Genomic DNA, 54,392 nt, shown 5'->3' with positions numbered 1-54,392 from the left:
TTTAACCCTCTAGGTTTTAATAATCGCCTGGAATTTTGCCAAAAAATTATTGAAATTAGCGAAGAAGACAAGAACTTGATGAATTGCCTGTTTATGTCAGAATTTGACTGCATTGACATATGCGTAGAGGTCGTTTGCGGTCACTTTGTCAACCAGTTTGTTTACAGCAGGTGCTTAATTCGGTACATCTCAGTAGTGCGTTGTGATTTTTACAATGGATAAAAATATCGAACAAAGAATTTGTCTCAAATTTTATATTCTAACTGAATTTCGTGTGCGAAATGATTGTGAATATTGGAAAAGACTTAGGGTGATTCAATTTTATCAAAAACAGAAGCCTTCAAAGACTGTCGAGAAATCGTTTAAGACATTCCTTGTTCTAGACGACCTTCGACCTCTTCAACTGATGAAAATCGTCAGGCAAGTATTTGAGAGATGGTCAGGGAGCTCGACATCTCTCACAAGTCCTTTCAAATTATTTTGATGGAAATTTTGGGTATGAGACACGTTCTTTCTCGATTCGTCCCCATAAAACTGACATTTCTTCAAAAAAACTACCGTAAAAAGGTCTTTTTGGACTTGATTGATTCCACATTCATGGAGAGCATTATAACTGCCGTGAAACACGGGTTTATGAGTTTGACGTGCAAACAAGTTAACAATCATCGGAATGGAGGGAAAAAAAGCCGAAACCGAAAAAATCACGCCAAAGCCGCTCGAAAATCAAGGTGATGCTCTTTGTCTTTTTCGATATTCGTGGTTTGGTGCATCATGAATTTGTTCTAGAAGAACAGACGATCAATAAGGAGCTCTATTTGATTGGATTGAGGTGTTTGGGTGAAACATACATATGTATGTACGCAGAAAACGGCCACGATTTTACACAACGATAATGCACCATCGCATCGAGCAACGATTGTGACTGCATTTAAATCGATCAACCATCGTATTCACCAGATTTGGCTACGTGTGATTTTTTCTTGTTCCCCAAATTGAAATGTCGCTCCGTGGAACGCGTTTGCATTTGATCGAACAGATAAAACAAAATTCGCTGAAGGAGCTGAGGGCCATCCCAAAAACTGTTTACAAAAGGTATTTCGAGGACTGGAAAAGTCTTTATCATAAGTGTACAATCATCTGAGGAGGATTAGTTTGAAAGCTGCAAAACAAATATTGATGAATAATTAAATATTTTACGTTTTATTTACAATTTGGGGCTTGTCCCAATGTAGACAAAAAGCGTTAAACTACTCTTGAGTGTGAATTAATATTTTCGAAGACAAAGTTTACAAGCTCGGTGCAATTTGTCATTATCGAACGAGTTCTTACTTGTTTTCAATTTAAATATACTTAAATTAATGCATCACGCACGAAGCCTAACTAAAAATACTACTCGCATGTGCCACAACAAAAGCTCAATGAATGAGTGTGACATAAACAAATGTTTTCTATATTATATAATAATTTATTCATTTTTTCATTACAGCTATTATTTTGTACATTTTTACATTTATGTGTCGGTATATATTTATATGTATGTTTGTATGTCTATATGAATATACAGATTTAATAAAAAAAAACAATTCGCACACAGCATTTCTTATCAGAGATTGTAATTAATGTCATTTCAAGTAATTGTAGATATTTGAGCAAAGCGTAAACAAATAGTTAACAGGATCAATGATGGTGCCACGCACGGTTGCATTCATATTTACAGTTATTTACAGTTATTTGCGAAATAACATTCGTTTTTTCATTGTTTGTTTGTGACTATAAATAGAAAACAAATACAATATAGCGTATATTGAAGTCTATTTGGAAGAATACCATAAAAATTAATAATTACTTTGTACTTTAACCAATTCTTTGTTTTGTGCAACGATCAATTACATTTATCACTTTTGTCTGAATTCGTTTTGTCTTTGGACTTACACTAATTTCTAAATATTACCTCTCTACATACTTATGTATATATATACATATATATTTGAATATACTTTCTTTATACTAAATTAATGACTGGTTGTATTTAATTGTTACATTTTGCATTGTAATCATTTAAAAACTGAAGCATATATAGATTATTATTAATTAATAACAAGTACTTAGTTGCAATGTGGTAAGTCTGTTGAGAATAATTTGTACATATTGCAACGTTGTTGTAACGTACAGCGCACAAATCTTTTGTCAATGTAAGGTTGCCAAGTTACATAAGCCTCTAGGTCGCAGTTCCCGAAAAATCGGGTTTTTTTGTTTACACCATTCATTCGTCGTCCAAACGTATGGCCAGATTTACATGTCCCTCCGGCTTCTCGACGGCTGTAGGCTCCGACTTGGCGATCACTTTGATCTCGGTGCTGAATTGTGGTGGGGTCTCTGGTTTGCTACAAACGTGCTCCTCGCGCGTAGAGCTTATCTTCAACACATTATGCCGTTGCACTGCGGCAACAATAAGCGAGATGAGCAAACCCAGAAATATTGTGAGCAAAGTGCCTATCATCGAGTACCACATGTAGCTGAGCTTAAAGATAGGCCAGGAGCTAAAGGTTTCGAAAAAAATATTACATAAAAAGCAAATAATCTCATTGAATTACAAAATTAATTACCTAAATCCGGTTAGTGGCACCGCCTCCACAGTTGTCGGCAAAAGCACAGACGTGGCATTCACTTGGCAGTCGCAATGCGCGACCGACAAGGGTAGTTCAACCGGATCCACGTTGACAATTTGCGCCATCACACCGATGAAAATGACGATGGCCAACGAGAGCAAGCCACCATAGAAAGCACCCCTTGTATTGGCGCGTTTAAAAGCAATGCCGAGCACGAAGAGGCCCAAAGTGACGCCACCGATGAGGCCGTTCAACGTTAGCGTCGCCTGCAGCACACCACCCAACTTCTCAACGATGAAAACCAAACCGAAGGATAATATGCCATAACCCAAGGACATCCATTTGGCGTAGAGTGCACCCTTGTCTGGTGTGATTTTAATATTCATGCCATTCACGAGCAGATCTTCACAGGTCACTGCAGATAGCGAATTCAAGGCGGACGCCACAGTGCCCAAGCTGGCCGCAAAGATGCCCGCAACAAAAATACCAGCTATCGTGTAGATATGTTCGTAGGTGCTAATTATATAGTAGGGCAATAATTGATCGGACGCGGTGATACGGCCAGCGTTTAGTGGATCACAGTCAGCGTAATGGTTAAAGATCATCAGACCGGTGTAGAAGTTCATGAGGAAAACAATAACGAGTCCAAGTATAGCAAAACCCAAGGCCACTTTTGCCAACTTTAGCGATTTCAACGACATACACTTCTGCACCGATGCCTGATTGGTACAGAATAAGGAGGTCCAATAGAAGAAACCACCGATAACCACGGACCAAACTGTATGACGCGTCGTCGGATCGAAATCAAAGCTGTAAGAATGTAATAAAACAGTTAACTTTTATACTTGTAATTGATTGATCGCGTGCCGCTTACTTGAAAAACTCCAGACGATGACGATCGGCTGCCGTGTTGAATATCTCAATAGCATTACCGCTATAATAACTACCCAAAGCAATGACTAGCACCAAGGAAACGGCCAAAACAACAGCCTACAATTTGATTCATAAAATATTTATATTTAATATCAATAAAATAATAGAACATGTGCTGAGCTCATACCTGAAAAGTATCGGCAATTACCACCGCCTTCATGCCGCCCTGAGAGGAGTAGAACACACAGACTAAGTAAATAAGAATCACAGCAACTTTTGTATTTAAGCCGGTGGCTTTAGAGAGTGCGATTGCTGGTGCCAGCACTGCTACGGCGGTATAAAAACACATCTGTGGAGGAAGCAAAGAAATTTTAAATGAATACGACATCAAACGTGCTTGTTTTGATAATATCAGGAGCAAAATTTAGGGCAAAACTGAAAACCATTACTAAAGATACGAAACTATGAAATTTCTTTCGGTTTCGAAACCAAAATCAATATTCCAGTGACGTTACTAAGTTCATAAGGTTAAGCAGAGGCCTTTTGGATCAGTAAAAGTTAACTGTTATAAGAGCAAAAGAAAAATGAAACAAATTCTCTTATAGATTATTCTAAAAATCTTTGGATAAGACACCGTCCTCTACCATACCTAAAGATCATACAAAGATCCCTGTTACCACTCCCTCGGTTCTTGATAAAAATGTTAACTCTATAATCTTAAATTGGCTCCAGATAAAATTACATGGTTTAGAATATACCTGTACTATACCGACAATAGTAACTTAAGAACTAAACCGTTTTGAGGTTACTACTAAGTCCAATATCCATTGTTTTAAGTTTGTGTTCTTTTTTGGTCTCCATATACTATGAAACATGAGATCTAATGAAATCAACCAAAAAACTTTGACCCTTACCTGTATGACATACAAAACGGCTCCCAAAATTCGTATCTCCTTTCCAAAACGTATACCCAGATATTCATAGCAGCTCGTCAGTTCCATTTTGAAATATATCGGATAGAATATCTTAACAGCAACCGGTATGACCATAATCATTGGAATAACTAAGGGTAAGAGTAAACAAAATTTTACAGTTACTTTTAGTGCCTTGAGATAGTCTTCAACAGCACTCACCAATCAACACAAATTGCGTGCCCTGTAGGTACATCTCCGATGGATTGCCCAACAATTCGATGGCCGTGATAAAACTTGTAGTTAAACTTAGGGTAACCGGAAAGATAGACATACCGGAGCCGAGTAAAAAATCCTCCGATGAGCTTCCCGACTTGTGGAAGAAGCCATAAAAAACGCCAATACCCAGCGATATAATCAACATAGAGAGCAGTATTGTATAATCGTAACCGGAGAAAGCTGCTTTATGTGAGGGATCATTGCATTGCTCCATTCCCTCAACGCTCTCGGTCCCGCTTATTTGCTCGTTGTACATTGCCAATAATATTTGCGCGGCCGCATCGAAGTTGTGCCTTTCTGCCGAGTCAGTTGTATCCAAAGCGGAGTGCGCGTCATCTGACGGCGCAAATGTGGAATCGCCACGCACGAGTAAATATGGTGGAGATGGTTTCACTACTTTCTCAGCGACGGTGGAACTGATCGTCGGAGGTTGTTGATACCTTTGAGCATTATTATCGGGCACTGCCAACGAGTTGCTGCTATGCGCTAAGGCGCAAAGGAACAAGAGTTTCAGCAAAGTGGCCATTACTGGAGACATTTTGAATTTTTTTTTGAAATTTTTATGTTTTTTTTTGATATCAGGAACTTGTTCGTGCGTATTCTGAATATAGTTTTATAATACTCGTGGTATATGTGTGTTCGTATGTTAGAGTGAACTTCGCTTTTTTTCTGGAAACTGTTCGCTTTCAATTAATTTCTTTTATTGGCGGGGGCGAGTTATTTACATCTCCGTTGCAAATTTATGATGAGTTTACAATTAGTTAACAATCTGCAATTAAAAAATTTTGTATAAAATCAATAAAATATCATTGGATTGCTGGAAGTGTGGGTCTTCGTAAATAAGTAATAATTTATTTATGACACAATTGTGTAGTAATGTTGACACTATGCCATTTATGTATTTATTAAGACGCACAAGTATGTGGCATGACGGAAACTTACGCTTAGAAACTACGCTTTGTCATTACTTAATTAAGAGCTGTTTGTATTTGGCTCTGAAAGAGTCAAGATCAATAGGAAAATTGCCATTGACAATGAAGAAAGTGTAAATGTTCTAAGTGTAATTCATACGATTTCGTATTACATTACAAGTTTCGGGATTTCGGGACTCGTGAAATTTTTTTTCGGTATTTTTTAAATTTTTTTAAATTATATTAATATAAGTATTTTCAAATTGATATGTGTTTAAAGAAGCTTTTGTGAAAATTGATAATATGCGAAAAATAATTTATTCGATTTCGTTTTATATTACGAATTTCATTTCGGGATTCACGAAATATATTTTCAATATCCCGAAAACTTTCGGTATTTATTAAACATTCATATATAATAATGTTATACTGTTTGGAAAATTGGTCAATTGCGTAAAGTAATTAATTAAATTTCGGGATTTGTAAAATTACAAAATTCCTAAAATTTTTGGCATTTATAAAATTTTTTAAATAAAAATGATATGGGAGATTTTAGCTTTTAGGTGTTTCGAAGCTTCTGCGAAAATTTCTGTTAAGTAAGTTTACTAACCAAAGGCGTATTGGACTCAAAACGAAGAATTCTGCCGAATGCATATAAACCAATCATGAATATCGAAAATATTTAAAATTTAATTATTGCTTGATATACTTCAGAAATATTTCACAAAAGGCTTGAGCTTCAATTTCGGGAAAATTTCTGGATTTCTCTAAATTGTATGACTAAGATTCTCCTGAAATTTCTAATATTTCACAAAAAACTTAAACTTCAATTTCGAGAAAATTTCGGGATCCCGATATTTTTCGTTATTTGCGAAGATTCTCTAAATTGTATGACTAAGCTTCTCCTGAAATTACTGATAGACACCATACAAATAGTTGACAAATCAAAGGTATTTCTGACTCACGCCGATAGGATTTGCCCTTCAGGAATTCGTGTTATAGACTGAGAACCAATTGGTTCAATCAACCAAACCATGAAGTTTATAAACATTTAAAGAGATATTATTTAGTACTATATAAATTTCGGCCAAACACTAGAGCAACAACTTTGAAAAAAATTTCGGTATCCCGAAAAATCTGGTAACCATATCGAGAAAATACGATCATTAATATGCTTTCTACTGATTTAAAATCTTTTTATAGAGTAATGAAGTAAATAGAATCCAAAGAATTTTTTAGAAAAATACGTCTTCGAGTGTAATGCAGATGACAACTCACCGGCCTATCCCAAACACAATCGTAAACACAATTTAACCCGAAATTATTAATATTTTTCGTGTGGCTTGGAAACATCTAACTTAAGTAACATATTGTCAGAAGAGAACATAAAGAAAGTACAAGAAAAACTTCCCAAAATATTAAAATAGTATCGGTTTTAGTAAAATGTAACTTCACATTGCACATAGCCGAACTATTTTCGGCTCCAAAATGCATTTAGTTTAGTTTGCCTAAGTCTCCTTAGTAAGTCGGCCAAAAAAACTTTGCTATTACCATAAATTCATCTCTTCCAAAGCAATCAGAGGCTATACACTCTCTCATAGCTTCAAAATAATACACCTATGAGTGTTAATCCTCAATCAAGCTCTGTTCAATTGTGAACTCATTCATTGATTTATAGTATGTAGCTTCTGTTCACGAAAATTCAGTAAAAATCTCTACAGTATCTAGAAGAGCGCGTGCTCTCAAAAGCGGATCTAAATACTATCCAAAAGGCAGTAAGATTTAACCCTAATTAGATAGATATGAACGACTTCTTAACCTCTCTGTAGTTTGAAAATCGTTCAGTCCTAATGTCATAATTTGCAGTAGACTGAAGTTACATAGTACATTACATTGTTATGACATCGAAGTTGTTTACGAATAGATTTACACTCTTCAAAACATTACTTAATCCTATTAGCATAAATAATAATATTATGACGTTCACCACCCGCTTTATGAGCAATAAATCTAAATGACTGAGCACACATCTTAATAAATTTATCTTACTATTGGCTACAGTTGTAAGCTTGTAATATAACTGTGAAAAGCAAACCCAGCAAGCAGCCCATATCCCAAGTAGTAATTGTAAGTGTTTCAGCTCGTTGAAAGACCGAGACTGGCTTCTGCGCAAAACTAATCAATAACTGCTCATCGAGATTTAAGCAAATTTAACTGGTTAACGTCCGGATGCCGGCGGATCTACCGGCGTGAACCGGTTAAAACAAGAAAGTGTGAAGACAACAACAATTATAAAGAAACACGTGCACGCGTACTCAATGACAATACGCGCCGAAAGCGCCATCATCCTCAAAGCCAACAACAAAATCAATAGCTTCCACAAACGAGTAGCAGGGCCGGCAAAATGTTGTATGTAAATAGACGAAGCGGTTTTGCTCGATCGGACCTCGATTGAATCAATTAAATAAGCAAAGGGCGCTGGGAATGTAATGAGCGGCATGTGAGAGTAAATATGTGTATGGAATTGAGAGCGAATCACTTGTTGAATGAAGATGACAATAAAATTGCAATTTAAACGTTGCTATCATGACAGATGTTGATAAGCGTTTCTCAAGAAACTTTATTTGTGTCACGTTTCAAGGACCAGGTTATGAGTTGCATGTTAATTTTCATTAATTTGCATCTTAAACAATTAATATTTAAAACTTGTAGGCGCAATTAAAATATAGAGCATTAGCTGTTTGATTGGATATATGTCTAATTAGAGGGCTAGAACTGTTTATTCAAGTTAAAAAAGTAAAAAATTAGAATTAATCACGATGCAAATTAAATATGTGGTTCAGTTACCGTTACGAAGTTCTAGAGTAGGACCACATAGAGTACTTCTAATTACCCATTTAGATGACTACTAATAAGATACCCTCAACTAGGTGCTTGGCAATATCATCATAGAGTGTGGTAGAGCGAATAGAGAATGTAACAGAGTGTAATCTGAGTTCCCTTTTTTATATCCTGAACACGATTTCTAAATCGACGATAAAATCTTCAAACAAATTGTTCAGATCGGATAACTATTGCATATATGTATAGTAGCTTCCAAAAAAAAAAAAAAACTCAGCTATCAAAAACAAGTAAAAGATGTATATAAAAGATTATAGAGAGAGAGTGCAAACAGTTATTGATCGTTGATTTTAAGTTCCTCAAGCAAGCACTTTTTATTTTAACAATTTTCTTGGGTCGACATTTTTGATTCAAGTGTCTTTTAAGGGAGTCGGTCTTAAAAGAAGCAGAAAGTAAGAGAAGTTGGCTAAGAAGTAGTTCTCTTCTTCTATCTATTTTCTAATTTTGTAGTAAACAGCCTTGAAATCAACTCGGATTATGCAATGTGGGTAAAGAAAAATAAATAAGATAAATATTAACTGAATATATACGTATCATATACTATAAGTTCTTAATCTCAGTTACCTGTAATAAGTGATCATTCAATAGATTTATGTGACTACAGTTATTATAGGTTGCAATGTAGTATTTTATTCAAGAAATTTGATTAAATATTCCCATTAAAGTTGAATCGTGCATACCAAGAAATGTTCTTGGTTTTAATACCGCGCCAGTCTTTACACCAGGCTTATAGTAGAGTTATGAAAAAAGGTAGGTGAGAGGAGAAGAACAAAAATTATACAAATGTAAAATTTAGATTTTACTGATATACCTGTAATGTATTTTTCAGGAGAAAATAAAATATTTCAACCTAGTTCGAGTCCCAGAATTGCACTAACAAGGGGAATAACGCGTCTCGGCCTGCTGCCAGAGTTAAGTACATAAAACTCATCCTAGAGAAGACACTTTTGTGGAAACACAACATCAAGCAAAAGCGGAAGGCATTGCTTCAGAGGAGCCATTGGAAAAAGCTGGGGTTTTCACCAAAGATAGATCAGAGAATCTGATTAGTTAGATGACAGAGCCTGGTCACTCAAAAATCCTCACATACTTTAATTTTATTCCAAAATACTTGGAAAACCTCTTACCTTCGAGTAAGGCATGGTGGAGGAGAGGGATAGTGAGCTTTTTGAAATATGTATCAAAGCTTGCAGCGATGGTGGGTGGAGGAGTATACTGTCCGAAACTTTCCATCAGCTCTAGTTTTAGGCCTTCTGACCACTGCAGCAGATTCCAAGCGGAGGTTACTGACATAAAGGTAGCAATAGATCTACTTCTCTGGAGCGCAGTCACCTTCAGAGTAGCTTCAGAGTAGTGACTACCCACTTCGATAGTAGGGAGTGAAAAGTTGTCTTTACGCCTTATCTCTAGCATCGGCATTGTACTCAATAACTGGAAAAATACTGTAGTTCAAAACTGAACTGTTAGAACTCAGACCACCTCAGCTAGCGTTAGTCAACGACCAGCAATGTCCTTCTGGCCCAAGGATAGGTTTGGAAGCAAACAAGATAGCACCTTCTCAACTTTCATTATTTGCACGCTAGATCAAGGCAAAACACCTAGGATCTCAAGGCTATTCTTTTATACATCCAAGTGATATAGCAGAAATAGAAATACGCTAAATACACCTAAGCAGATTTGTGATAGGATCCGGACGCTTTTGCCGACAGCTGATATCCAACTACCGTAGTTTTTCGGCTGGCTTCAAAAAGGACTGTAAGCCAATTAACCTAACCTAACCTAACCTTGGTCAAGTTCTTTGACCAATCGACCGACCTGAAACGTGAAATTATCTACTTCATCTCTGAACAAAATTTGGCTCGAAAACGTTGGAACTATTCAAGAGCCCGGAGAGAAGCGATGTCGCTTGGAACAAGTAAGATCTCGACGTAAAATGCGCCAAGTCGTTCCATACGTCAGTCCAAGTTGCTGCGAACGGTGCCGAATCGACGCTCCGCAGTCTTCGTGGACACTCTCAGCTACGTCTGTTACATATACATATTTTCTTCACTGCCTTCTGGACGAATTTTATCCAATAATGAATGCTGGTTCTCAAGATGTGTTATGGTGTTGCGAACAGTACGCTCAGCAGGCCGATTATGTTGGCCATAAGCTGAACGGAACACGCGAAACACATTCTTGACGGAACGTGAATTTTAGTAATAAAGTTTAACGATTCGTAAATGATGTTAAGGCATAAGTCCTTCCATGATGAAATGTCAAACAATACTTGTACTAAACAAACATAACATGATACCTCGATACGACTCACGCGTGATCTGTCAAAAAACGATTGCTGAAAAAAGTACCTCTACTTGGATCACCCGTTATAAGTGTTCTACAACTACAGTCCTTTTTATGAATCGTTCCGGCATTAATTGTTTGGCGCTTATTTTTTATTAACAAATTTTTTTCATCAACATTTATTGCCAAAAACGTGTTAAATTCCCACGCTCGACTTGCTAAATGCTCAACAATTTGCAATACATTCACTGCTAATAAAAAGTGACAAGATGTTAATTGCCTCTTAATTAGAGAGTTTAGCACATCATTTTCGCAAATTTGCAACATTATTAAAATATTAACAATGTTTGCAGTTAGACGAGTGTATAAAAAGTTAATACGATATGGAAAAAAAGCTTAAATTATTAAAGTTATTATTTTCTAAATAAATTGTTAAATATATTTCCACTTATTCTCGATTAGCAAAAAAAAAGTATCTTTGAAGTGTTAACTAAAGCTGAGCACTTAGTGAAAACTTGTTATAACACTAATAGCTCTCAATTAGTTATAGGAAATATATGATAATTAGTGGTTTGGTTGTAAAACCCTTGGAGGTGATTCGCAAAATTTTAATTTATTCCTAGAATTTAAATAATTAATATTTGCATTATGCATACTTAAGTTGTTCACTTGCAACAATGTCATTAAATTTGCGCGCTTAAATGTGTTTTTGATTAAAAGATACAGTTCATTTAAATTTAAAACACATGGCAATTAAACTGTTTTCGATTTGTCCGAGCTAATGTATGGAGTTGGGTCGCGTGTTAAACTTTTAATAAAATCTGTACCTTCCATAAATAAATATTAATAATAAATGTAGAAACGTCTGTTTTCTACAAAACTGAATTGCAAATGCAAAGTTCTGCAATTACGAAAAGCAATTGGAAATTATGTAAGGAGGTGGGCTACATTTTTTCTATTTTTCAGTATACATAAATTTACACTTTGACAGTGATTGAAATAATTATTTTAACTGGTTTAAAATACTTTTAATTTTACGTTTTTAAAGTACCTTAAGCCACCTACCGAAAGCCAATGAAAAGGGCTCAGAGGCTCGCTGCGCTGTGCACCTGGATAGTGTTACCAGAAGCAAGTAACTTCACTTCTACTGGGCCACAAGGCCACAAAGGCATCGGTGTCAATAAAATAGTGGAGATTGCCAAAAATGATGTGCGGCTAACATCCGAAAACGTCATCAACAGTGGGAAACCCATACGTTGTATATAAGGCGATCTCGACAGAAGCTTGATAAAGAAAATCAAAACCTGAAGGAACGAGCTACCTAGGTGCAAAACTGCAAAAATCATGTGCAAAACTGTAGATCGAAAGTACACAAATTGTTATTGGCAATCGATAGAAGTGACTGTAGGAACATGATCGGAATACTAATTGGTCACTGTCTGGTGGCGACACACTCCCGCAGGATGGGGCTGACAGATCGAGAAGACTGCAGAAAATGTCTATAGCTGGGAACCAAAAAAACAATGGAGAATATCTTGTGCACTTGTCCCGCATTGTCAAGACTACACTGTAAGCATCTAGAGCCCCCACGGTATGATATACTGGAGAAGGTATCAATAGTGAGGCCGCAAAGTCGGTTAAAATTCGCGTCAAGCGCAGGTATCCTAAAGGATGACTACTCCACTGAGATCTAGCAACTGAACTCCACACTTGTATCACAAAGGACCTACATATACGTGGCTTATTGGCCTACCAGATTAACCTAACCTAACCAAAATAAATATAACCATTCTTTAAACATTAAAATTTGGATTCTTTTTATGTATAACATGCATATAATATATATATAAAACTCCTACAATAAAAAATAAATAGGCAAAAAATATTTCCCTGTCTTAAAAAAATTTAAGTTCTAAAAAATGTGTTTAAAAAATTCTATTCCAAAAAATTATTTAATATAAATATTTCCTAAATTACTCAAGGTTAATATAGCTAATTTATAAAAAAATAAAATTTTAAAGAAAAAACTGCAAAATATTTTTTTTTTACTATTATTAAAAATTATATAAAATAATAGTAATACATATAACAAAAAGCTATTTTTTTAAATCTATTTGGTCTAAAAAAATAAGAAAATTCGCTTCTTTTTCTAAGAGTATTCAATATTTGTAATTTACTTGTATAGCTATAAACAACTTACAAGAAAAAAATACGGAATATTTATAAAAGCAAAATTTTCAAAAAATATTTAAAACTTAAAAAATTCAACATCAGATAAAAATTCTAAAAAAAAAATATTTTCTTCTTAATTTCGAATTAAAAAAAAAGTATTTCCAGAAATAAAAACAATGTAAGAAATAATGTTAATTGTAAAAAAATTAAACAATTAGACTTCTGGTAAAAATTAAAAAAAAAAGTATTTCTTTTGTAATAATGAATTCAAAAAAATACAAAAATTTACAAATTCAAAACAAAATACAAAAATTAATTATGAAAGTAACAATTCACCTAAAATTAAAAAAAAAAATAGAAAATTATTTTAAATTACAAAAATTAAATTATTTTAAGCATTAGACAAATTTTTCAAAATTACTAGCAGCAATTTTCTTAAACTTTGGAGATTAAAAAGAAAATATGTCAAGGCAAAATGATTGCCAAATTTTGAAAAAATATATGATTTTCTGAATCTGGAAATGAAAGGTTAAATAAGACTCTTACATTAAGAGAGAATCCGTAAGTAAAAGTTATGTTTGTATGTATAAAGAACGGCCAATTCAAAAATTAAAATTTTCATGCAGAAAAATATTGTGAATAAAGATAAAATTAAAAACTTATTAAATAACATAATTAAATAAAAATTTAAAACTAGTAAAATTTTAAAATAATAATCATAAGTTATGTTAAATTATTTTCCTATAAGCTTCTAAGCCAAAAAAAAACTTTAAATTAATTTTAGTATAAAGTCAGTATAAAAATGCTTCGTTTTTCTTAAAAAAAATTAAATTTCTTAAAAATTTATTATAAATAGTATGAAAACTAGAAAAATTAAAATTATAAACTAGACTAGATTGAAAAGTTAAATAAAACATATTTTTATATATTATGTTGTTAAAATTATCTATAAGCATAAATAAAAATTGAGTTAATAAATTTTTGAACTCAAAATTCTGAATAAATAATGTTTAAATATTATAAAAACTCTATATTTTTAGTAAAAATTTCAAGATCAAACTATTTTTCAAAAAACAAGACACATAAACAGCTTAATGAAAAGTATGCATTAAAAAATTAATTTAAAGTTCTTAGACTAGATTTTATTGCTTGAAATTTGTACAAATATTTTATTAAAAGAAAATTTGGATATTGGTTTTTTATTCTAAAATAACTTTGATTTTTAGTTCTTTACACATAAAATTAATTTTTTTCCTCAATTACTTACCTTTAAAAACAATATTTCATACACAAAAATTTGCACTATAATTTCCGTTTGAGAAAAGTTCTAAATTGTAACTGCAGTATTGTGCCGCGATTATTTTTGTATTTCATTAACGTGGGACCTTTGAGCACTTAAAACTATAAAATGTCCTTGCAACTACACCATATAAAGGATGATTCGTAAATTGTTTAAAAGAAATATATTTTTCAACACTTTTCAAACACTTTCATACTTTTCGAATTCGAAATTTTAACGTTCAATAATAGTTTTCGGGCTTAAGTTAAGTTAGCCTCTTAATCCTTTCACAAACTTCACTGCAATATCCTTCTAATTAAGTATCTTTCAATTTGTATCACATTCTCACTATTTGGCACTTTTTGTACGATCGATTGTGTCGATGGACTGTTGAACTACAATTGAACGTTTTCCTGTAAACCCACTAGCTTTTTATTTGCCTCGCGCTGAGAGCACGATATCCACTCATACTGCAACAACAAGCGCCACTTTTTACCATGCTCATTCATATATCGATCAGTTACAACAAGTGTGATCGATATTATCAATTGTTGTTGCTGGCGCAAACAAGCCACGAAGGGCTTAAGTGCCGGCCGCTCAATTTTTTCATGCAAACTAACACAAAGGCAAACAAGCTAGGCGCAATCGTAAGTTTAAACGAGCGCGAAGCTGCAGCCAACGGAGCCGGACTCAACGTGGTAAGTGGTTTTGTTTGTTTGTATTGAAGCGTTTCTTGGGGCTGCTGTGAAGCTTTGTTAGTGTTAGTAAATAGAGAAATAATAAACAATTAGAAATTAAATGTCGTTTATGTTTGTTTTATTTGTTGTTGGTTAGTGTGTAAGATTTCGTAGATTTGTTGCCGTACGAGTACTTCATATAAAACTACGCTAGAACTAGGAAGGGTACTGGAAATAATAAATAGTATAGTATATGCACATATATACGTTCGTGGTCCAATTAACATTTAGCCTAGTAAAGAAAACCCAAAATCTTGGAAAAATTGCGATTTATTTCTCAATTTAGTTTCGCTACATCTCGCTACATTTTAACCAGCGATCCTCCAATGTCTTTAATATGTCTGAAAGCGGTCCGTTGTCAAAGTAGAAGAGCACTTTTGCGATTTTTAAATCGATGTGTTAGGTTAAGGGGTTACACTGGCTGACTGTTAAGCCATCCATACAGGGTTTGACCGAAAAGTGTTAGGACCGATTTTCTTCCGCCGCGACTGTACTTCGAAGCCTGCGCGCATGAACTGGATTCAGTAAAGGGCGTTCCTAGCTAACGAACGAACAGTTACATAACCAAGACCGGCATCCCAACGCTTCCGTAGCCGCCCTACAGCCTAGAACTGGCATCCCGGACTTTTTTGTTTAGTTGCCTGAAAAGGCCGATGAAAGGCAAACATTTTGAGACGACTGAAAAGATCCAAGCAGCATGCACCTCGGCTCTCAAGGCTATTCCGGAGAATGCCTTCCGTTACGTCTTCAATGCTAGGAAATCGCGCTAGCAGCGCTTCATTGACACAGAAGGAGCCTATTTTGATAGCTTTTAAAGAATGGTTCAATAATTTTTTTTTACTTCCCCGATAAACCCTGTAGACCTACTAGTATTGCCAGAATTCGACGTATTAGAGCTCGGAGATCGTTTTATCCTACTCCATGTAGTCAATATATGTACATATATCACACATTGTGAATCTCTGAAAAGGCTTACCAATTCCTATTAGACCGATAGCCCAATCTTCATTTTCTTTAATCAGGTTAGCTACTAAGTTACATTGTTTCGCCTGGTTGGATCTATGTTTTTTCGACGGTCATGAAATCATAAAGAAACATTTTCGAATTCCGCTTAAACAGTGTCACACGCTGTGAAGAGGCCTCAAGCATGCGCTTGTTTTTCGAAGGCACCAGGGAATGACTCATTAAAAGCCGGCATAAAGCGACGTTGAAGCTCGTTAAACAATTTTTGGCGATTCTTGACCGATATATGCTAATCATTTTTGTGTTTTCTAAAATCCGCGGACGCGATATCTTTCATTTAATTTAAATAATTTAAATATTTATTTATAACAATAGCAAATTAGGCATCAGTAACCCTTCCTAAACCATAATACAAAAAATCGTTCTTATAAAAAAGAACATAGAAAACGCGCCGACTGCCTAAGAAGCGGCACCATACGATCTTGCCGTAGTACTTATATTTATAAGTATCATTTAATAAATGAAATAATTAATTTTATGGGCAGTTCGCTGAGCATGAGTATCGCTTGAAAAATAAACAACATGGAATATGCGAAAAGTTTCTCAGCTTTGCCGTTCTGTCAATTGTTGTGCGATCTTGTTTACACGAGCCGAAACGCGCATATGACTTTCGCAGCATAGAATTACGTGTGGACAAACTAATCGGCGTCAGAGAATTCTGCATGGATACAAACAAATAACTTTTTTCACAAGTGTCATAAAGAGCACAATGCTCGTGAACTTGTATATTTGTAAGTCGAATACAAGAATTAACGATCAAGTAATTACAATAAGAGTTTATAAAAGAAAAAAACTTAATATTGTAATTACGAGTACTATTTATTTGGGTATGAAGGAATTTAGATCAGTGTGTACCTCGACATTCCTGACAGGGTGTAGTATCATAATCTCGTTTTGAAATCTAATTTCAAGCTTCTAAGATTAGGTTAAGTTATGAGGTCGATCGTAACAAGGTTCGTTGTGTTACCTAAAAATCTCCTACATATGTATGTACTTACGTAAAAGCACAACTCGATAAGGCGCTATCTATCTATCGTCTATCACAAATTTGTTGAGACGGTCAATGTCAGTTTCTGTCCAGTGTTTTGGTTCGTCGAAGATAAGACTGCCCAGACAGACTCGATCCCATTCCAATGTGAGCAGGGCATGGGTGCCACCTCCGGCTAGGTAATTGGCCTTGTAGTTGCCAGCGATTTCGCTGTGATCAGGCACCCAAGTAAGTCAGACGATGAAGTGCGTTTATGCAATTTCTAGTAAGAACAGACACCCTTTCACTTAAAGCTAATATTTACAGAGAGTCACCCATCATCCCCGTCCTGCTATATGGTACAGAGGCATGGACTATGAAAACCGTGGTAAGTCGGCGTTACGAGTTTTCGAGAGAAAGGTTCTGCGGAAGATCTATGGTCCTTCACGCATTGGCAAATTGATGTATGTATTACAGCGAATTAAGAGACAGCGGCTACGCTGGCTAGGACATGTCGTCTGAGTGGCTGAAGTAAAGAAGAAGAAGAAGATTTTTATCCGACTAAAATTTTCTTTGCTGATTTGGATTGTACTCAAGACGGTTCATCGACATATAAAAAGTCACTGATTTATAAAATTCATTCCTATATACATTTTTATTTATAAATCTAATATAGTTTGACTCATTCTTTACGGAAATTATTTTATTTTTACGTAACGCGTATTTTAAAGAATTTATAGACTTTGTTTGATACACCGTGACACCTTGAAATAAATCTATTAACAACTATTAATAAAACACATTTGCATCTGTTTCGTAAGTATCTTAAAATTTTATTTACATACAACCAAAAAAATTACAAGAAAAGCAGAGTCAAAAAATAAAGAAAATAATAACATAATGCTAAACGTAAAAAATTATGAGATCTTAAAACTAAATGTAAATAGAACTATAGATCCGATGCAAAGTTAAATGGCGCTAAATCAATTAGCACGAGCTTATAAATTCTTGGCGTGTGTACGCACTTACAAGAAAACCCTGAATGGGGCTGTGATAATTAAGAAATAATGAAATTGTTTACAAATGACTTTGTAAATCTTCATACAATCAGGAAAATGATTTTTTTTAGCAAAATTCTAATATATTATTCAATATAATTGCAAACAAATAGATCATATAATATGCCAGATTTCGATAGAAAGTTTATAGTACCACTAGTCTTTTGCTTAAAAACATGACTCAGTCTAGATAATTTTTATGCAACTATTATCTTGAGAATTCAAAACGGGACAAAGCTGTTAAGTGCCAGTGCTTGAGAATATATGCATGGATTATTTTGTATCTATAATCCATCCCAATTCTCGCAATTTTGCATTCATTGATTTTGTTACACGATAAATCAATCTCTCGGAAGCGACTTTGCGCAGGGCTTTAGGGCAGCCAAACTTTTGTGAAGGATATATCCAACACTTTCCTTGATAGCTTTAGATTATTAACTATTTCCACCAACCTCATTCTACGGTCATCCGAACGCATTAAGTTGTTCGAAATTTGTCTAGCCACTAATGGAATGAAAGCCCGGATAAGTTTAACAATATAAGCCCACATTTACTATCGGCAGAATTTCCTCAAAATAATTATATTTCATTAACATCGGAAACTCAGAACGTTTTGACATATGAGCGCTATTTGTGTTGTTTACAATAACATAAAAAAAACATCTCGACCAAAGAAATGGAAATAAATCGCAAATACTTATATTCACATGACTATTTTTTCCCAACTTCGAGGTTAATAAACTCAGCAAAAGGCGATGAAGCTCCATCAAGGATCAGGGTTTATCGATAGTATAGTGAATTCAGTTATGGACGTACTTTACTCCACGACGAATTTCGTGAACGTCGCTCAAAATGAGTTGTTGTTTCGGAAACTATTTATGCCTTGCGCAAATTGATATTGCAAGATCGTCATGTGATTTATCGTGAGATTGAAAAACTATAGGCATTAGTGGAACCAGCATGCATTCAATATTGTACGAACATTTGATTGTAGAAATTTTTTACGTTTCCAAGTTCTAAGTTAAGACTTTAGCTAAAACACATATCTTTTTCACTTTAGATGATCCTGTAAGGAATTATCTAGCCAACGCGGGCGCATATTTTTTTAAATTTTTTTTTCAAAATTTCAGAATTTCATTGTTAATAATATATTTTTGTAACAATAAAAAATTTTAATAAAATAATACATTTTTATATGAGAAAAAATGTTGAAAAAATCTGTTTTTTACACAGGGAAACCCAAGTAACCCATTAATATAATTAAATTGTTAGCTGTTCTACACTGAAGCCACTTCTTTTGAGGATAAAATGATTTAAATTTAATCAATACCAAATGAACCGAATTCAAAGGAATAAAACATAGTAAGATAACTAACGCTCTGTTAGTGCAGTTAAAGAAGTACTAAGAACTAAAGAAGTCATAATGGAATCAAACAACTGGGGAAACCCCAAAGAGAACAAAAACTTTCTATTACACAGCATAATTAAAATATTTTTGGTATACGCACTTTAATTGGTGGAAAATGCATATTTATCACAAATTTACATATATTTTAAAAGCTGAAATTTTTGAAAAGGGGATGCACCACATCACAGCTTCTTTGAGATAGTTTCCATTCAAGGTCGCTAAAGATTTTGAATTTTTAATTAACCAAAGGTAAAGTTACTGGATTATGTGGATATGTAAATTACACTCTGATGTAAACAAACATGCAGTTACATTACATTATAAGCTGGCGTTGTGCTCACTGGTTTCTAACCGCTTCTAAGCGGTTCAAAGCAGTAAGCTGTTACATGGATTTACGAGTACTAGTAAATCTCTCGTATATAAATATTTACTATATATATACATACATACAGACATATGTGTATACTATATGTAAATCACTTTAACTCTAATCAGCGTGACTAGTTTAACGACGTCACTAATCGATTTTGTTTTCATCTGGTCATTCGACTTACATACCTGCTGCCGGCCAATTGTCGCGTTATTGTTCTGAGCTCAGGTGCAGTGACGTTTCAATGAACGCGTTCACGCCGTTTGCTGATCTATTCGCATTTATGTAAATAATCATTTTTACTTTCGATGATGAATAATTAGTGATTTTTTCATTCTTCTTGCCACACCGGTTTCACTATATCACAAATCGAATAGTCATAAGGAGATCACGCACATTTTAGATCTAAAAGAAATGATCGAAAGCGGCGGCGTCTGGTGAGCTGCTGCGACAGCACGTGAAACCTGAATGGGAATGTTTAATGTAATAAATACAATAATTTTTTTTATGTAATACGGGAATTTTGATTTCGGTGCTTTTTGATTGATCGCAGTTACATAGGAAAATATTTTTTGCGCATTTCGGGTATAATTAAGTTTCTACATACTTATAGTATAATGAGATCTTACACGCATAATACACGTGAGCTTCTAATTATTTGAATTATGTATGTATGTAAATTTGTATATACCAGTAAAAGCCCACAATTTTTACCTGCTGTGTCTGAGTTTAAAAAGCGGGAATTTTAGAATTTTTTAGAGAACCGATGTAATGAAGATTAATTAGTATTATAAAAGATCAGGAGTTGTAAAAGAACATACATACATATGTATTTTAATAAAAGAATATATAAAACTGGTATTAGAAGAGGCTTTATTAATGTCTATTAATGTATCAAAAATAGGGAAATTTAAATACAGATATGTATGTACATATGTATACTTACATGAGGTGGTTAATAATAAGAAAATGAGCGAAGGATAAATGCATTCATTTCGAGGTTCCCAACTTTCTTAAAGAAAAAACACAGAAGCTTCGAATTTAATGGGGAATGTTTATTAGCATTCGAAAGAACATTCTTTGGTATTTCTTTTTTGAAGAATATCTCTTTCAAATGTTGGCCGCGGCTACGTCTCCGATGGTCGTACCGTTGAGGCCAATTTTCGACGGCTCGTTCGGGGATTTCGACTGGTAACTGGCGAATGACACGCGTGATGTTTTACTCAAAGGCCTGAATTGAAGCGAAATGCTCCGCATAGACTTTAGAATTTACAAATCTTCACTGGAAAATGTTTAACGGTGTGATATCACCCACCAAGATCGGGTGGGCCAATCGACCGGCCCAAAGTGTGAAGTTATCTGCCCACCGTAGTTGATTGATTCGATGTGTGAGAAATGGCGCCATCTTGTTGAAACCAAATATCGCCAAAATCACGAGCTTCAATTTCAGGCTCACTGACATCAGTTTTGAAGAAATATAAACCGATGATTCCACCGGCCCAGAAACCACAACAAATCATTGTTTTTTCTGAATGAATGACATCTCTTGAATCTCTTCAGGTTGCTCTTCGTACCAAATACGACAATTTTGCTTGTTTACATACCCATTGAACCAAAAATCGACCTCATCGCTGAACAAAATTCGGCTCGAAAACGTAGGATCTTTTTGGAACTTTTCAAGAGGCCATAGAGCAAAGCGAAGTCACTATGAAAGGTCGAGAAGCTTAAGTGCAAGAGCACAAGCTGTATTTTAAATGCTTTAAATTTAAGACTTCGACGTAAATTGCTCCAAGTCGTTCCATACGTTAGACCGAGTTGCTGCCAACGACGCCAAATCGACAACGTCCCTGTCCACCTTTTCACTTTTTCACTCTTCTCCGGAAGCGAAGGCAATATTGGAACCAAATTTAAGGTTAATTCTATAGGACTACGAAAATCCATGTTATTGGGTAGAAATGGGAATTTAACAAGTATATAACATCTGATCAAATTTGACCCAGACTGGTACTTTTCTCGATTTTTCCTACTTTTAAATTTTTCAACCCTAATGTTCGTATGAAGTTTGTTCTCCATATGGACAATCGTTGTGTGTTTGGCAGCGATTTGTTTGCGAAACGAAAAGTTAGTCCGGCGATTTTGACCAGGAAAAAAGGTTGAACAACAGGTTTGCTTAAACTTGTTTTTTACCAATGAAATCACGTTGAAAGTGTTGCAGATGTGTTTTTTGGAATCTACTTTATGAACACATGTTTTCTCGTGGCACAAAGCTTTCAGTAAAGATCGTGAAGTCACCGAAAACTTGCGTTATGAGAGTCTTTCATCCACCTCTGACGATAACATAGAACACTCAAGGAAATTGTACTTGAAAATCTTAGTGGTGACATCAGAGACTCAACACATTTGGGTTATGAAACGTGTCAATGCTCTTATACCAAGAAATCTTTTACAAAACAACGTTGAGTAAAGGTTCCAAGAGAGACGCATGGATGTCGATCGTATGTTCATCAAACACATCATTGCTGAAGACGAAACCTGAGCTTTTCAATATGACGTAGAAACTCTCCGACAATCTAGCGAATGTCGCTCCATTTTTCATTGTCAGTCCAGATCAAATTTGATCAGATATATGTATGTATATGTATATATTTGTGGATATGTTTGTATGCTTTAAATATCAAAAAATATTTTGCAGCGCAATTTCTCGCCGATCTCCAAACACATTCCTTGCGCAAATTTCCCAATAAAGAAAGTGTAATATAAATTAATTGTCTACAGTTAATTACATATGGATGTATACGTATGTATGGTAGTTACATATTCGATTAAGATAAGCCGTTACATATTGCCAACAGCTTAATTACTAAATTACAAAGACGGGTGTAAATAAGGGAAAAATGTATGTGAAAGAAGGAACAGATAAAGCGTCTGACCAACTGACATACAGAAATGAATCGTTATCTGCAGCATCTGAACCGATCGATTTCATGAATGAAATATAGTAAATTTAGCAATTCTCGACACTTACTCCTCCCAAAAAGGAAGCACAAAGGCAAGCTTATGTTTTGGGTCGGTGTCAAAAAGTGAAAATAACAAATGTCTCATCAATTAATTGGCAATAAATTAATGGAAAATGTTAGCAAAAAAATATGCAATAAACAAACAAGTGAAGACGAAGGCATTCGCACGCTGCCCACAATCGCCTTTTATAACTTTCGCATTGCTAGCCGCTTTCTTACTTTCATTATATTAATGAACTTATAGTTCGCTGTTGTTGTTTATTAATTAATAAATATTTTGCTAGGCCTTTTTGAAGGATATTATAGCGCATAATTACGAAATGTATGTATGTATTTACATACATATGTATGTATGTTTTCATAATTTTTACTATATCTTAATGGAGAATATTTTTTAGTTTGTTATGGATCAACAAATGTTGATAAATATGCCTATGTGTATATACTATATACATATGTATGTACCTTTATAGATTATGTATATTGTATATATATATCCATAAGCTTTAACCGTCATTCATCTTCTACATTAATCAGCATATAAAAGTCGTTATGGCCGGTTATGACCGGGTAAAACCTCATTGTCTCGGTATGCTCACTCGTGTTCCAGCCTCTTTGCTACGTTGCGTGTGGTCAATGCTTTGTCAATTTTAATTACTGCCTCGGCTGCAATATTACAAGACGTTAGAGTTAATTACTTCGAAATTTAGGTAAACATGAATATGTAAAGTCCTCTCGAAATCTAACGGATTTTTCAATAGGATCGCTACAAAAGTAGACCGATAGGGACAGCAAGCAACGCCAGAGAAAAGATAATCTCTCTTTAACATTTCTCTTCAGTAAGCTTTGCCATTTCATCATGGAAGGACTTATGATACAACAACGTTTCAAAATTATTAAAATTTACTACCGAAATTCGGAGTCAAGAGCCTCAACTTTAAGAGTGCTACATCCAATTTATGGTCGTCATAATCGGCCTGTAAGATCAACAATTGTGCGTCTTGTGGAAAAATTTATTCTGCAGGTACAGCGCGAAATATTCCCGTGCCAGTGGGACAAATAATTGCCCGTAGTGTCGATTATATTGCTGCCGCTAGCATATCCATTGAAGAAGACCCAAATCAGTTTGTCACACGTCGTTCTCAAGCGTTGGGCATCGCTGTGATGTCGTTGTGGCGAATTTTGCAAAAAGATCTTGGCCTACATCCTTTCAAATTGACGGAAGAACTGAAGCTGCTTGACCACCAGAATCGTCGTAAGTTCGTGAATTGGGCTGAGCAAGAATTTAAAAATGATCCAGATTTTCGTCGACAAAACATCTTCAGCGATGAGGCTCATTTCTGGCCAATGGCTTCGTCCATACTTATTCCGTGATGATCAAGACCGGCACATTACTGTGAATAGGAATCGCTGGCGCTCAATGATAACCGAATATTTTTCACCCGAATTGGACGATATGGACTTGGACAATATGTGGTTCCAACAGGATGGCGCCACAAGCCACACAGCGACTACGTCAAGTCTATGGTCTATGCCATATAATTGATGAAACTTTTACGAATATAGAACGTGGAGTTGCAATAGTATCGGCCGATTTATGCTTGCAAACCGTTGAAAATTGGATTTAGCATCTGGACTTCTGCAAGCATGCCCGTAGTGGTCATGCAAAAGAAATACAAAATAACGTCGAACATACTTTCGCAGAAATAAACAAACCGAAACTGTTTTTGTAACGCTCTTATTGAAAACCCCGTTGTATAGTATGTTTTCTAAAGAACGACCACGAAAAAAGAAGCCTCTTTTAACATTTCTAAATCCTTCTAAAATAATTTGTTTTTGTAGTAACTGATGATAACGGTCCTTAAAGGTTTTGAGAAATGCTAGTAAACCTGACCGGACACGGATCCGGTGCCGTTCGGTTTAAGTAGACTTGAAAGCTTGATTGCATTCGCAACATGTACTAAATATATCGTTTTACGGTCTAACCTGATAGAACTCGAGCTGAAGTATTTTTGAAATGATTATCTAATCCCCGTTTGAGTAACAACCATCATTTAACGGAGGGCCTAGGAAACTTTTTTTGACGGAGTTGGACCATAAAGAGAGGTGTTAGATGAGTGGCATTCATTGTGCATGCAAAGAACAGCAGGAGTGCATTGTGCTTCCTAAACGGAGTCGTCAGGAGACATTCTGTGATCGTGTTCTGACATGTCTGAAGGTTATTCGACTGCGTTTCACTACATCTAGGTGACCATATCGGTGCTGCGTAGTTAATGATCGGTCGACCGAATGTTCGTTTACACTATAGCAGTTTACTCCTGGCACCGGTTGGTTACGTTGGCGCTGCCACGGCTTATATAGCCACGCACTTCTCGCTGATGCCGAAGTGTCCTTCCAGAATATTGCGTCTGGCAATTATAAGAACATAATGCTATACGGCGCCAAACGCAGCTATTGTTTAGACAAGCAGACAGCCGTCAAATGCAGCTATTGTTTAAGTAGACAAACGCGGCGCCCAATGTTTATAATAAGGGATGCATGCAGCAATACAAATACCAAACTTAATACTACTTTTGTAACAATATTATAACAAGTAAGCTTGAAGAAAATTGTCCAACATTTAGTAGATTCGCAAAAATTTCGAAATACGGGCATAATTATTACTTAAGTAAAATAAATAATAAGAAATATAAACTAAACTAAATTGGATAGAGAATAATTATGTTAAATTTAAATTACAATCCCAAATGCGACCCTATGCTAAAATGCAACCCTGTGATCTATTACATATGCGTGAGCTATTACTATTTACAAACATATGTTTACCAACAAAATACCTTTTCATACATTTGTTTGTTCAGGACAAAACTTTATCAAATAAATGAAAAATTGATAAAAAGGTATTTAAAGTGTGTCAAAAATAGTGTTTTGGCTATTCAAAAGTTGTTAACATACAGAAAAAGGACCTTAAGCTATTAAGAAGTTGTTTCACTTGAGTATTCTTTAAAATTTTTTTTTTGGTATAAGAAAAAGGATTTTCAAGTGTAACTTCTGTTATCAAAAAATATTCGGAAATCAAATTAATAAAAATGAGTTCCGCTACGTTGGCTGCTGCTATCCAGAGTACCGCCGGTGCTGTGCCTGTTCGCAATGAAAAAGGTAAGTTCAATAGGATTTACGTTTATTACCCTTCAACTATAACCCACTCCTAATTTCTCAGGTGAAATATCTATGCAAAAAGTGAAGGTGCAGCGCTATGTTTCCGGAAAGCGGCCAGATTACGCTCTAGTAGGCAGTAGCTCTGATGAATCCGATTTGGAAGATTTCATAGATCATCGCAAACGTGCTGCACAAGCACAACTTGAACGGCGCTCTCAACGTGAACATGCTGAGGTTCATTCGGGTGATGAAGGAGAAGTCGATGATCCACGTTTACGGCGTTTGAGAACTCGTCCAGAAGATCAAGAAGAACTTGAACGTGAGCGTCGTGAAAGGCATAGACACATACACGAACCAGAGATAGTGGAATCAGAGTCTGAAGAGAGTGAGCCAGAAAAACCCGAAGGTCCAGTGACAAATAAAATCACACTCGCTTCTGAGTCGGACACAGACTCTGATGTAAGTGAGGATGAGTTAGAACAACGTCGTCTAAGATTGCGACATCGCATGTTACAACAGCAAAAGGAAGAAGAGGTAAATAAATTAGTAGCTGCTTACATATATATATATATGTTTAGCCTGCAATATAAAATATAATTTATATTTGTAGATTTTGCAAAAAGAAGAGGAAAATAAATCTGAATCTTCAGAGACCGAAAGTTCTGAATATGAAGAAGAGACCGAGAGTGAGGAAGATAACGAACCTCGATTGAAACCGCTTTTTGTGCGCAAACGTGAACGCGCGACTATACAAGAAAAGGAGCGTGAAGCACAGAAGCAAAAGCAATTAGAAGCCGAAGCCAAACGTTCAGCTAAGGAACGTAGACGCGCTACATTACGCTTGGTAGAGGAAAGCGTCAAGAAGGACTTGGAAAAGGCTAAGGTATATTAAACATTTGCTGTTCCTTAAATTACGCATTTTCAATATTATCAAATCTTTCTTTCACAGCCCGACACGGCGGAAGCCAGCATCGATGATGTGTGCACGGATGATGAAAATGATGAAGTTGAGTACGAAGCGTGGAAATTGCGCGAGTTGAAACGTGTAAAACGTGATCGCGAGGAACGTGAAAAGTATGTGATAACAATATCTGCTCTGCTTCGATATTTTTAATAATGAATTCCTTTTATCATTCGCAGTGCTGAACGTGAAAAACTCGAAATTGATCGTATGCGTAACTTGACTGAAGAAGAACGTCGCCAGGAACTGCGTAACAACCCCAAGGTTATCACGAACAAAGCTGCCAAAGGAAAGTATAAATTTTTACAAAAGTACTATCATCGTGGTGCTTTCTACTTGGACGAAGAGAATGATGTGCTGAAGCGTGACTTTGCTCAAGCTACGCTGGAAGATCACTTCGACAAGACTATCCTGCCTAAGGTGATGCAAGTAAAGAACTTCGGTCGTTGCGGTCGTACCAAATATACACATTTAGTGGATCAAGATACAACGAAATTCGATTCGCCGTGGTATGCTGAGACTTCAAATAACATTAAATTCCACAATGAGAAAGCTGGTGGTATGAAGCAAGTGTTTGATCGACCCACTTTGTCCAAGCGCAAGAAGATGGAGTAGTAATTTTGTAAAGAACTAGCAATTATATAAACGCAGCACATACATATGCATGTATAGATTTATACGTATGTATGTATAAATGGTTTTAGAGATAAGCATTTAATAAAGATTTAGTTTTAATTGAACAATAGAGATAAACTTTTCTTTAAGAAAATTATGTCATGATAGCACGTTTCACAACAACAAATTATTTTCTTTTGAAGCTTAGAGTTACAATTTTTATTACACACCAAATTTTGCTAAAGTACATTTACTTGGTTATTTATCATTACCAAAATCAATGGCCATTGGTATTGGTCCTGCCGCTAAGGAGGTTGTTGTATAACATTTCTCAGCCCACTTCATCTTCTCATCCCGTTCCTTCATTTTATCCAACGGCGTCCATGATAAATCAAATTCTAATCTGTAGCTGCCAAGATATTTCTGATCTACACTACCGCTCCATTCCTGCGGACAAAATTTAGAAATTAGCAAATTAATAGTCTTATACATATATGCACATCCGTGGAGGATGTAAACTTACTTCCGGCGAAAGCATACTGAAATAACTCTGACCGGATTGGCGTTGATAAAGATGATAAATGTGGCCGGGTTTCTTTGTGAAGTTACAAGCGGCATTGTGCAATAATTGACTCTCGTCGGACTCCTTTAGTATTTGCATGGCTTGCGCTTGCAGCATTTTAATCTAGAGCATATAAATATATGTAGAATAAATGTTTCACTATAAGCAAATGTGCCGATCTCACCTGATCTAGTATCACACAAAGTTTCTGGCATGTTCCGGCTTTTAACTGCTTATCCGCATTTTGTATTTGTGTTGCCAATGAAATGATGTCTTCCTCATTATGCATGGACACGCGCAATGGATCCAATATATTCACGCCATTAGGATGAGGATTCCGTTCAACCAACTGCGCTGTGAAATTATAACATATTTAGCGAATTATTAACTATATATGGTGCAACAAGTAATTACCCTTTTTCACGGCAGATTCATATGTCAGACGCTCCATTTCTACTGCGCTCCTTTTCATAACAAATCTGAAAAGCTTCAAATTTTAATTTTTTATTTGTTGTGTAGAATTGTTGCTGTAAAGCATGCAAGCACTGTATGGTCAGATGTTTCTTGTTGTATCGAATTGAATTACATCGATAATTTTTGGAAGAGTGAATATCAATAGAATTGTATAATAAAATTGCTGCTTCAATAAAACATAAAAAATTGTTAATAATTTGTGTTGCGTTTGCACATCCCAGGAGAAATGTATAAAACTGGTAACTTTTAATGGTTAAACATATGTGAGCAAATACAAGATTCGACATAATTATTTATCGATAACTTTTGTGGTACGGTGCCATCACTTTCCAAACAACATATGTTTTTGATAATTTGACAGCAGTGCACAGTGGCGCAACATAAATAAAATTAATGTATATTGATTAAAATAAGCAACATTAAATAACAAAATACTATATATTAAGAGCCACAAATGTCTATCCAAAACCATATGTGTAAAGAGAACTTATTGTTGCTATCAGCATTTGAGCCAATATTTTTTTGGGGAACATTTTATTTATAGCACAGACTCTTATAAATCGCAATTCGTAACCGAGTTTCAATCGTCATGCGGTGACCCTTAAACAAACAACTTTTTTTTCACAAAACCACTACATTTATTATTTATTGACAATTGATTAGGTCATGTATGACATACTTATTTGCTTGTATGAATACAGCGACTACACCGGGAGAAGAATAAATCTAACACCTATGACAATTAAATATTAGTTTGTTCAAATGTTATATATAAACTTTAATGCAATAAGTATATTGCAATGGAAATGTTTTATGTTGTCATAACATAATTTTCAAATTTGCACAAATCTTTTACTGCTAGAGCTTTAAAGCACAAATGGAAAGATGGCGCGACGACCTCTAGGATAGTCTTTGAACTCCTTTTTGTAGTTGCGGTGCTTGCCCAAGGCCCATACAGTCATTTGGTAAGCTCCAGCAAAAGCAAAAAGCATAGCTGGTAGACATTGAGTCATCAGAGAGAATGCTACCCAAGAACCAATCTCATATGTGTAGTTCGGACAGGAAACCAAACTAAAAGTTGAACACTATTAGTAAAGTTAAACTTAATTTAAGTTGAATAAACTTACTTGAATAATTTTGTGAAGAGATTGCCATCAGGTACTGGAATTCGGCGAACCTTTGTGCCAGGCGGACGCAAGTTACGTAGAGCAATATGTACTGAGAAATTGCCGATTTCGCATATCTAAAGGAGAAAAATAACTTTTATTAATTTATCTCCATATTTTATTAGTGAAATGAATATACCGCGAATGCTGCTAGAGAACCCCAGACTTGAATAGCACAAGGACTGGTAAATAATGGGTGATTAACGTGGTAGGAAACGTATGCGGTGAATCCCCAGTAGTAGCTGCAATTTTTGAACAGATTACGAATGGGCATAGTGGCATGCGAGAAACGATGTACAAAAATAGTTTCCAAAATTCGCTTAACATAATGTACAATGTAGCAGCCAGCAGCGATACTGTAAAAGGAAATAAAATTATATAATTTTGCAATTTCTTAAAGTTTGCGAATGTATAAAGCGATTTATAATGAATGCAAAAATTGATGAGCGCTTGTGAAACACATAGCGACTGCGGTTCGACCGCGGCGAAGATATAACACAGCAAAACATACAAAATTTAAAAGGTTAAACTGGGTCGCCGTTTTTGTTGTTGTCTGCATTGTTGCTATGTTTGCTTTTCACGTTTATGTGTTGTGCTGCGCTAATGACAGCCACTAGAGCTCACCAGGGGAAAGTTCAAGATTGACAAACTTACTGTGTTGTTAAAGAAATTGGTGTATCTGCTGCTTCACCGTAGATAAAACTAGGACGTCCATAGAAGATAAGATATACGAAAAGCGGACCAGCGTACTCGGCTAAAAATACAGTCTTCCATCCAATTTGTGGACCGAGGTCTTTAATGTAAATCTTGCTAGACTTTCCCACGTTAACCGCCTCTAAAGTGTCAGTTTCCTTCAGAGCTTTGCCACGCGGCTCCAATCGTAAGGATTGCCGCTCCGGTGCCGGTGTGCTACGGTATTTTTTATGAATGATATAACGCAGATCCCCAACGGTGGTATTAGCCGGAACTTGGCATCTTCCAAAAGTTTTTGTGCCAGTTGTTGACAATATTTCAATCTAGATTTTTATAAAATAATTACAATTGCACTATCACTATTATCAATGCAGAAACTAGTTGTTTTAATTTATGTATTTTGTACACCTCAACTTACATCCATTATGCAAATTAATATGTCGATCTTATGGTGTACGGAATGCAAATGTTGGTCAAGTTATATTCACTGTCAACAGCAATTTGTGAATTGCGTGAATTCCACCAGACAGTTTTGTTAAATGCGCTATGCACAAATCAGTTGCTACGAAAATTTCGAAGTTTATTCGAAGCAAAAAGAGAAATCAAAGTTCAGTCGATTATTTAAAGATGTTGTTGGCATAATGATTAATGCCTTTCGAGTTATCGATAAATTAACTATTAACTGATCTGTACGCTTTTTTTAAATGTATGGATTTTTTTAAAGCTTACCTATTATTGTAAATAGCAGTTTTTTAAATAAATGTTATTGTGAAAAATTTGCTTCCTGGCTGGAAAGTCAAGGGGCACAGCATGTTTAGTTGCAAACCGATCGTAATCAGAAACTTTTGTAATTATGGATTCGTATGACCAAAAATCCATACACGAGTCATCTCACTTGCGCACATACTGTTAGAACGTACATTGCTTACAAGGATTTCTCCCTGGCCGCAACCACAAACTAATTTTTCAAATCAGCAAGAAGTACTTCTTTTAGAAACATTTACGTTGAATCGGAGAAGCAGGAGTACGATTAGTTAACTGCAAATTGCTGCCCAAGTGCCCCTGATGTCGAGGCAATGAGTGTCCTATTAAATTAAAACTGTCTTTTGTCATACATGAGTTATTGGGTCTGCAAACATAACTTGTTGACTTGTTTTTAAATCGCTATCACCCTACTCGATAAAGAAACACCATTGGCTTAGCTTGCTATCCATTTCCGTCATCTCCTATTCGTAAATATTGTAGCGATTTCCTTTAACATGTGATTCTTCTGGAAACGAATCGAAGTTAGAGCAGAATAAACTTCTGATAGAACGGTCCTAAGCTAAAAATTAAACAAATTACTTATAAAACATTAAATAAATTTTATTTTAGCATTGGCATGAAAATAAATATTGTACAATATGACTGACAGTGGAGAAGAGGTAAGAAATACAAAGTAAGCGGCAACAGATGTTGCAACTTCAACTATTCTTTTGCAGATTGAATTGTGCCAGAATGTCGGACCGCATGAATTGGTGGAAGTGAAATCAAAAGCAGTGGTTAAGTTTTCCGCAGTGCAGGTGCCAGTAAGCTTTAATCGTCTACAATGCAATACCAATTTAAATTTGCCACCTTCTAATTGGTTGACCACGTCGGACAACAGTGGGCTACACCAGGCGCTCTACCAATCCCCCGGCTTCGCTAGGTGAGTCATTTGAATGTTTGGCAGTGTTTTTATAATCGCGTATTTGGGAAAGGAAGGAGTTCGAGGGCAGATGGAAAGTTTTACCTCCCTCTAAATAGGCTGCTGCAAAAACAACATACCTTTAATATGGTGCAATCAAAACTTCTTCAGTATTTTTATATTACTAGTTTAAATATTGTCGAAAACTTAACGAAAATATGTAAAGATTTCGATAAATTATTTAAAAAAGTTTTTAGCTAAAGTATAAAAACCAAAATCACCAAAATTAAATCCAATGCCAACCGTTCATTTTGTATGTATTATTCAGCTTCAGCATTGCTCATATGTTTCCCGACTGTGTGGGCGAGGTGGATGTTGTGACTGATGCGGAAAACATAAAACGACTTCTGAAGATGCCCTATACATCGAAAAGCGCCATCAGCATGATTGTGCATAAGGTTGGCAATACATTGTTGCTAGATGAGTTCGACATACAGAAGTACTTGCTGCGTAAGGCCGATGATGATTGGAAATGGCTACGTACTTTTATATTAGAACATATTATGGCATACGGTGAAAAAGATCACAGTTTCTGTCTAAAAGACAAATCACGCGAAGCATTACAAACGAAAAACTTGCTATCGAAATTCCTCTACTACAGCTTGAAGCAATCGGGTGCTGAGGAGCCTGAACAAGAAACACAACGCACACGACCAGTTTTACCAATTACCGGTCCAGTATTACCTGAACCCAAAGTAGAGGAGAATGTGCCAGATCCCAAATCGAGTCATGTCTTCAATCGGAATGTGCTCTGGACATTTGAAGATATACGAATGCTCATCGGTACTGACATGCCCATTTTTGGTGGGCCTAATCGCCCATGTATTAGTTTAAGGTTACGTGATATGGCTAAGCCAATCAATGTACTGACCGGTATTGATTACTGGCTTGACAACTTGATGTGCAACGTGCCGGAAGTAGTCATGTGCTATCATTTGGATGGTATAGTACAGAAATATGAAATTATCAAAACCGAAGATCTACCCTACCTCGAAAATTCTCAGTTTTCACCACAAGTAGTGCGCAATGTTGCACAAAATATACTTTCATTCTTAAAAGCGAACGCGACTAAATCTGGACATACTTACTGGTTGTTTAAAGGACGAAACGATGATGTTGTAAAACTGTATGATCTGACAACGCTCTGCCAAAAGGACACCGAAGCGAATAGGTGTGATGAAAAGCAGGAAAACCCCTTTACTGTGCCTGTGGCCATGCTTCTGTACACAGTGGCGCGCAATATGAAGAATACAGCTACACAGATAACACCGAAGATGGCGGGTAACATAAAAGCTTTGCTAGATAACTGCATTAAGCTGCTGTCCAAGGAGAAATATCCACAAATCGTAACATCTTCTCACTATATACTTTCCGATTTACACGTGCCGGCCGGCATTGATCCCAAAGCACCGAAATTCGATAACACTGATATAGATTCCGATACGCAATCTGTATACGAAGAGGATGAAGATGGTGATTCGGTTACCGATGATGATTTCAACTTGAATGACACGCACAATGAACTCAGTGAAAATGTCGAACACAGCGACAATGTGGCAATGAAACAAATTTGCGATACACTCAAAGAATTAAATCTGGACGCACAAATTAAAAATGGCAAGCGTGTGCCGCGGGCGCCATCCCCATTGCAGGCTGGTATAGAGGAACGTTGTCGCATTGCTTTGGAGCATATTAGTGCCGGCATTGCGTGTTTGAAATTTTTCAACACCAGTGAGGAGAAATTTATCAAAGAAAGTGAAGTGCGTGCCAAGGATGAAGAAAAGCAACGCATACTGCATGAGGAACAGCATCCGAATATGGCGAAACCCTTCAAACCCATACCGCTACCCTACGAGAGCCTCAGCAAACAGCTGTTAAATGGTGAAGCAGAAGTAAACAAAAATTTGGTTGACGAAGCTGCAGACGACAACCTTTCCGTACATAGTGAGAAGGCGAAGAAAACTAAAAAATCAAAAGCGAAGCGTAACAAGGGTAAAGAGTTGAAAGAGAGTCAAAATACAAAGGTCGACGCTAATCAAACGCCAGCACAGCCACAAGCCGAGGACAAACGAATAGCTACGAAGTTCAATACACAACATTTCGGTTCTTGGAATGTGCACTTGAAGTTGCTGTTGCTGGAGAAGGCTTGTCTCACCTACGCCACCTATGCAGAATATCATTATGGTGAGCTGAAGTATGGTAGATGTCTAAAGGCTATTTATATGGCCTACCGCTGTCAGCAGGTGGTGTTGAAATACATGTCTGATATAGTTTCGCAAAAGAGTTGCTTGCTAGGACGCGCCGGCGATTGTTTCTACCAAATGGCTAAGAGTTGGCAGGACATTGACGGTTTTCTCGCGCAATTCAACGAAGATTCAGAAATTGCACAGAATATCGATATTGAGTTAGCTAAAGACCTGAATAGTGGTAAGTAGTTAGCAAAATGGTAAACATGAACTCAGAACTCTATACTTTCATTTGCTTTCTAGACGACATCACTGAACTAATCACGCCATTGGCAAACCTTGAACACTTAATGCTTTCCAGCTGTAAATGTTATGAAAATGCTATTGATTGCGTCACTGATGAAGAGGCCAAGAGTGAATTGTTGCGGCGTTTGGGCAACGTGCGCAATGAGCTGGGTCTAAAATACATGTATTGGGCGCAAGGTTTACACTCACATCTTTAATTTATATCAAATAAATAATTTACGCTTACATTTCAGAGGAATATGCAAAAGATATGGAGAGTAACTCAAATAAATCGCCGGACGATAGTGATTCAGCCGAAATTAATATGTCAGACAAAAGTCAAACCGACAAAGCTGAGCAAGACGAAACCCCAGAGAATTCTGAGCAAGATGAAACGCAGGAAAAGTCTGAGGAACCAGTATATATGAAATTGGCTATGAAATCGTATGACTGTCTGATACGCGGCATTGCAGCGTTTAACGAGGTGCAGGACAATGTTAATCTAGCATTTTTATATTGCAACATGGGTCGCTTTATGCGTTTTCGTGCGCACTTGCTTTTGCCAGAAGAGAAGTATGAATATTAATACTTGAATTTCCATTTATTTTACTAATTCCGCCTATTTCGCAGCATTGACTTCGTACGAAAGCAGAAGATGTTCTATAGTGAAGCCTTCTCGAACTATGAAAAAGCCAAAGAAGTGCTGGGCTCACGAAAATGCAGTGTGGAGCTATGGGACTTAGTGCATTGGGAGCTTTCAACCGCCACATTTACCTTGGCCAAACAGTTACAAGACTTTAGCACTGCTGATGAGGTAAAATATATTTGTTATACTTTGAATAGGGTAAATTGATACAGATTGTTCTCTAAAGTTAAGCTACAATCTTCAAATATAATAATAAAAAATTTTTTTGTGCTTTACAGGCTACACGCGCTGAATTGGAGAAGCAAGTATTGGACATGTTGCAGAAATCGCTCAAACTTTGTGATTTAGAGCATACTGGCTCCAGACAGATACTCTACACTTATCGCTCTGGTCTAATACATAAGCGGTGAGTTAGCTATACTGCTTAGTAAAATTTAGAAGAAATTAACTTTTTATAACCTAACTTTTTCTTTTTCAGCATCGCATCATTTTATTATAGTCAATTACGCAATAGTTGCACCGACCTTGCGTCAATACCTAAAACTACTTTGCAACTGTGCAAACATCACTATGAGCGTGCCGCTGCCATACTAGACAGCTTGCGCGAAGCTTATTTGGCTGTGCAACTTGAACGTATTTCCTTACAGGAATTCTTAGCTGAAAGTAATTATTACATTTAAGTTATATACATTTTTATTCACTTCTTTTTATTTGATTTTGCATATTTCAGTTTCGCCGCATATTGCTCAAAAAGTCAAACACTTGCAGACCGCCTTGAGCTTGTGTCTCAAGTCGAAAGTGGTGTTCGAATATGCCTTAACCTCCTTAACCACAAATAATACCACAGAGAGCAAGACAACGAATGATGAGTTCTGTAAACATATGTTATTATTTGAAAGTCGTCTACAAAACACATTGAAAACATTGATAAAAATGCTGCTCAACGGCAAGGACCCCAAAAGATTAGTAGAACTTTATAAGAAAATGTATATGACAACGTTGACGTGCAAACGCACAGCTGAGCAGCAGCAGAGTGGGTCCGTTGAACAGTTGGCGCAACACTATGCCACTTTAATGGAGCGCTTAAATGAGCTGCAGCAGTCACACTTGCCGAATGCAACTGAGAAGCTTTAAGCTAGCTGCTTCTGCCTGTTATTATGCTACAACTAAAGTCTAATTAAATTATATTCCTTATGGCTGTCTATGAAATCGCACAGCGCTACGCAAGTTGTAATTAATTTTAAGTGATTTTGGATTTCTAACACGTAAGCTTCCGGTCACATGGTTACTGAATTAAATTCGACCGTAAGCTTTGCTTTGTGCAGAGACCCTGGTGGTAACCATAAATTAGAATTGTGGTAAGACCACGTGTGAAATGAGTTATACATGAATTGTGGTATTAACTTAATTTTATAGTTTTTAACAAATTTTTAATTAATTAACGAACCTAATTTTGTACTGTTTAACTGTAACTAGTGCGTAAATAACAGTAATACAACTATTTTTTTGTTTTTATTACTTATACAATTCAGTTACATTTTTTAGTTTCGAAAGTTAATAAATTGCATTTAATTTCCTATTGGTTTGCAAATATTGAATTTTGTACTTATTTTACAATTTTACATATTGTAACATTTCTCTTAGCTACATATATTTATCTTCGGTTCACAATTAAAATCATTAAATTAGATTTCTAAAAGTCATAAATTGTTTTTGCATTCATGTTTACTTTTGTCATAAAAGATAAGCGTTATATTTATTACAGAAATACACAGACACAAATAAATTTCGTGCTTTTATGAATTCTGCAGGCGTATGTGTGTACTTATATATTATTTTACATTAATAATTTTCATCGAAGATGAAATGCTATTGATATTGCTTGCAGGAAGAATTTTAAAAAGCAACGAGTAAAACCTTAGATTTCAACGAATGATATATCGACTATATTAACATTGTTTACATCTTTAACAGCAGCGGCGCCGTGGCAGAGAAATTTAACGATATGACGACAGAGAACGTAAAATATGTGCATATAACGTATATCATAGACAGATAACGTATATGATATACAGTTATGTAAAAAATAATAAGGACAGGGGTACATAAAATTTCCTCCAGTAAACGGCATTTTTTATCACTCATTATTTATAAAAATAAATTCCGTTTGATAAATGCAAATTATTTGCACAAATTTCGTAAATATCCATTTTGTTTTTAACAATGTCCGCCAGATGTTGTGCGATTTAATAAGGACCGCTAGACCGCTATTCAAAACCAATAACGATAATAGTTTTACTGAAATGTGTTTCTTTGCAGAGATAATGCAAAAATAATACTTTTAGATTTAATATCAATCAATTAAAACCTGATTTTTTTTTTTAATAGGATGGATATGGGAGAGGGTAAGCACTGCGATCCGAAAACTCGAGGACAGATTAAAAATTTAGTGAAAAGTTAGTGTCTGTCAAAAAATATAGTTTACTGTGTTTAGAAGAAACCATTTATTTCGTAAATAATTATAATATGTGATTTGAATATTGATGTTGACCCAATAACTATCCGCACCGTTATTATAAAGGAAAATCTGAATAGCTGAAGCCCGAGAAAAGTGCTTATATTGAACGGGCAACGAAGGCTTAAGTTTGCTGAAGGACATGTTCATTGGTCTAAAGAGCAATGGAACAACATTCTCTGGTCAAAAGTCAACTTATTTAATTCTGATAGAGGTATTTAGTATGAAAGAATACCAACGAATGCAGCCTTTAACTCTAAGTATACGATAAAGGCCGTTAAACATGGTGGCGGAAACATGATGGTTTGGGAAAAGTTTTCATACAACGGTCGGAGGCCGCTGCATAGGATACAGGGGACTATGAAGGCAACCGATTATGTTGCAATTTTACAATGCATGCCACAGTATGCAGAAGACAATATGCCACTTAGGTTGATATTTATGTAGGACAACGACGCTAAAAACACGGCTAAGTGTATAAAAGAGTGGTTTAGGGTCAATAATGAAGTGGACGCCTCAGTCCCCGGATCAAACCTCCATTGAAAATTTTTGGAATACAGTCAAACCGTCGTTAACAGAAAAGTGTTCAAGTAATAATGGAGATGTTTTTCAACTTATTCAAAATTCCTGAAATGCAATTCCAGTTTCCGTCTTCCATAGCCTAGTTGATTCTATTCCAAAGCGGTGTCGATCAATTTTAAACAACCATTTTAACCAAATATTCAACAAACTAGATATTAACCCTGCATTACTAACCGCAAATCATGTCGCATGGTTACTAACCATGGGTCTTATCGACCCTCATTTGTATTATCTTTTAAAATCGTTTAAACTTATAAATTGCTAAAACGTATACGTCTTTTAGTATATTGTAGTATTTTATTGTTAAATTTATAAAATGATGTGTTAAAAAATTAATTTATATACTTAAATTGAAATTAAGTTTGTATTCATTGCAACATAGCTAAAAAAGTGAAAAAAAGTTATCCAGCTAGATTCCGCATAAAATGATAAGTTTTAAAGATATTGACTTCAAATAAAGTGCAATTGAAACCTGAAATATAAAAGTAAAATGTTAAAAAGAAAAATTGGAATGACTAATGTAAAAATTTTTCAATTATGTAATCTAATCGACCCAGGGTATTTTTTAAAACAATTTTTTATGCATAATATTTTACATGATTCTTATTCTTATTGTTTATAAACGTTTAAATATGTACAAATTTAGATTACACATATATCTTGCGTTAAAAAATATTCTTTATTTTTTGTTAATTTAAAAAGTTTGCGTGTCTGGGTCGATTCGACCCTAAGGTTAGTAATGGAGGGTTAAGATTATCACATCTGAATGAAAACTAGTTACTTTTTTTATATAATATTGTATTTTTTATAGTAAATCACGAAGGGCCTTATTTTTTTCACATGTTAAAATTGCAAATTGGAAAACAAATGCAAATAAAATGCAAAAATTTGCAAAATGTGGGTAAAGCTGAAAAGACAACTAATTTTTAATTTAATCTCAATAAATTCATTATATGGCAATATGTGTCTAACATTGCCGTATAATGAATACAATAACCTACCAAGATAAGTATGTATGTATATGAGTACAAATGTAAATATGTCACCCGCAAAAATTACAAACATTGATCTCCAAAAACAATAATCAACATCAAACAATCTACGTCACAATTTATAGAAAATTAGTCTAAATCCGCGGCTCCGCTCGCTCCTTGTTGTCAAGGATATCATTTATCGTGATAGCAATATAATGGAATAGTTAAATTGGAAATCTACATATTTTGTCGACTTCCCAAATCACTTAAGGGATCGTGTCAGTGTGAAATTTTCGAGAAATAGAATTTTGTTTGTTGCATTATCGGATACTACACACTATAATGAAGAATGCTTCGAAGAAAATTCTATGTAGAATTCTTCGATACTTGGTAATTCATAAAAGTAAGCTATGCAGCTTAATTCTACAGTGTTCATACTATTTACAATCAAGCAAGTACATGAAAAATACAATATGTTAACAACAAATACAAGTTTATGAACTAAAATTTATAAGCAAATATTTCCATTATTTCGTCAAATCGTCAAGCATTTGCTGAAAGTTGGTTGTGTTTAGGTGAACTGCTATTTTAATTAAAAATTTTGTTTAATTTTGTGTTTAAACTTTGAATAAAGAAATAAAAGAATATTCTCGAAAAGGCATATGAGAAGACTAATTGAAAATGAAGAAATTGAAGCACTTTAATGCATTACTATTTGGTAAATTTTTCGTGTTTTTATCATTAAAAAGTCCGTCAAGGTATCTTCGACAAGCTTTACTGATTTTGTCTTCAACAAGGAAAATTTAAGTCTTTGTGGATTTCAAAGTTGCTTACAAACCAAGAAGCACTTACAATGCTTCTTAAAGTCTTAGATTGATATCTTTGGAGGGTTTTAATGTTGCATGTACTCGCCGTACCCCATAACTGCATTGTATACGTCCATACTGGTTTATGGATTAACTTGTAGAGTCGAACTTTATTTTCAAGACTAAGTTGTTATCGCGCTGGAATTAATGCAATTTAATTTTAATGCAATACCTTAAATTTTCCATAAATTAAAACAGAATAATTTGTATATTCAACAAAATTCAATAAACATGAATTTTTTATTTATTAATACTTATTAATATTAATAATAGTCATGAAAATAAGTTCTCAAATTAAAAAAATAGTATTTGTTTCAAATTGCACATGTTCAGATCTAATTTGATTTTCAAAAATAAACAGCTTTAGATTGAAAATAACATTAATATAATTCAAATTATTATTAGATTAAGTCAAAGTAATTAAGTAAGAAAAAGTAAAAACTTAGCTCACACACACATCAAATGTAAATTTTAAAATCACAAGTTAAAAAACTATTACTGATTCGCATTTAAAAAAATCAACATTTTTGTTTTTTCATCGTCCCATCGCATTCTTCTTTCACTCAAAATAAGTCCAGCTTGAGAAAAAAGTCGTTCGCAGGGAACCGATGACGCTAAACATCCTAATTTTATCCGAGCTATGGGAGGCAGATATGAATATTTATATTTGTTGTACTGCCACCAGTTGAAGGGGTCCGCATTTCGAGCAATTACTACCTCTTACAAATAACGCTGAACCTTGATAATGGCTCTTGAATTACAAGTACCTCGCGGCGTGTTTGACGCAATATTGGAGTCTATATAGCTCCATATCTATTATATATCCATTCTACTTGTGGTTCTTGGGGTTCATTTGCTTGAGCTTCTTGAATTATTCTACCTACATCTGCAATGATACGATTTTTAACATGTCAGCTATTGTGGGGTCAGAAAAGGCGATTTTTGAAACGAGGATCCAAGAATGATGCCATGCCTAGAGTGTTGCTCCTTTCGGTATTTCCTAATCTTTCATTTATACCATTTAGTAATTCAAAAGCCACTGCTTTTACAGGATCTACATAAGTATTGGCTTTTGTCCACCTAGTAAACACGCTTTTGAGACCATTTACAATAGGAATAACCATTGATCCGGTGCAATATTTTTGGCCGCTTTTTTCTTTTGTGGTGTACTCAAAAGGTTTTAAAACAGTTAGTAAATCCTTTAACAACAACCATTCCTCAGGATTAATTCGGGGTAATTCCTTATCTATGAGAGCGACAGTACTTTTAACAGCATCTTCCACTTTTACAAAACGTTCAATCATGTAAAACGTAGAATTCCAACGACTTTCAACGCTTTGAATTAGTTTCAAAGGTTCGGTACCAGCATTGCGTTGAAAACTCATAAATTTTTCATTTGTGGATGCACTTTCTCTAAAATGAGCGACAATTTGTTTTTACTTATACTTATACTTGCTTTAACAATTAAATTTAAAGTATGCGCAAAACAGCCGAAGTGGCGTAATTTGAGCTCATTTTGTAAGGCACTCTTTAGATATATTTTTCGCGTTATCAGATACTGCAAATATTATGTTATCAAATACCCCCCACTCAGTTGTGACATTTTGTATTTGCTCGGCTAACTTTTTGGCAGTATGTGTCTCACTCATTGGACAGCAATCCAATAAAATATTGTTAAATTCAAAATTTTCACTAACAAAATGTAGTGTAATTGCAATGTAACTCACTGTATTGCGAGATTTTCAACAATCGGTTGTAATGCAGAATTTAACACCATTCGCCACTTTTAGCTTCACTTTTTCGACACATGCTTCATATAATGCCGGAATTATCGTTCTTGATACTACATGCCGACTGGGTAGTTCGTATGCAGGATTTAGCGCTTTAACGAATTGGACAAATCCGCTGTCCTCGACAATGCTGAAAGGTTGTAAGTCCTTAATGAAGAGCATTGGCAACGCATCATCTATTTCCTTTTTTGCCTTTGCAGATATTGCATATCCCGGCAGTTATTTTAGAACAGGCTCTGAAACTATATTTAAATTTCTTAACTGAAATCCGAAGTAAAAATGTTATGTTTTACCGTATTGTACATTTGTTTCCGTAACTTCATGCTGTGCATCTGGATTTTCCGTTTGTTTACTTCCTATTTTTTGCACGGTCGCTGCTCCTGGAAGTTCCACTGTTGGATGCCGATTTTGCATATGCTTTTTTAAATTCGTATTTGACGTTTTATAGGATATATCTTTTTACAAATTTTGCATTTTGCATGAGTTTCATTAATTGCATCGAAAAATTGCGACATTTCACTTCGTTTTTCATTTATTTTAAAAGACATTAAGCATTCGTTCAACGGAATTAAATAAAACGCAATGCACATATATATTCACAGTGAAAAAGTATTCAAAATCAAAATTTCTGTGTCTAACCACAAACAATCACCACATATATTTACAGTGAATAAAGAAGTATTCAAAATCACAATTTCTACTTCTAACACCAAAAAAATCACCACATGCAATTATTGTTCATAAGCTAGTGCCAATTGTAAATTTCATTCACAGTGAAATATTGGCATGAAGAAAAAATATCCAATCACTGATATTTTGGACTATCAATAACAGTGACTATAAGCGATTTTTCAATCACAGTGATAAAATCACCGGTGGTGAAATATCGCTCATCACTACTCCAAACTGAACAAGGAAGCAACGCAAATGGGTCTGGCAGTGAACGAGGGCAAGACGAAATATCTCCTGTCATCAAACAAACAGTCGTCGCACTCGCGACTTGGCTCTCACTTTACTGTTGACAGTCATAACTTTGAAGTTGTAGATAATTTCGTCTACTTAGGAACCAGCATTAACACCACCAACAATGTCAGCCTGGAAATCCAACGCAGGATTACTCTTGCCAACAGGTGCTACTTCGGACTGAGTAGGCAATTGAAGAGTAAAGTCCTCTCTCGACGAACAAAAGTCAAACTCTATAAGTCGCTCATAATTCCCGTCCTGCTATATGGTGCAGAGGCTTGGACGATGACAACAACCGATGAGTCGACGTTGCGAGTTTTTGAGGGAAAAGTTCTGCGAAAGATTTATGGTCCTTTGCGCGTTGGCCACGGCGAATATCGCATTCGATGGAACGATGAGCTGTACGAGATATACGACGACATTGACATAGTTCAGCGAATTAAGAGACAGCTGCTACGCTGGCTAGGTAATGTTGTCCGGATGGATGAAAACACTCACTCTGAAAGTATTCGACGCAGTACCCGCCGCGGGAAGCAGAGGAAGAGGAAGACCTCCACTCCGTTGGAAGGACCAAGTGGAGAAGGACCTGGCCTCGCTTGGAATATCCAATTGGCGCCACGTGGCGAAGAGAAGAAACGACTGGCGCGCTGTTGTTGACTCGGCTATAATCGCGTAAGCGGTGTCTACGCCAGTAAAGAAGAAGAAGAAGTTGTTATCGCGAGCCTAAAAGCCAGTACATTTTTATTGTTTTACATTTGAGCTGCTTCAATTTCTCTATTATTTGTGTCTTCCAAGTGAGTCTTCTGTTCAAATAAAGACCTAGGTATTCGAACGTTTCACTTTCAGGTATAGTAGAACCATTTAATGATATAGAAGGGCATTTTCTGGATCTTAATGCAAACGTAGTTTGAACGTCTATGTAACTATCTCTATCTTCCAATTCTTTAGCAATTTGAAGTTGTTCTTGTAAATGTTGTGAGTTGTCATTATGGTTAAAACTTGTAGCAATAAATGCCGTATCATCAGCATAAGTTGCTACTTCTAAATCATTGATAATCGGCAGGTCAGTTGTAAATATTGTATACTAGCTGACACCGCACTAGAGATGAGCGATATTGCGATTTTTAAATCACTGTGATTTTATATTGCTATTGCGATCGCAACTAAGTCGACGTTCAAATGGAGACCTTTTGTTGTTGTTGTTGTAGCGGCAGATCGTCCGGGTTCGTTCCCGACTGTCGTGGGAACGACGGAAACATTTTGTCGTTATTGGCGGTAAATTTTCTTTTAGCTCCTGTAACTCGAGTCAAGTTTTTCCGCTTTTCCTTGCACAACAGTTTCGAACTGCGATCGCAATCGCAGTTCATAGAAGCGAACTGCTATTTATAAAAAGTGATCGCAGTTGCGATTTGCGATTTTTCAATCACAGTGAAAAAATCACCGGTAGTGAAATATCGCTCATCACTACCCCGCACCCGTTGCCCTGCGTGAAATTATGTATTTTGAAATGAAAAGAAAGTTAAATTTATCATTTCATGTTTTTTTTTTTCAATGTAACTCAGCTTTATAAACAACATTTTTTGGATTCTGTTCCGGTGTGCAGAAAAGATGGTTTTCCAACTCGTGAGCACGCCACGTCCGTGTGAAAAACATAGCATTTCCAAATTTATGCTTCACACTATGCGACTATCTTTAGGTCCTGTTGATTGACATCTCAAATGCAATTTTCACTGGAAACGGAATAAGTTTGAACTTAAATGAGAAATCGTTAGACCTAAAAGGAATTCGTAGAATCAAGCATTCTCTCCCTTGTATTCGATAGGTGCGTCACAATCAGTCGGGTTCCATTACACAATTTCGGCGCATGAAGATTGCGAAACATAATAACGACGGATCCTACTTTGAGACGCAAATGATGTGGTGGCATACCAAGCCTGTCCAAAGAATTTAGAAATACCACTGGATAATTCACGGCGTCGTCTTCTTTGTCAAGACGATCGATCGATTTGTATGAGCGCAAGTCTCCCGGAATTTGACTTCGAATCTTCCAGTTTAAGTCAACAACATCGGTATTTTTGGTAGCTAACATTGCGCGTGCACTTAAGGAATCGTAGTTACGATAATTTGGCCAATGTCCGAACATTTGTGATGAGTTCATCTTTCGTGAATTGATAAAGGCAAGATGGAATTGATACCGAACCAACGGAAGTATCAACCGAAATTGTACCATTTCCAGAAGACGATGTAAAATGTCTTTGGCAATGTCGATGTTTATATCGAAAAGTGTGCGAACTTCATTTTCATTTCAGTGATTAACGTGCTCCAGAAATTGTAATTGCTGGCTTACTTCTCCAAAACTTGCACACATCGAACCATTCACAGTAAGCAATGACTAAAATATAGTTGAACCACGTACATTAATCAATAGCAACCAAAGGTAGAAACAATCGTCGTTTTTCAGGTTGATTGTGTAAATTCGTCCTAATGCATTAGTTGATAAGACACTTGGATGTCAATCTACTGGTTGGCCTTGCTTTCTGCGTAACTATTTATTTCTTCGACGATGCATTCCATGTATAATATCAAGGAATTTCCGAATAGAACAATGTTCTCGCAAACGGATCACTGATGAAAGTTGAGAAAAAACTTGTAAATATTAATTTTGTTGCTGGCGATGATTCCACTGGCTATACTGTATTCTCTGGGGTGAAATACACTCTTTGGCCAATCTCCAAATTAACTGCGAGACGCACAACATTCGGAAAACGTTTATGAATTGCAAAAGCAAATATCCAACAAAGCGCTTTATTGCCATGTTGCTTCCTTTGGTGACGTACTTACTAACGTATTTTATCGATTTCACCGAACTGCAATACTAAAAATTGATATGCGTTTTGAATATGAACTAGACAATAGTGGTGAATATAGTAGGATCCATGTGTTGTCAACTTCGATATTCACTCTTCTAAGTTAAATGCTGAATGTTCTGTTATCTGGTAATCGACGTCGATGGAGTTGATATCCATCATTTCTAGTTAGTGTTTCCGAAAGAAAAGCACGTGGATAGTGTTTCGCACATTTATTGTCAGACATACAAACCGAATAAGAATTGTAGTGCCCGCAAGGTTCATGAACCATACTGGTTTCCACCACTTCATATTATTCTGGATCTTTCTCTACATCAGGAATTTCCGGAGAAATGATTTCATCAATTTGATCTGGTGTAACTATCATCGAAAGAAGAATGTGTGCGTGCGGGAAACCTCTATTTTGCCACTCAACAGAGTACATTTAGCATCCAACAGTACCACATGTACGATGCTTCAAGATAAAGTCAATCAAACATCGTAACTGTTGTTTGAAAAGTCGTGCTGTGGCATCGTGACGATCGCTTGCTGATTTACCGCGATCCATAATTCCGCACGTATGTCATCGCATCTTGGGAGTACTTCTTGGCTTGCCTTGCCTTGGGCTGCCATTCTTTGATGGCAAAAAGAACACCGACTGATATTAGGGCGACCTCTTTGGTGGCTTCATAACAAATTTCAATCTACAATTGACCTCTTTGTGTGAAACACACGTAAAGTTTTCACGGAATAATTTTCAATAATTTTTCTTTTGAATATTGAAATTGAACTACGAGTATTCAAATAATTTACAAATCAAAATATTGAAAAACAAAACAAAAAAAATTGTATGGAAAAAAGTTACTTTTTGGAATTATCCAATTTTCCGACTTTTCATGAAAAGTAGAAGATATTTTTATTTCTAAACCTTCCTTGATCCACAACGAACAACCTCTGAAAAGTTCATCAATATTGGTTCAGCCGTTCTCTTAGCGTTACTAACGAACAAACATTCATTCGTTTGTATGAGAAAAAGAAAAGGGCTGTTTTCAGGGGTTTTCCGGCAATTATTCGAACTTTTTTCTCCTCAGAAACCATCCCTGAACCTCAACGAACATTATAAAAAAAGAATCATCAAATTTGGTTCAGTCGTATCAAAGTTATGAGCGTACATACAGTTTAGTCAACTTTTATATGGGAAAATGGAATTGTCGTCTTACTCTATCTTACTCGCAAATTTTCCTTATTTGCTCACCGTTTAGACTTACCCTGGACTACGACAAACATTTTAAAACCAAAATCAGCTCAATCGGCCCAGCCGTTGTCGAGTTTTAATCAGGCTAACGAACAACAATTCATTTTTATTTATATACATATGTATGTATGTAGATAATAATATTGCTTGAGTTCAAAAGCATTTCTGATAATTTTAACAATTCGATGGCATTGCTCAGGTGCACCATCTTCCCTCTAAACCCAATTCTATATTAACAACAGCATTTCCAATATATTTTAAATTGTAAATTTTCGCATTACTATTTGGATCGTGTAGAACCCCAAATTTACAAATGAAATGTGTATTTTTATTCACGGTTTCTTAAGAACGTGCCTACCGCGTGCTGTGCATTCGCACGCTTTTTGGCTGAGCATTTGCATATTAAATGTTTGTTATGTATGGAGAAATTGCGCCAAATCTAACGATAAAATATACATACGTATAAATATGCCATACGAAAGTAGTAAGATTTTTTTCTAATTGCAACGAAACACAAAAGGTTGGTGCTTTTTGGTTGGCAAGATCTTGTATATTTGATTATGTTTTAGTGGGAAAATTGCATCAAAATTGCATATCAAAATAAAGAATTTCGATGCGTATACAACAATTTGTTTCCGTGCGTTTTAAATAAAAGTTTGCCAAAATTAATAATTATTAAAATGTTTCAAGCGAAAAAGTGTCGCATTCGTGAGTGCATTTCCGCGTTTAACAATTATTTTTTCTGAAGCATGAGGAGTTATTGAAAGAGTGGGTGGAAAACCTAAGGATCCCATCACGCAGGACTTACCCGCCCACAATGCATTGGTTTGCATGAAGCACTTCGAAGCGAACCATTGTTGAGCTACACGAATTGATACAACATCGTCTCCGTAAACTTCACAAATTTTATTGGTGGCTTGCGTGGCATTTTTCCCGTTTTTATACAACAATTTCAAAATAAAGCGAATTTCGTCATTATTTTTATTCATTTTTGGACAGCTGTTATTAAGTGAACCGTTGTATAATTGAGGTGGATTGAAATTACTCTGAATAATAATAGTTGAATAATTCTCAACCGATTATTATGTATATTTTTCTTACAACTTTTCCTCAGAAAGTTTTTCAATAAGGCCAGCCGTTTACTCAAGTTTTTAAAAATTATGCAAAAAACGTGAAAAGTTTTAAAAGAAGTAGTTAAGGTTACAAATTAAGGGTTCATATTTCTAGGATTTTTTTCAACACAGAAAACAAAATTTTCAAATCTCCGGAAAGGAATAAAAAAATTTTAAATGAAACACCAACACATACAATGCGCCATACAAAATCTATGGGCTAAGCCCTTTTTCTAGAGAGGGAGTAACAGAGTGCACTATATGTATGTATATGCAATGAATTCGTCTAATCCGATCACGCACTTTCTCGAACTTAAACTAAACTTCGGAAATCTAGGTAAAAGGTGATCTAATTGCACTTGAAGGAATCAGTACGGCTTTACGGCGTGAGTGAAAAGAACGTTTGAATGTTTTGCGAAAATTATACGGGATCGGGTTGAAATATACTCTAGTTGTGTTACTTAGTACATATTGTTTTTACTGGCTTTATAAAACAGTTTACAAAGCAGTCACGGTAGTGTTGCTTCAATGTAAGTAGGTAATCGGAAATATGGATATACTTATTATGTAATTTACAAGATATTTTTAGCATGAAATACATGTTTTAATACATAAAATATAGATTTGATGAAATAAGTTTGTTTATATTGGCGTCTGGTCTAGTTACTCGCTGTTGACAAAAACAGCGAATACAAATTGAGGGAATACAGTGTTGAAATCGCTATTTTCAGGGCTGCCAAGTACAAGTTTTGTTGAAAAATAATGCCACGTTATTACTTTCAATAAATAGAAGTTGTGAAATAAGCAAATCTTATTCTGTAAGTGAAAAATAAAAATTTTAAAGTTTTTGGCATATTTCTTCGTCTTCAAAAAGTAAAAATTTTCTATTTCCACATCATATATTGGGTAGTCGAAAAAGTATTTTCGTGTTTCTAATCAATCTTCAACCTATTTTTTTATATTTATTATGAACTATAATGAACCAAATATGTACCATTTTGGTCGATCAATTTTGCCATTTTTTCGCTAGAGACATTATTCCATCAGTGTTAAACTTGACTGATTTCTCGGCGAAAAACTGCGACAAGTGATTTTTCACAGGCTTCTCTTGAATTTAAATTTACTTCTTTATGAGGGTTCTGCATTGACCGAAACAAACGTATTTGCAAAGAATCGCAGATGTTAATTCGATCCATTAAATATTTCACAGACAATTCATGTGGTACCCAACAACATTTTTTAGTAGCCAGCCTTTCTTAATTGATTCAAAACAGTTTAATGTTGAATGTTACATTCCTGAGCGATGTCATGTCTGCTTATGTGACGGTCCTGGTCCCTCTTTTCCATAATTTCATCGACTTTTTATATGTCGACCAGAGGTACATCTTTCACATCGAAATTTCCAGAACGGAAGCGAGCGAAACATTGTTGTGCTACACGAAATGATAAAATTTCAAAATATAGCGAATTTCTTCATTATTTTCACTAATTTTTGAACAGCTGTAACTTTTTTTAACTTCCCCGAATTTAATTGGTTAAAATCTCACCTATCCAACATTATATGGTATGACACAATGTGATTGGAACACTGCAGAAACACGACTGTAACGATATCTATTGACAAAATGCGAAAAGACTTTTTCGACTATCCGACCTTTCCTTTATAAGGATTTTTTTGTCAAAAATTATGAAATAACTGTTATTTTCGGTCCATGATTTTAAGCTCTTCGAAGCGTCAAAGACCTATTTGGTTCTTTCATAATATACATATTTAATGGATTCCAATAAGAACCATGATAATCTAAACCAAGTTGTGTAGTTTTTGAGTGTCTGTCAAAATATCCAAATTTTTGACCCGTTCTAGTATAAAACTTCTTCCCATGAACCCCTTATAAAAAGTATATTAAATAAAAAAGCTTTTTTCAAAATTAATTATTTCTCTATTTATTTATTCTTCTTCTTATTTTTATTCGTCTTCTTCTCTTTGTTGTCAACGGAGCTAACGGATGCTAACTTTCATTTTGATATAATGGAAGCAAGGGTTTGGCGTTAGATGCGTACCAAATGTTTGGATTCTGATTTAAACCATGAGATATTTGCTGTCCTGGTGGACCCGAGGGTCCGGGGGGGCCAGTACGTCCCTGAGGACCAGGTCTGCCCATCGGTCCGGTTGCGCCGGTAAGTCCGCGTGGGCCTGGCGGTCCAGGTGGTCCCGGTGGACCTGGTGGCCCTACCACCGCTACAGGCAGTATGGCAGCGGGCGGTTGTAGAGCAGGATTTTCTTGATTCATGGCACCATTAGGCAATTTAGTAGCAGGCGAAATTAAGTTTAGACCGGCATTACCGTTCAAATTGAAACCGAGTTGTAAGCGATCGGCAAGTGCCCAACGTTGATAAGCATTCTCATAGTAAGGATAGTTACGGCGCATATCATTCGATGTCAGACGATTGTCCAGTATGGCGGCTGTATTTGGTGTTGCACCGGTATAAATAGGAAAACCGATACTTGGCAGCATAAATTTAATGCTCTCATCGTCCATAACGGGCATAGCATTCGAGTATAGATAGTCGGGCAATTTGCGACTGTCCTTCTCTAGTTCGCTTTCTTGTGGCGTTGTTGTGTCTTTGGCGCTTTCACTAGCTGGTGCGCTTGCATCCAGACGCGGTTCCTGCATGGCCGGTTGTTCATCCTGTGCGTAGATTACTAGTTTACCATCACCGTCCGCATTACGAGCAACACCGAAGTGTAGTGGTGTGGCACGCAGCGAATGCACAAGTGGGCTTGAGCTGGCAGTGAGTAGCAGCAGGATAGCTGTGGGTCAGATAACAGAAAAAGTTAATTCTATGTAGATAGCTACGTTACAGCTGTGCAGTAAGCGTGACTTACCGAGTTCTCGTATGACTTTTGTGGTATTCATTTTGCTTATGTTGTCTTCTAACTCCGAGAACTTGCTTTTATATCGAGGCATACCAAATACTAACGGCTATTAGCTGGTCTTTCTTGAACTTTTACTAACTAACGTGATAAAAATCTAACACTGCTGTCAGTGAAGTGCTTCGGGGAAGCTCATGAATAAGTGAGTCAAGCCGCCATGGTTGACAAAGTCGCCGAAATGATGCGCTATAAATCAATAGTTGATGCTTGTTATGATTTAAATATAACTAGGTCAGGCGATAACCTGTTGAAAGCTCGCTGACCGCAGAGCCGATGTTTTGGTGATGAATTTTATGCGCGTCCATTGAGTCAAAGCGATTAAGAATGACGATAAGTGACAAGCGCTCATTTGTCTTAGCTTGTGCTTGCAACAAACAAGCATTGAAAACCATAATAAAATAGTTGAAAATTTCTTTTAACACAAAAACTATTAAAACACCGTTAGTTGGTTATTTTATGTAAAAATTTAATTTCTATTATTAATTAATCTTTGTTTTTTTTTTACACTCCACATTTCACTCATTATCATAGTAGTCTGTTTCTTCGTCCTCCGCGTAAATGTCATGCGTCATGTGACGAGCTGACGTACCCGGTGGACCTTGTGGACCGGGTGGACCCATAAAACCTTGCGGTCCCGCCGGTCCAGGCGGTCCATTCGAGCCCGGAAAGCCACGTCTACCACGTAAACCAGGCGCACCTTGTTGGCCAGCTGAACCGTCCCGTCCGTCAGGACCAGGCACACCTTGCGGACCGATTGCTCCTACTGGGCCAGTATCGCCAGTAGGACCACGTGGCCCTGGATTGCCTATTTTACCAGCTAATCCAGGTGGTCCGGGCGGTCCCGGTGGCCCTTGTTGTGTATAGTATACCTGTCCAGCTGCGCCGCCGAACTGTGCTTGCAGCGGTTGGAGGGTTAGGCAGAGCGCAAAGCAGACTGTAAAAAAAAAGAATGGAATGAATATGTGTGTGTTTAGTTATGAACTCGTTACTTACTTAGTAGAATGTATGCTGCATAATCCATTTCACGTGGTAAACTGTGGGGAGAGGCGCGACTCAGTTCCTTTTATACGCCTGCAGCAGGCAGCACCATTACTGCAGTGGCAAGTCCGGCCAGTTGCATCGGTGCATTGATTTATATTTCAGATAAATCTGTCGATTAAATTGTTGTTCATAAAATTGTATTTAATCGCTTTTTTCTTCTCCTCATCAGCCCTTTATTACACTTAACGAGTGAGACTATAAAAATCTTAATTTTCTGTGCGCTGCAACAAGTGCATTTTCAATTTCCCTCATTTCCATTTCCTATAGAATTTAACTGCATTTTTATTTCTTGATTGCCTCTACTACTGCTTCACCAACCGTTCGATTTTATGCGGGAAAGTTATTCAAAGAGCAACAGTCGAGAAAAGACACGGTGATTAATGTATACCAATTGATATTGAGCCATTAAATGAAGATAAAATCTAAGAGCCGAATCTAATTAACGAAGTAATAAAATTGCTTTATGTGGATGAAACTCGAGTATCATATTCTTTGGATGCTACTTTTTGTCAATTTTATTTTTAAGGTTCTTCTTTAATACCGAACTAAACAAGTAAGGTAGCAATAATTAATCGTGATGAACCGAAATATTATCTCAGATGTTTACTTCAACTTATTTTTTTATTTTTATAATGTACTTTAAAGAACCAAATACGTACTATTTTGGTCGACCACTTTTAGCCATTTTTTTCGCTAGAGATATTATTCCATCACTACAAAACTTTTCTGGTTTCACGGCGAAAAACTGCGACAAGTAATTTTCACAGGCTTCTCTTGAAGCGAACTTTACTCCATCAAGGGAGTTCTGCATTGACCAAAACAAATGGTAGTCCGATGGTGCAAAGTCATGGTTATATGGTGAATGTTTTTTTTCGATTGTTTGCTTCAATCTCATCAGTTGTTGACAGTAACATGTAGAATGAATTGTGCGACCAGGCTGGATCAGCTCATAGTGGATAATTCCTTCTTCATTATTTTCACTCATTTTTGAATAGCTATAACTTTTTTTCAACTTCGCCGAACTTAATTTTTTTTGTTAAATAAAGCTTTCACCTTTCCTACACTATATGGTATGACACAAAGTGATTTGTGACACCGCAGATATACAAATCCACGACATCTATTGACAAAATACGAAAAGATTTTTTTAACTCTCAGGACGCACTTACATTTTTTTAAATAAATTGTTATATAATATTTATAATTATGCTTGTTCGTATTGTCCAAAATGATTTTCTTATCAAAGTTCGAATCTCGTTCGAAAATATTTACTCATAGTTGGTTGATTTGCAAAATATAACTGTAAATTTGAAGATTCCAGCAATGTCTATGGCATTCACATGTGTTTTCTGTTAATCATTGAAATATACGCACTTCACACTTCTTTGTCTTGTGTAACCAAATGTAGTTTTTTCTGTTGAAAAAGTACCAAAAATGAAGAAATATTTTGCTTTCAAGCTATATTTAAAGGAAAACTAGGAAAAGGCTACTAAAAAGCACACTTTTTTTCACTCCCAAAGGCTATCCAATCGAAACATTGCCAAACAGATAAACGCAGCTCCAGAACCATTGATAGACATTTAAGGGATCCAAATGCATATGGAAAAAACTTTAAAGGAAAAAAGAACTGTGTTGTTAGAATTGCGTATTTCCAAAATTAAGTGATCTCTTCAGGCCAATTCCTTGGACTTTTCAACAAGAGATTTCTCGTATTCATAACACTCGAGTAGTAAAGTCGTTTATTTCGAGTCAAAACGAAAATGTCATGACCTGGCCACCATATTCTCCAGATCGCAACATAATCCAAGTGACTGGAAAATTCGTTGGCATAAGTGTATTGCAGCAGGAGAAGTATACTTTGAAGAAAATGAAAAGGACAAAATTCACCTTTCAATTTGATCACAGTAGTACTTGATGTAACAGGGATAGGAAAAATAAGTAGCTAAATATCGTGACACTCTTATAAAGGTAGTTTCCACGTCTTTTATATCTGGTTGCGTTAACTACTCTTGTCTAGCAAAAGTGAACCCAATATTTTTGCAAAAAAAATGAAGTTTTTATTATCATAATTTTATTGATCGGATTCATATCAAATGTAATTTCGTAATTACTCTCATAGAAACCTTCTTCACCTATTGGTTAAAAATGAAGACAGTCGGTTTTCACATGCTACTTTTAAAACGAATTTTGTCCAGTAATTCGCCCAAGACAAAAACCAGGTAGTAGTCCCTTGGGACCAGGT

General features: G+C 35.7%; 6 protein-coding genes across 6 annotated transcripts; 2 read left to right on the top strand and 4 right to left on the bottom strand.

Annotated features, from left to right (window-relative positions):
• Nucleotides 1-1,423: 1,423 nt before the first annotated feature.
• On the bottom strand, nt 1,424-14,624 carry LOC105223615 (sodium-coupled monocarboxylate transporter 1). The gene is made up of 7 exons (XM_011201372.4): nt 14,207-14,624; nt 4,616-5,441; nt 4,397-4,545; nt 3,670-3,831; nt 3,484-3,599; nt 2,607-3,419; nt 1,424-2,540 (listed from the first exon to the last, which is right to left on the bottom strand). The coding sequence occupies exons 2-7, from the start codon at nt 5,208-5,210 to the stop codon at nt 2,264-2,266; spliced, it is 2,112 nt and encodes a 703-aa protein (XP_011199674.2). The 5' UTR covers nt 5,211-5,441; nt 14,207-14,624; the 3' UTR covers nt 1,424-2,263.
• An 11,003-nt stretch (nt 14,625-25,627) lies between these two features.
• LOC105223614 (microfibrillar-associated protein 1) lies at nt 25,628-27,663 on the top strand. Its single transcript, XM_011201371.4, has 5 exons — nt 25,628-25,957; nt 26,019-26,491; nt 26,568-26,840; nt 26,907-27,031; nt 27,098-27,663. Exons 1-5 carry the CDS (start codon nt 25,888-25,890, stop codon nt 27,531-27,533), a joined length of 1,377 nt encoding a protein of 458 aa, XP_011199673.2. The 5' UTR covers nt 25,628-25,887; the 3' UTR covers nt 27,534-27,663.
• A 77-nt stretch (nt 27,664-27,740) lies between these two features.
• On the bottom strand, nt 27,741-28,804 carry LOC105223613 (uncharacterized protein C1orf50 homolog). Its single transcript, XM_011201370.4, has 4 exons — nt 28,510-28,804; nt 28,280-28,449; nt 28,057-28,218; nt 27,741-27,980 (listed from the first exon to the last, which is right to left on the bottom strand). Exons 1-4 carry the CDS (start codon nt 28,565-28,567, stop codon nt 27,792-27,794), a joined length of 579 nt encoding a protein of 192 aa, XP_011199672.2. The 5' UTR covers nt 28,568-28,804; the 3' UTR covers nt 27,741-27,791.
• Nucleotides 28,805-29,183: 379 nt separating this feature from the next.
• LOC105223612 (very-long-chain enoyl-CoA reductase) lies at nt 29,184-31,037 on the bottom strand. Its single transcript, XM_011201369.3, has 5 exons — nt 30,847-31,037; nt 30,390-30,751; nt 29,875-30,091; nt 29,697-29,812; nt 29,184-29,640 (listed from the first exon to the last, which is right to left on the bottom strand). Exons 1-5 carry the CDS (start codon nt 30,850-30,852, stop codon nt 29,436-29,438), a joined length of 906 nt encoding a protein of 301 aa, XP_011199671.2. The 5' UTR covers nt 30,853-31,037; the 3' UTR covers nt 29,184-29,435.
• Nucleotides 31,038-31,673: 636 nt separating this feature from the next.
• Nucleotides 31,674-37,079, top strand: LOC105223611 (erythroid differentiation-related factor 1). Its single transcript, XM_029549197.2, has 10 exons — nt 31,674-31,744; nt 31,803-31,852; nt 31,910-32,115; nt 32,423-34,581; nt 34,644-34,823; nt 34,880-35,198; nt 35,256-35,439; nt 35,550-35,677; nt 35,750-35,934; nt 36,002-37,079. The coding sequence occupies exons 2-10, from the start codon at nt 31,832-31,834 to the stop codon at nt 36,403-36,405; spliced, it is 3,786 nt and encodes a 1,261-aa protein (XP_029405057.2). The 5' UTR covers nt 31,674-31,744; nt 31,803-31,831; the 3' UTR covers nt 36,406-37,079.
• Nucleotides 37,080-50,139: 13,060 nt separating this feature from the next.
• LOC105223609 (collagen alpha-1(XXVII) chain B) lies at nt 50,140-51,607 on the bottom strand. The gene is made up of 2 exons (XM_049457540.1): nt 51,062-51,607; nt 50,140-50,986 (listed from the first exon to the last, which is right to left on the bottom strand). Exons 1-2 carry the CDS (start codon nt 51,141-51,143, stop codon nt 50,184-50,186), a joined length of 885 nt encoding a protein of 294 aa, XP_049313497.1. The 5' UTR covers nt 51,144-51,607; the 3' UTR covers nt 50,140-50,183.
• Nucleotides 51,608-54,392: the final 2,785 nt, after the last annotated feature.

This window comes from Bactrocera dorsalis, chromosome 5 (genome assembly GCF_023373825.1).
Source record: "Bactrocera dorsalis isolate Fly_Bdor chromosome 5, ASM2337382v1, whole genome shotgun sequence".
Classification (NCBI taxonomy): domain Eukaryota; kingdom Metazoa; phylum Arthropoda; class Insecta; order Diptera; family Tephritidae; genus Bactrocera; species Bactrocera dorsalis.
The sequence above is the reverse complement of the archived record's forward strand: the minus strand, read 5'-3'. Positions and strand labels throughout refer to the sequence as shown.

What these genes read in the sequence shown, in the direction of transcription:
- LOC105223609 (XM_049457540.1), bottom strand. Translation starts at nt 51,143, where the DNA reads ATGCCTCGATATAAAAGCAAGTTCTCGGAGTTAGAAGACAACATAAGC. An exon ending in AAAAGTCATACGAGAACTCG is followed by an intron (nt 50,987 to 51,061) that starts GTAAGTCACGCT and finishes TCTGACCCACAG; the next exon opens with CTATCCTGCTGCTACTCACT.
- LOC105223612 (XM_011201369.3), bottom strand. An exon ending in GTTCTCTAGCAGCATTCGCG is followed by an intron (nt 29,813 to 29,874) that starts GTATATTCATTT and finishes TTTCTCCTTTAG; the next exon opens with ATATGCGAAATCGGCAATTT. An exon ending in CTCTTCACAAAATTATTCAA is followed by an intron (nt 29,641 to 29,696) that starts GTAAGTTTATTC and finishes TTCAACTTTTAG; the next exon opens with TTTGGTTTCCTGTCCGAACT.
- LOC105223614 (XM_011201371.4), top strand. Translation starts at nt 25,888, where the DNA reads ATGAGTTCCGCTACGTTGGCTGCTGCTATCCAGAGTACCGCCGGTGCT. An exon ending in AACAGCAAAAGGAAGAAGAG is followed by an intron (nt 26,492 to 26,567) that starts GTAAATAAATTA and finishes TTATATTTGTAG; the next exon opens with ATTTTGCAAAAAGAAGAGGA. An exon ending in AGGACTTGGAAAAGGCTAAG is followed by an intron (nt 26,841 to 26,906) that starts GTATATTAAACA and finishes TTTCTTTCACAG; the next exon opens with CCCGACACGGCGGAAGCCAG.
- LOC105223613 (XM_011201370.4), bottom strand. Translation starts at nt 28,567, where the DNA reads ATGAAAAGGAGCGCAGTAGAAATGGAGCGTCTGACATATGAATCTGCC. An exon ending in TTTGTGTGATACTAGATCAG is followed by an intron (nt 28,219 to 28,279) that starts GTGAGATCGGCA and finishes TATATGCTCTAG; the next exon opens with ATTAAAATGCTGCAAGCGCA. An exon ending in TCAGTATGCTTTCGCCGGAA is followed by an intron (nt 27,981 to 28,056) that starts GTAAGTTTACAT and finishes TTTTGTCCGCAG; the next exon opens with GAATGGAGCGGTAGTGTAGA.
- LOC105223615 (XM_011201372.4), bottom strand. Translation starts at nt 5,210, where the DNA reads ATGTCTCCAGTAATGGCCACTTTGCTGAAACTCTTGTTCCTTTGCGCC. An exon ending in TAATTGCCGATACTTTTCAG is followed by an intron (nt 3,600 to 3,669) that starts GTATGAGCTCAG and finishes ATCAAATTGTAG; the next exon opens with GCTGTTGTTTTGGCCGTTTC. An exon ending in CATCGTCTGGAGTTTTTCAA is followed by an intron (nt 3,420 to 3,483) that starts GTAAGCGGCACG and finishes ACATTCTTACAG; the next exon opens with CTTTGATTTCGATCCGACGA.
- LOC105223611 (XM_029549197.2), top strand. Translation starts at nt 31,832, where the DNA reads ATGACTGACAGTGGAGAAGAG. An exon ending in TGACTGACAGTGGAGAAGAG is followed by an intron (nt 31,853 to 31,909) that starts GTAAGAAATACA and finishes ATTCTTTTGCAG; the next exon opens with ATTGAATTGTGCCAGAATGT. An exon ending in ACTTTAGCACTGCTGATGAG is followed by an intron (nt 35,440 to 35,549) that starts GTAAAATATATT and finishes TGTGCTTTACAG; the next exon opens with GCTACACGCGCTGAATTGGA.